The 72,089-nt window shown below is 32.3% G+C and overlaps 1 protein-coding gene across 3 annotated transcripts; it reads right to left on the reverse strand.

Moving 5' to 3' along the window:
• Positions 1–25,436: 25,436 nt before the first annotated feature.
• LOC129290706 (uncharacterized) lies at positions 25,437–40,815 on the reverse strand. Of its 3 annotated transcripts, XM_054927588.1 has the most exons (10): positions 40,471–40,815; positions 40,252–40,374; positions 39,697–39,817; positions 38,261–38,389; positions 37,974–38,083; positions 37,692–37,875; positions 36,905–37,105; positions 32,801–33,040; positions 32,471–32,669; positions 25,437–25,660 (listed from the first exon to the last, which is right to left on the reverse strand). In XM_054927588.1, exons 1-10 carry the CDS (start codon positions 40,488–40,490, stop codon positions 25,560–25,562), a joined length of 1,428 nt encoding a protein of 475 aa, XP_054783563.1. In that variant the 5' UTR covers positions 40,491–40,815; the 3' UTR covers positions 25,437–25,559. The 3 variants fall into 3 exon arrangements, with proteins under 3 accessions (XP_054783563.1, XP_054783564.1, XP_054783565.1); XM_054927589.1 differs by lacking the exon at positions 40,471–40,815 and having other exon boundaries at positions 39,697–39,876; positions 40,252–40,360; XM_054927590.1 differs by lacking the exons at positions 39,697–39,817; positions 40,471–40,815.
• Positions 40,816–72,089: the final 31,274 nt, after the last annotated feature.

The raw sequence follows: 72,089 nt of genomic DNA on the forward strand, positions 1-72,089 counted from the left end.
AAAATAGTGAATCACTTTTTGTGAATCTTGCAAATTTAGAAAATCCCACTCTCTTGCTTATAAGGTTTCTACCTCTTGAGCACTTCATCCTCTTGAGCTTATACACACATATTTATGGGGATCCTCTCTAATTAAATGTTTAAGTGGCTATCGCTACTATGTGTTGTTTCTTGATGATTATAGTAGATGTCGTTAGATTTTTCCACTTAAAACTAAAGATGAGGCTCTCCAAATGTTCATCAAGTTCAAACATATTAAAAATCAATTTGACAGAAAAATCAAGGTTCTCTGAAGTGATTAGTGAGAAAAGTATAAAAGTTTCACTAAAATTTTACAAGATGTAGGTATACATTTTTTGACATTCTAACCCTTATACATCTCCTCAAAATGGTAGGGTTGAAAGGAAACACAAACATGTTGTTGAGGTTAGTTTAACTCTATTAGCTTAGGCTAGTTATCTTGTCTTGGCTCACACAACAGTTGAACTCATAAATAAGCTATCTATTCTTGTCTTAAGTGATTATGTACCTTATCAACAATTATTTGAGAAAAAATACTAATCATGATAGTCTAAGTGTTTAGGTTAGCTCCTTATCTTTGTTTAATAGACTACAGTCAACATAAGTTACAATTTAGAACCACAAGATGTGTTTTCCTAGGTTATATCAATCATCACAAAGGTTATAGATGTAAATAATTTCTACTAGAAGGGTCGATATTTCCAAAAATGTTGAGTTTGACAAAAACTCCTTCTCTTTTAGAGAAAGTTTTATGAATGAAAGGCTAACTAAATAGGAAGTTAACCCTCATGACTTTTTCAAACCAATGCTCACTACATCTCCCACTCATTGTTCAAGTTTGGCATTTGCATTGCATATATCTTCACCTTTGGTGCCAAATCAATTCGTCTCTAGCTCTTTTGTAAACAATGACAGTGGTTCTATTTTAGCCTAATAAGAATTAGGGCTACAAATAAAGGAAATTCAAGAAGAAGCTAATAATATAATAAATTATTCAATGCTTGAGAAAATTTTAATTAATAAACCAATTGTAGAAGAGAGGTATAAAACACAAAACAATTGGACCATATTTGTCCAAAATCAACATCATATGGTGACAAGGAGTAAATTAGGTATTATCAAACCTAAAAATCCTTATTTTGAGCCTAATAATGTTCAAGAAGTATTAAAATCTAGTTTATGGAGGAAAACTGTGGTTAAAGAGCTCAATGCTCTTATTAGATACAAAAATTATGTTTTATACTCTACACTGTAATAGAAAGACCTATGAATTGAAAGTAGATTTTTAAAAGGAAATTTGACATTGATGGCTCTTTTTCAAAGGCTAAAGTTAGATTAATGGCCTAGGGCTTTTAGTAATACCTTGGCATAGACTATGGAGAAATATTTACTCCTATCTTAAAGCCTTCTACCTTAAAGTTTGTGCTCATAGTAGCAATTTGTTTTAACTAGAAAATAAGATAATTGGACATTAATAATGCCTTTCTAAATGGATTTCTCTAAGAAAAGATCTTGATTAGACAAATTGAAGGGTTTGTTGACAAAAGATCCCCTGATCATATATGCTTATTAAACAAGGTCATTTATGGGCTAAAATAGAGCTTGGTTTGACAAGTTGAAGAATAACTTGTTAGATTGAAATTTTATCTATTCCAAGTGTACAGTTGTTTGTTTTTCCTCAAGCTACAATCTAATGTGATTCTTCCTAATCTAAGTTAATAATATAATCATCACAGGAAACAATCATAATATGCTCTATGTGTTTGTAAAATAGTTGAATTCCTTATTTTTCTCTACAAGATCTTGGCAGCTTCAACATTTTCTTAGGATTGAGGCTTACAAAGATTCTACTGGTCTTTATCTCAAAAGGAAATATATATTGTAGAGCTTTTTAAGAGATTTAGGATGGAAAAATGCTTCCATGTGCCTATACCTATAATTGTGAATAGAAGTCTATCTATTTATTACAGTGTTCCTCTCACTAATCCCATGATTTATGGAAGAGTACATTTAGTATATATAGTATCTAATTAATACCATACTAATATCATTTTTGTTGTTAATAAGCTGATCCTATTTCTACAATATAATGACCTACTAATGTATACTAGCAAACATGCATTGCGATATTTGAGTGGAATGAAAGGCTTAACACTTCATATCAAAGCTAGCAATTACCTAAATTTATGAGGTTTTTTTGATGCTAATTGAGCCACTTGTATTGATGATTGCAAATCATTCAGTGGCTATTGTGTCTTCTTTGAAAATTCTCTAATAGCTAAGTTTTGCAAAAAGAAATTGATGGTAGCACAACTGAGCGCTGAATCTAAATATAGATCCCTTACAAATCTAGTAACAGAGATTGCATGGCTATAATCCCTAATATCTAAAATTGGGTTAAAGCTTGATCGAATTCTAGTTTCCTAGTATGACAATACAATTGTTTCCAAAAATGTTGAGTTTGACAAAAACTCCTTCTCTTTTAGAGAAAGTTTTATGAATGAAAGGCTAACTAAATAGGAAGTTAACCCTCATGACTTTTTCAAACCAATGCTCACTACATCTCCCACTCATTGTTCAAGTTTGGCATTTGCATTGCATATATCTTCACCTTTGGTGCCAAATCAATTCGTCTCTAGCTCTTTTGTAAACAATGACAGTGGTTCTATTTTAGCCTAATAAGAATTAGGGCTACAAATAAAGGAAATTCAAGAAGAAGCTAATAATATAATAAATTATTCAATGCTTGAGAAAATTTTAATTAATAAACCAATTGTAGAAGAGAGGTATAAAACACAAAACAATTGGACCATATTTGTCCAAAATCAACATCATATGGTGACAAGGAGTAAATTAGGTATTATCAAACCTAAAAATCCTTATTTTGAGCCTAATAATGTTCAAGAAGTATTAAAATCTAGTTTATGGAGGAAAACTGTGGTTAAAGAGCTCAATGCTCTTATTAGATACAAAAATTATGTTTTATACTCTACACTGTAATAGAAAGACCTATGAATTGAAAGTAGATTTTTAAAAGGAAATTTGACATTGATGGCTCTTTTTCAAAGGCTAAAGTTAGATTAATGGCCTAGGGCTTTTAGTAATACCTTGGCATAGACTATGGAGAAATATTTACTCCTATCTTAAAGCCTTCTACCTTAAAGTTTGTGCTCATAGTAGCAATTTGTTTTAACTAGAAAATAAGATAATTGGACATTAATAATGCCTTTCTAAATGGATTTCTCTAAGAAAAGATCTTGATTAGACAAATTGAAGGGTTTGTTGACAAAAGATCCCCTGATCATATATGCTTATTAAACAAGGTCATTTATGGGCTAAAATAGAGCTTGGTTTGACAAGTTGAAGAATAACTTGTTAGATTGAAATTTTATCTATTCCAAGTGTACAGTTGTTTGTTTTTCCTCAAGCTACAATCTAATGTGATTCTTCCTAATCTAAGTTAATAATATAATCATCACAGGAAACAATCATAATATGCTCTATGTGTTTGTAAAATAGTTGAATTCCTTATTTTTCTCTACAAGATCTTGGCAGCTTCAACATTTTCTTAGGATTGAGGCTTACAAAGATTCTACTGGTCTTTATCTCAAAAGGAAATATATATTGTAGAGCTTTTTAAGAGATTTAGGATGGAAAAATGCTTCCATGTGCCTATACCTATAATTGTGAATAGAAGTCTATCTATTTATTACAGTGTTCCTCTCACTAATCCCATGATTTATGGAAGAGTACATTTAGTATATATAGTATCTAATTAATACCATACTAATATCATTTTTGTTGTTAATAAGCTGATCCTATTTCTACAATATAATGACCTACTAATGTATACTAGCAAACATGCATTGCGATATTTGAGTGGAATGAAAGGCTTAACACTTCATATCAAAGCTAGCAATTACCTAAATTTATGAGGTTTTTTTGATGCTAATTGAGCCACTTGTATTGATGATTGCAAATCATTCAGTGGCTATTGTGTCTTCTTTGAAAATTCTCTAATAGCTAAGTTTTGCAAAAAGAAATTGATGGTAGCACAACTGAGCGCTGAATCTAAATATAGATCCCTTACAAATCTAGTAACAGAGATTGCATGGCTATAATCCCTAATATCTAAAATTGGGTTAAAGCTTGATCGAATTCTAGTTTCCTAGTATGACAATACAATTGTCAATGCACTAGCTTTGAATTTCGTTTACTATGCTCGAACCAAACATATAGAACTCAATGTGCATTACATTAAAGGTAAAGTAATTGATCAAAAGCTTCTAGTTCAGTATCTACCCTTTTCAGACAATATTGCATGTCTCTTCACTAAGGCAATGATCCAATAGCATTTTTTGATATTGAGAGATGAGCTTGAACTACTAAAAAGCCTAGCTTCTTGTTTGCAAGGACATGATGAGATGTTTCCAAATAAGCCCAATAGATTATTACTAAAGCCCATAGTATAAAAAGCCCAACTCATTGTTGCATTGTCTTATTATGTAGATATTTTAATGTTCTTTCTTGTAACTTCAATTTCCTATTCTTATTTGTGCATTACATGTCACATACTATTGCATTAGGTTTTCTATCCTATTGCTATAGAATAAAATAGAATTATTAGGTACCTTTGCCCTTTTATCATATAACTATTTTAATGAAATTTGTTCCTTCTATTCCAAAAATAGAACCATTAAAAATAATAATACATCATGTTTTATTATTATTTTATTGAATTAGTGTAACATGACATGTTTTTATTAGATAGAGCATAGATGATGTGGTGGTTCACCAGTTTTACATAAGAATTTCTCATTTTACTTAGTCAAAATTCAAAAATAAAACAGATATTAAATTAGTTATTCATTAATTTAATACTCTCTGTAGTCCTATTTATAAGTCATTTCTACCAATATTATCAATACCAATACAACCAAAGTATAAAAAATAAAAGTAAGTGAAATTTCAAATATAACTCTCATAAATGATGCATTGCCTATATATTAAGGTTGTTTTTTTAACACAAGGCCATAAGAAAACTATGCAAATAGACTATGAACTAGTATATCTAAAGCCATGAGGCTTTTATAGTCAAGGGTGAGTTGATAGAAATATCAAATTTTCGTGTGATGTCTTATGTGCTAGTACATCAATGTTTATTGGCTTCCCTATAAACATGGTCATTTTTAAAAATGACCACCCAATCTCTTATAGTGAGATCTCTTATTTTCTTGACAATCAAAGAGAGATTATGGCTTTTATAATAATTACAATCAATAAGTGATAAAGCCTTTATAGAATCAAAGAAGATGTTAATTTTGGATAATTTCTCATTACAAAAAAGATTGAGGCCTTCCAGTATTCCCAAGAGCTCAGCTGGTGTGTTGGGATAATAGTCAAGATATTTAAAAAATCCTTTGATGCAATTACTATTGTCATCTCTGATCATTCCTTCATAAGCAATAACACCATCATCTAGGTTCAGAGGGCTCCACTTAACTTTATAGCTGCTATCTCTTTTGCTCAAATGGTTGGTCTTGGATTGAAGCTTTAAGTCATTAATTATCTATTGAGTATAGGAAAAGGCATTGTTGCTTTTTAGAAATCATCTCTAGAGTATATTTTCTTACATGTGGCTTTCCACATATTCCAGCGTGCTTAGGTAAAAAGTCTTTGCCAAGGCATTCTTGTTCTCAAACTACTTGCTTTATCTTTAAAGTTCCAAGTTATCCAATCATACACACTAAGAGAGAAAAAGGTACTAAGTTTTGTAGGATTCAATAAACTTTTCCAAACCTCTTGTGCTTCTTTACAATCATGTAGAATATAAATAGAAGAATTGGTGGAGTTACAACCCAAAAGGCATGTATATTGCTAAGGAGTATTTCCATTAGTATACATGTAGTTAGTTTGGAGTCAACCCCAAGTAGCTTTCTAAAGGAAATACTTAATTTTCTTGTAAGTGGGCCACTTTCATATCTTAGACCAAATATCAAAGTTGTTTTTATCCTTACAATCTAACGCTTTGTTAGTAGATTTAACAAAGAAGTTACCATCATAAGAGAGCATCCAAAAAAGAATATCATCATCAACTTGTTGATTAGGAGGTTGTACAAGCACAATCTATCTAGTCATATTAGATTAAAGGTAGCCTTTTAAAATATTAAAATTCTAACCACCTACATTATTGCAAAAATTCAAGACTCTTATGTGAAGAGTAGAGTCAGCATTGTGGAAAGCATGTGTAACAAGAGGATTAAGAAGGGAGACCATTTATTATACCATAATAATATATGGTCTCCTCTATCCACTTTCTAACCAACATGAGACATAAACTTATCTTAAACTTTGCATATTTTAAAAGCTTCATAATGAAGGCAATATTCAAATTTTTGAGCTTCTTGATGCCAAATTCCCCATCTTCTTATTTCCAAAGTAATGTAATCCTAAGAGAACAGATTAAGTTTTTTATTCCCATCCAATGAATCCCAAAGAAAATTTCTAGAAATTTTTTCCAACTCAACCAAAACGTTGTCAAGTAAGAGTATAATTTACATAGTATAGCTAGGAAGAGTAAAAAGAACAAGTTTAATGAGAATAGATTTTCTTGCAATATTCAAATACAGCTACTCTATTTTGTTAAGCATGGGTTCATCTTATCAAGAAGCTGAACAAAGATAAGCTTGGAAGCCTTATTGTGGATTAGAAGAATTTCTAGTTATTTTCTAAGATTTCTTATGAGAGAAATTCCTAATACATCACTAATCTATGAAGCTCTATTAATATTGACATTCTTTAAACAAAAAGGCTTAGATATATAAATGTTAATTTTCTATCTTGAGGCACTATATGTAACATCCAATAAATTAACTCCTTGATTGATTAAATTAATAATGGATAATTAAGTAATTGAGAACAAATTAGTTTGAGTATGGTTAGAGAGGGCTAATGACCCTATTGGATTGTGATTAAAGCTTTTGGATTGGGTTTAAAGAAAAGTTAGGCCACCTAAGCCTTGGAAGAGAAAGCAAATGAAGTCTACCCTATATGTACAATCCGCTGCAATGTATGCTACATATGCCACGTGTAGCATCTCCTAATATCCACATGACTTTAGAAAAGGTTAACTCATTCACCACTTTACCACTAATTGATTCATAAAAATAATTATCTTAAAAGGTATAGGATCCCAAGATTCTTTTTAAAACCATTTAAATTCATTCACATACAAAAGCAATGCACAACTAAAGCCAAAAAACTGCATGTTTAATCCTCAATGTGTGAATTGAAGACAACTAAACAATTCCAAAAAAGGGGCCATGCATTGCAGCATGTGGTATAGAGCCACAAGCTCCCTCTCTGTACCATGTGCCATAGTGCATATGACAGATTTTGCTATCATATGATAGTTCGCAAATGTAAACTTTCAACGTGTGCTATTTTTACATATGACATCTGATTGGAATAATTCAAGTATCCACATAAAATTTATTTAATAAGTTATTTAATAAAATAAGTTTGGACACGATCTAATAGTCCAATATCATTTTAGACACTCAGGTGTAAAAAGTTACTTTTTAAAAAAATTTAAGCACCTAAAATGCTCAAATCCCATACTTTGACTCATTTGATCACTTTGGACCTAGAACCAAGTTCAAAAGGATCAATTACACTTCGTTGACCAATAATATCACTATAAACCCACATATAAATATATTTGGCCTTTAAATTTTCCTTTTTTATACAAAAGAGGGCATATTTTTCACAAATTCACAGATATACTTTCTTGGCCAATTTTTCCACATAATCACCACTTTCAAACATATTCACATCCACACATTACAATCTTAGCCCACACATTAAATTTCACCACTTTTCACATAATGGGCTAAGATCTATGAAATCATTATATATCATAACCAAATATACATATGCATCTTATGAAAATTTAATCATTTACACATTTAAAATAAAGGCAAATTTATTACACAAGCACTTTAGTCTCACGATAGTAGAACCACTACATCAGGCTAGAGTCTTTTCCTTTTCTCAACTCATAATCTGAACCTCTAAAAAGGTAACCATAGGGTGAGATAATAGCTTCAATAACAGAATAACTTGTTATTACTAATTATCACACATACTTGTAAATAAGTAAAACTTAATTATACATAGATAAAGCTATAAAAACATAAGTTTTCTTTTATATAAAATCATTTTTACATCAATTTATCACCACTTGCATGATCATCTACCATCTGAACTTTCATATCACCCTAACCAAAGCCTTAGGCTCTATTAGGTCAATCATGCATTCATTAACCTAAGCACATCTTTAGTGGTAGAATCACCCAGCTAAAGATGTTCTGTCCCACTTTGAGACTATAATTTTCCCTTATAATATAATGACTAGTGCATCATTACTTCGACACCCTATTGCATTAATGCTAAGGAGCACAAATCTCCAAAATCATATCCCATACATGCATTAAGGAAATAATCTCCAACACCACACCTTACTAGGCACTAAGGAGATAGAATCGTACAACACTACACCCTATTAGACACTAGGGAGAATAAATGTCATATGGACTTCTCCCTACTTCTCCTTATTGGTAAACTCCCACCCCCTATCATGATCATGCTTAAATACAGACCACTTGTTTGTATTCTGATCTATGTATAAACATTTATTCACATATATTTTATATTTCCATTTTTTAAGCCATTTTCATGCATAAAAACCATTTTCACAAACTTGCACAACTTTGAAAACAAATGCAAGCAATAACATATTTACTCACAAACAGTTAAACTAGATAATCAAATATAGCAAGTTACTCAGTTACCTTAGCCTTCTGTCACAAGAAAGGTTACTCATGGATTTTCTACATGCTTAATGTCACCATGCTCTTCTTATTCCTTAAGGTACATGCACGACACAAACAATCTACACATAATTAGAATTATTAGTTAATTAATCAAATTGACCACAAGTATTCATTATCATTAAAATTATATTTAACTACTTATTTCCTTTCACTTGGTTATTTAGGTCTCATGCACCCTAATCACTCCTTTCTATTACTTCTACCAATACTAACACACCTTCTAAATTCCATTCCCATTTCCTTACAATTTAAAGCTAATTTAATCTTACAATCTCAAAGCTTTATTGTTAAACTTTAAACTAATATCAAAACCTTAATTTAATTATTGAGAATCTTTTTATTACAAAAGGGTAGGAAATGAACCCCTTAAAACTTTTCGATTCAATTTTTATATAACTTACATTAAGAGAAATTAAGTTAGAATTAGATCTAAAGGCGATTCAAGCAATTCATCAAAAATTTCTCTCAAGGCTCTAAGATTAATTGCCCTGGTAGAGCCTAATCTCTTCTCCCTCTCTGCTCGTGTTCCTCATCTCTCTTCCTTCTATTTCATGAGCTGATCCATGTAGGTATTAATCAATTTTCTTTTTAGGCCCTTGAGTTTATGCATTGTAACTTGATATATCTAGGTAAGCCAAAATACTGGTACAAGTAAGAAATTGGCTATATCAATTATTGTAGTAGGTTATATTGAAATATGATATGGAATATCCCCTTTTATTTTTGTGATAAAGAAGTTAAGAGTTAATTTTATAATGTGTGTGTGTGTGTGTGTGTTTATGTATGTCATATGATTGTTGTAGTGTGTTGTATAGGTTGTCTTGAGCTTATTAAGTGTGATCTAGGTATCAGTTTTAGCTTTTAGCACATTGGTAGGGTTTTAGGCACCCTTGTTACTGTTAAGTGTGAAAAAGTAAATGAAATGCGTTTGGGTGTTCTGTGATATAATTTGAGAGTAAAACTCATACTATTAGCTATTTTGTAAAAAGAGCTCTTTGTGAACACATAGATCACCTCGATAGAATATTAGATGGAGAAATGGGACATGCTAAAATTTTGATCTTATGCTGTAAAATGATAACAAAGTTGCTATTAAATATATGCAATATGCCATAGGATAAGTTGCGATGTAATGACTGTAAGCCATAGCACATTCCTCTATTGTGCTTTTATTGGCATTTTCAACCCATTTTTAATTATTCAAGTGTTACTTGGTATCCCATGCTTCCAAAAATGTGTATACTCTAATTTTCATTAGTTTTATTTGTTTTACCATTATTTTAATTGTTGAAAAAAAAATTGGGATCCTATCTTTAACTTGTTTATGATTTGTTTATTTTAATTGTAATTAATTTATTATCAAATGAGTTAGTAATATGTTTTAGGTTAGTTCCATGATTGTCGTGATGGACCTAGCTAAGTGATGTGGCAATAAAGACGTTATTACATTAAATAATCATTGCTTGAGGTAGAGATAGTTCTATAAAAAGTAACAAGTCATTAGTAAAAAAAATAAGTGAAAAATAGGAGACCTGTTAGTTGTTAGTCTAATTAGCTTCTATTCATTTTTATCAATGCTACTGAGAATGTAATGTTGTAATCATTCAAAACAAAAAACAAAAAGATAAGGAGGAATAAGATCTCCCTATTGAATGCCTTGAGAAAGTGTGAATTCCTTTGATGGTTCTCTATTCTAGAGTACTCTCATTTGTGTAGTTGAGATGGTGACACGGATTAATTTTTTGAGATGACTATTTATCCTTATAAAGTTGAGAGTATCGTTAGTGAAGTTCCAAAATAGTCCGTCAAAAGCCTTCTCAAGATCCATCTTCAAAGCCAAAAATCCTTTTTCCCATTTTATTCCCCATAGAGTGAATGATCTCTTAAGCAATTAGGATATTATCACTACTCTGCCAACCTTGAATGAAGCTATATTGATTACCACTAATAAGATGATTCATGCAAGCACATGGATGATTAGAGATAATTTTACAGCTCACATTGCAAAGGAATATAGGATGAAAGTCTTTCATGCAAGTAAGGTGGTCATTTTTAAGGATCAAAGTGATGTTGGTGTCATTAATCTCCCTAACAGAGTTGGGTTCCTTGAAAACCCTTTTGATAAGTTAGGCAATGATATGTTTTAGATCATCTTAGTAAGAATGAATGAAGCCTACATTGATGCCATCAGGACCTAGAGTTTTAAAGGCCCTAATGTCAAAGCAGTGTTCTTGATTTTGTTATCAGTATTATCATTCACTTTAAGGGATAAAATTTGGTTCTTTGTCTTTTTTTCCTAATAATAAATGTTTCATGAAAGACCTTAGTATTCTAATCTCCTCATGTTAACTACTTGCATCTAGATTTTTAGAACTAAATAAACTCTTTTTATATGAGAACTTTGTTATAATCTTCTTAAAGAGACTTTCTAGGTTCCTTATAAAGTAATTATCTCTATGGTTCCTTTTTGTATATCAATTCCCTCCCATCTCTGTAAAATTCTTTTCTTTTTGGAAGATATACTACTAATATTTTTCTTATTTCAAATGAAAGTAGAAGTTAGTCACTCCCTCATTCCAATCATTAGTAGTCAATGATTATTTAACTAGAGGGTGGAAAGAATCCCTAAGCATCCAAGCAGTATGACAAAATGGTTTAGGATGGCACTCTTGGTACTCCTTATCAAGTTAAATTCTAATTGGATAATGGTTAGAACTATACTTAAGAACATGGAAGGACTTAGTTTTATGGAATATAAGTCTCCACTCTGTGTTATAGAAAGCCTAATCAAAATATTCTTTAACATTGTCTTTCTCTCAAGTATATCTATGATTATGGAAATTTAACTCAAAAAGGTTGGAAGAATTTATATAATGACCAACTTGTTTCTTATATCTCCAATTGATGTTATCACCCCAAAATTTATCTTTGTAGGAAAGGTATGAGTTAAAATCACCCATGATAAGCCAAAGGTTAATGGTATTTTGAGCAATAGAAATGACAGAATCATAGAAAAGGTCACGGTTGTAAGGATTAGGGTCATCATAAATGCAAGAGCTTGTAAAAGTTATTGGAAGCTAAAATGTTAACCCTGTAGTGTAACAATTGGACATTAGAATAAATATAGTCAATATTAATAATATCAATATTCCATAATAACCAATCTCTTGTATAACCAGTAATCTCAACACAAATTCAGTAAAAAAAAACCCCAGATTTCTAACATTTTTATCAGCTTTAGAATCACTAAATCTAGTGTCATGTAAGATAAATTTTGCTTTTGTTGGTGGTGTTGTTATATAATTAGTTTACAATGATTGATCTAGTTGCCTCATAGCATGATTAATAAATTGCACAAGAATGCATGTATATATATACATATAGACATATATAGACACACATGCACATTTATACAGGTTTGGCTAAAAATGCAAAGGTAAAAATAGCCAAGATTAGCATGAATAACTTTGTTGAAACTTGTTGGCCATTATTTGAATTAAAAATAAGAGAGACATGTTAGCCACACTATTAACGTGGAGGTGACTTTGAAACCAATGGACATCAATATATATACCAAGTTAACATGATATAAAAGCTTTAAAATAAGGAATTTAATTACCACTAATTTTTTTATGACAAAATGTCATAGAATAACATAAATTAATGCCATAGTTTGAAATGTCATCAAAATTAACAGATTTATTAAATTCCTTGACTAGAACTTTATGATTTTTTCAATGTTATATTTTAGAGTGAAAATAGGCCAGGTCCCTATTAAGAGCTTATGGCTTAGCATATTTCAAAACCAACCTAACCTATTTATTAAATAAGCCCAAACAACATTTGATTAAGGCTATTTAGTTAAATAGGTCTGACCTATTTTTATAAGGCCTAATTTACAAGCTTAACAAACCAACCTATTTACAAATATATTAGGGTCAATGAGCAAATAGAATCTTAAACTATTACTTAAAAATCATTCTCAATCCTAAACTCTTAAAATATGCAAAATAACCTTAAACTTTTAAATTTATAACAAAATAACCTTGGCCATTAACTTTTTAATACCGTCACTATCCATGTAGGTACTATTTAGGGTTTATTTTCTTATGAATTTAATATTGACTGTTACAGTACTTGCGTGGAAGTAACAGTGTTAAAAAAGTTAACAGTCAAGGTTTATTTTGCTATGAATTTAAAATTTTAGAATTTATTTTACATATTTTAAGAGTTCAGGGTCCAAGGTATTTTTGAGCAAGAATTTAGGGTCCTATTTGCTCATTAACCTTATATATTATTATGTAATATATTATATATACATTAGTTTTATCATTTAATTTTTAATCAATCTATTATTTTATATTTCTAGTTACGTTTTCAATCAATTGAACATATAAATTGATTTTAATATTGTTACTTTATCGTAGTATTGTACTCCCTTCAAACCACAATATACGATATCTTTCAGAAACTTTACTTAGTCCAAAATATATAGCATTGAGAAACTTTTTTTAATTATTTTTCTAACAATATCCCTACTTTATTTATTACTCTTTTTGACAAAATGATGCATTGAAAGTTTAATTACCATTATCAAAGCACTTATATAGGGTATTTAATAAGGGTAGAATTGAAAAGACGTAAATGCTTTAAGAAAATAATGTTTCAATAAAAATTATTTAAAAAATGTGAATTAGTTACCAATGCCCTATATTTTTGTCTGGAGGGAGTAGTTGATAAGTCATTTTAAATATTATATGTTAGAATTGACAAATCATATTATATAAATATAGACTTTAATAATTCTAAAGCAAATTTGAAACATTTAAAATTAATATGTAAGTCTATTTAAAAGGCTTACTTTTAAGTAGTTTTTAAAATAAGCTTTCAGACTAGGCTAGGTTTTAGGTAGGCTTAGACCTATGACTGTTAGGAGTGTTTTTGGTTGAGGCCTAAGGCTATAAGATTTGCATGACTAATTATTTTGAAATAAAAATCTTATTATGAAATTTTTGTGTCGAGACTTATATTGTAAAATAAATATCTGAGTATTTATTATAGAATGTGACAGATGCATATGCAAGCTTTAATAAACCTAGACTTTGTAAATTGAATATTTTTTTTTTCAAGTTCTTCTCTACACACCATGGTAGGGGTGGTGTTAATTATTTTAAAGTTCTATGTCCAAACTATTATAATCTTATTAGCATTTTCACTAGTTTAATCTTTAAGTTAAAGTACAAATCTACCCTAAAGTTTTTCTAGAGGCACAATTAGTATTTTAAAGTATTTAAAAGCATAATTTTGCCCTGATGTTTTTTAGAACGGTATAATTTTTTCTTGAGCTGACAATTTGACCATTTAACCATTTATTTTGACCGTTTAACTGTTAAATGCTTTGTTGGCAAGCCACTTGGAGTCCATATCAAAGTGAGTTTTTTTAAAATGAATAAACAAAATCTTTACGTCCTTCCTTTGACTATTATCATTATTGTCCAATAAAATCCAACCAAAATGCAAAATACAAACCAAAAATGAACCAAAAAAAACAATCTTAAATGAACAAAATGAAAAACAAAAATGGATAAACAAAATCTACCTATCAAGCAAACAAATCAAAAATGAAAACAAGAAATGAATGAACAAAATCAAATGAAAAATCAAAATCTTCATATCATCATCATTGTGGTAAAGCTTAAAGGGACCATAGGTCTATAAATCAAACTTGAAGTTGACTTAATTTGAAGTTTGAGAGATGAAGCATATAGATCCTGAAATTAATCCATAGAAGTAGGAAAAATAATCACAATACCAAGAATCAAAGATAGGGTTCAAATATAGACGGCGACATAGGAAAAAAACCATAGTACCAAGAATCCATAGATCTCACTCTAGCATCCAAATCTCCCACCCATTTCTTCCTTTATTTCTCTCTTTAATTTCTACCTCACTTAACTTTATCAACTTATATGAACTCAAATACCATCTTCTTGTGATAGTTTGATCAATGATGGGTTCTAGACAAACTAGATTCTTATGAAGTTTTCATATTTGAAACCTATAAATCTTAAAGATTCCACATTAATCAACACTTTCTTGAACCAAATTCTTGAACAATCCATAAAATCTATTTTTATTCTCTTCATATATGAACAAATTTGAACAATTTCAATACAAATCAAAATCTTTAAAAATTTCAAAAGAAGGTTGAACCTGAAAGCTTGAGTGAGAATTGCACAAACCTTGTGAAATTTCAAAATGCCCAAACCTGGAGCCCATAAAGACCTCATTTAATTCCTGGAGATTGTGATATAGCTATTTGGATCTCCACTCTTTCATTTACCTCATTTATAGTAACGCTAATGGCAAGCTTGAGGATGCCTTTAGGTTGTGCGAGTTTAGGTCCCTTTTTCACTTCCTTGCCTAGCCTTGTCTCTTATTTTTCCTTGTAGTTAGTGGAATCACATGAATGATGAACCTAGAGCATGATAGCCTTAGAATGACTAAGAAAAAGAGATGAGGAAGAAGAACAAGCATGTGTGGAGAAGAAAGAATAAATGACATGGCAACTGATATGGCTTGTCAAATTTAAATTTCATGGTTAAAAAGCTAATGTCAACGATCAACCTAATAATTCTATCACAGTAGGGTAAATTTATAATGTTACCCTCCCCTCATGTCAACATGGTATAAGGAGAGAATTAACATGATCACCACACTATTTAAATACCATATTTGAAAAGCTTGGGCTCAAGACTCATTTTGAAAATAATCATAATATAAGACTAAAAAGAGCATAGTATAGTAAAAAATAACATAAACATCCATTAAAGTTCATGCATGCTTTTAAAACAAAGAAATAAAGTCACAAACTAAGCCATGTCTAACATTCTAAGTTTCTCAATTTGTAATTACAGTGTTTTCCAAGGGTAATTTGGTCAATTTAGATAAATTATTGATTAACGAGGTTTACAGAAAACTAATATAGTTTTTTAATCCTTGGATAGTCTTAAAAGAGGGCTAGGTTGATGTTTGAGAGGGTCATGGCATGAAAAGAAGTTTAAATTTTGGTAGAACTTTCTATGCCATGTGCCGCGGCAAGCGTGTCAATGCCCCACAATACACATGCAAAATCTGCACTTATCATGTCACAAATCAGACTTGAAAATAGAAGAAAGAAAGAAGGAACTCGAGAGCAGCAATAAAAAGAGACTTATGGCTGCTAGAGCTTGCTTCCAATGTGATTTTAGAGGCCTTTTAAGCTTCATAAATATTGAGTAAGCCTTTCTTTCTTCTCCCTCTCCTTAATTATGCTAAAATCTAGATATTTAGAGTAATGGGGACTTTGATTTTGATTCCCTTAGGTTTAGACTGAACTCATTGGTTTATTTAAGGTCTTACAAAGTTAAATCAAGCATCTAACCTTAGGTTTATGAGTTTTATAGTTATTTGAGATTTTTAGTTAGGGTTTAGATGAACACTAAGTATAATTTAAAGATTTTGAGAAAATGTAGGGAATTAGATGTTGATTTTGGTGTGTTAGGATGTTTAAGAAGCTGGTTAGAGTGTTCTGAAATGGTTGGTGTGGTTAGGTAAGGAATTTAGGTGTTATAGACACTTAGAACCTTAAAAATTCAAGATTTATCTAGAGTGATAATTGATAATTTTTACTTGATTGTGTATATTGAGTGTTGCTTGAGTTATATCGTGCGTATAGAACGTGTGGAGCTAATATTGAGTCACAGTAACCCTTTTGTATGACAAGGGATTGAGGTAACGATATAGTTTATTATATTTATTAACTATTATAATTGTATAAAAGTAAATACAAATCGATGAACTTGTTGTTTAAGAATTTTATGCATGATTTGATATTGAAAAATGATTTTTAGCATGAACATTAATTTGTAAAATGGATTTCAAAAAGTCATTGATTCTAATGGGTGGGTGTGTGTGTGTGTGTGTGTGATATGAAAGTAAATGTGGTGAAAATGTGGATAAGCAATGATAAGTGTGAAAAAGCATGATCATAGGGGGTAGGAGTTTACTCGAGATATGTGGAGATATGTGTGTGTGAAGATATATGAGTGAAAAATCCATATGGTCGGGCTGGCACCATGAGACATCCGATGCAGCATTACATGAGACTATTACCATGGAACATTTGGGCAGTCTGACAACTCTCTAGTACCCATTAGGGTATGGTTAGGAGTCAATGATGCCTCGATGACAAGTGTATGAAGAGAGAAAAATCATAGTTTGTAAGTGAGTTAGATTACCTTTGGCCAGGTGTTTCTACCACCAAAGGTGTGCTCGAGTTAACAAGTGGTTGATCCATGAGAGCTTATGGTTTCATGTCGGGGAGCATAGAAGGTTCGGTGGTTAGATGATTATGCTAGTGTGTAATTGTGTGGAATTGTTATAAAAAGATGAATTTATCTCATAATTTGATATACATGATATTACCTTAGTTTTAATACTTTAACTTGGTTATTTGTGGTAATAAGCATTTGATGAACTATATTGGTTATTGAGATGTTTATCTCACCCCATGGTTATATTTTACAAGTAAGGGCTCCGATAGGGGCAAGGGGAAGGAAGGGACATTTGAAGAGTGAAGAGCATAGTTGTATAGTCCTTTCCTTTCCTCTTTTTGGGTATTGTAACGAATAATGTCAATATATATAACGCCAACTTAGGAGCATGATATTATTTTAGGATATCACTTGTATGAATTTGTGATAAGTGTGCATATCTTAGTCCCAGGTTGATATGGTGGATTAAGTGTGTGTGTGTGTGTGTGTGTGTGTGTGTGTGTGTGTTAGGACAAGTTACAATTACAAGTGATGAATTTGAAGTGAATTATGTGCCAAAATGACCAAATTAATATGTGTTAGATTTTATCCACTTCTTTATGTTATAGTCAAATAGGGGTTTGATGGTCATTTTAAGTATGATTACTTACTTGTATGATATGAATGAATTGTCATATTGTGTGTGGTCTATTTGAGGTCGTTAAAGTGTCTCTGGGGCTAATGGCATTTGGTATTGTGAGTTGGACACCTTTGTGTGTGTTTTGAGGTGAAAACAAATCATTTTGGATTTAGGTATCCATCTTTTAAATGGATGATTATTTGAGTATGAGACTAGTGCCATTAGCTAGAGGGCTCAAAGAGCTACATGTGGACACTTGAACTGCTCAAATCAAATGTCGGATGGTGAAATAGCGCACTTTGGAAGTTTGGAGGCTGTTATGATAGCAATCTACTATCATGACAGTAGGTACGTGCCACAACGCATGGTAGCTACACCACGACACAAGTAGCTGTCAAGAGACTTGTCCTTCTGTGCCATCTACTATGACAGACGAGCCAGATAATTGTAAAATGGCCTATTTCAACTTGTTTTGAAGTGATTTGCTTTCCATGCTTCTGTACTTGTTTTAAATTAATTTTTAATCATGGTTTAAGCTCAAATAATATTTTAAAAAAGGGTTTTTCTTAGGATCCCATTATTTTAACTAATTATCTTTTAAACCCTTGGGTTATAATAACTCCTTCTTGGAATTTAACTATTCCTAATTATCACAATAGCATGTAAGAGTATTGTCCTGGTAATGTCATAGCGAACATTACAGCATGCACTACATGCACCGCAGCATGTGGTATCGAGTCATGAGTAATTATTCTTTGTGTCATACACTATAGTGTAAGCATGCCATGCACTATAATGCACATGATAGTTTCTGCAATAGTCTTATGACAATTTGCAGGGCAAACTTCTGACGTGCACTATTTTTACATATGACATCCGATCAGAGTGGTTCAAGCGTTGACACAAACCTTATTTCATAGGCTAACTAATAAGATAAGTTCAAACACAATCCAACATTCTAATCAAAATTTAGACACCCAAATGCTAAAAGTTCCTTTTACTAAAAATGTAACACGCCCAAGTGCTCAAATCGCTCTCAATCTTATTATACCATTCTAAGCTTTGAACCATGTCTAAAAGGACCTTACTAACCTAATTGACCACATATATACATACAAATTAAAATTTGGCCATTCAATAGCACATTTCTCATTTCACAACATTACACCAAACATATTAGTTTGGTCCTATTTCTATAATTTCACTACAATCCTCATGTCTTCATTCACAACATGTATACCACAAGTTCACAACTAAATCTTAGACTTTGTTCCTCATTGCACCACATATAAACATATATAAGCTAAGATTTACCAAAAATTCACAATAATTCTCAACAATCATAACTTTAAACATGCATACATATCCTATGATAACTTATATACACATCATTCCAAAAGATTAAGTTCATTTCATAAAACTCTGAGTTCACACAGCTTTGATAACTTTAAGTTGATCTTGACTCTTTTTTCTTACCCGGCTAACTACTTTGACCTATAAAAATATAACCACAGGATGAGACAATAATCTTAATAACAGAATAACTCTCTACTACTAACTATCATATGCAACCCTAAGCAAGTACTACATAATATACATTTAAACATAGCATTCAACATAAATTTCATTTCCAATCACTATATCATCGTAATGTTACACCACTAATCATTACTTTCATAAACTACTTTTACTATAATTCATCACTGATAGCACAAAGCATGATCACTACCATCCAAACCTTTAAACTATCCTAACTCAAAACCATAGGCTCACCTTAGACCAATATACGCATTCATTAGTCTTAAGATCACCTTCAATGGTAAAATCACCCAACTAAAGGTATTCTATCTCACTTTTGGATTATGATTTTTCTCATTATGCATAATGGAGTACCATTGACTCTAACACTGCATCACATCAATACTAAGGAGTTCAAATCTTTAACACCACATCTCAATAGATATTAAGGAGATAATATCCAATATCATATCTCGAAAGGCACTAAGGAGATATAATTTTTTAACACCACACCTCATCGAGTACTAAGGAGAATAATGAGATATTTTCTTTCTCTACTTCTCTCTACAGGTGAACTCTCACTTCTATGATCATGCTTTCATATAAATCATCTCTTCACACACATATATGTAACCCTATATATATAACCACAAAACATGCAATTCCATAGACTTGATTCTTTAGAAATTATTTGCATGCATTAAACATTCTCTTAGCAAACATGCTCATTCTGAAATATTTTCATGTAATAATACTCATACTTTCAAATAGTTAAATAGATAACCAAACAGAGAAATTTTTTCGGTTACCTCAACTCTTCTATCAAAAGAAAGATTACCCATGGACTATCACAATCGCTAGCACGTCTCTACAAGCTTCTTTTCTCACATTACATACAGAACATGTCAATCAACACGCAATTAGCAATATTAGTCTATTAATCCAATTAATCAAAAATACTTAATTGTCAAATAAGGTTATATTAAGCCATCCATTCCTTTTCACTTAACTAATCTAGATTCATTACTCCTCACCAATCTAGATTCATTACTCGTCGATCACCACTTTCTATCATCTTTAATAATCCCATTTTACTCTTACTCTATTTCCACCCTATTTTTCTTTGATTTAGAGCCAAGTTTAAGCTTACAACTTCAAAGCTCTATTATTCAACTCCAAACTAGTCATAAAGCTTTAATTTAACTCCCGAGAATATTTTTATTACTATAAGGTAAGAAACTAACCCTTAAATTTTTTCAATTCAATTTTTTTATAACTCATACTAAGAGAAATTAGAGTAGAATTAAAGACAAGGACTATACAAAGCTTACTCGATAAGCCATCGATTGGAAATTCCTTCCAAGCTCTCAAGTATTCTTGCCCTAACAGCCACTCCTTTCTTCTCCACTCTCTCTCTCTCTCTCTCACATTTATTTGCTTCTTTCTTCTATTTTCAATGACTGTGATACAAACTTATTAGCCAAGTTTTTGGTCCATGTGCCGCGCTTGGCACAACAAGAAAAATCCTTACATAATGCACATGCTTTGTTCTAAGACACGATCATTCCACCCATATCTGTTCATTTAACATCTCAATAAGTCAAATCATCAAGCAATCATCCAAATCTCTAATCATCCACTAATACTAATTCACACCTGATTAGTAACTAATTAAAAGATTAAAAAATTAAGATGTTACATGTAACATTTTGAAAAATGTTAGGGTAAAATTGTGGCTTTAAATACTTTAAGATGCCTATTACTCCTCTGAAAAAACTTTAGGAATAGATTTGTGCTTGAACCCTTAATCTTTTTACCAAAGTTAGTTTTCAAACATATGTTTTTTTAAGTAAAACTTTTTATAATCATGGTATTCCTATGAAATTTAGTCGAACTTTTTTCTAACAAGGGTGTCCTTTAAATAAATTTGAGAAAATTAGTTTTATATTGTTATACCATAGTAATTATTTGTGGGGGTTTAATTCTTTGTTATTATAGTATTTGTTTAAGCTTCTAGGTTGTAAGGGTTAGGTGTTAGATTATTGCAAGTTAAACTAGATCTTAGAGTAGATATCAAGCAAGACACTCTAAGGTCACGTTTGGTTACTAGAAAGGAATGGATTAAAAAAATTGACACAAAAATTAACTAAATCATCCTTCCTCCTCATGGTAAACATTATAAGACTCATTAATATATACTACAAATGTAAAAATTATCATACCCTTCAAAAATTTAATGAATCATGATTCATGATTTTTAACTTTATAAACTAAATTACCCCATCCTTTATAAATGTGGTTTACTATTTCTTTTAATCACCTCATTTTTATCTCTATTTTTTTAATCCATTCCATTCCATTTCTTTCTAGTTACCAAACGTAACCTAAGAGTGCATTTAGGAGTTTAAGATTCAATGATAAGGAATAGTCATTAATAGAATGGAACAAATGGAGTAGAGCGAAGGGGAATAAAACAAAATTTTCCATTGTTTGGGTATTTTATGATGGGAATGAACGGTTTTACATAACCATTGTTTAGAAGTTATCATAAAATGGATGGAACAGAATGGATTAAAACTTTTTTCTTTCAATATTACCCATATGACTAAATTTAAAGAAAATAATAATGCCCATTAAATAATTACAATATTTGTCCAACAAAAAATAATAATAATAATAATTAAAATTAACAGTCAAACAAGATACTCAAAAATTAAGAATAAAAAGAAAGAGCAAGTAGCAGAGTTACTCAAGCAAACATACTTTTGTAGAAGAGGAAAACACTACAAAATTATAATGTGGAAAGGGGAGGGGGAAGAGAGATGGTAGGAGCGAGAGAGATATTGCGGAAGATAGGACTGTGCACTATGCTTGAATGCCCATCAATCAGCCCTACTCAAAGCATTTGTGCATATCAGGCTAGGCATCGGCAAGGGTCAAACCATGCCCTGTTCAAACATATGCAAGTTTTTTTTATTTTAATTTTTGGTGAATAATATTTATCTTATAGAATTTTTTTTTTGGTTGAAAGTTATCACTAATTATATTCTTTTTATGATCATATAGATATTTTTTATCATTATAATTTTTTAAATCTCTTTTAAAATTTAAAATTTATTTTTAATTTATTATTATATAAAACTAATTGGCAAATGTTGTTCATTTAAAATTTTTAAAAATTACTTTTGATTCTAATATTAGTTTGATGAAAAATATTCTTTAAATAATAATAATAATAATAATAATAATAATAATAATAATAATAATTTCAAGAATAAACTTTTTCATATATTTTTTAAAAAATACTTGCAAATATTTTCAAATCAATTAAGCTAGCTTGATGCTTGACTACACATCAGGCTAGGCACCAAGCTGTGTTGATGCCCAACCCAACCTTACCCATGTGCATCCTTAGCGGGAGGCAAAAGAGATGACTAGAAAATGAAAATAACATATAAGATTTTTTTATTAGGATATAAGGCTAGGGGTAATTTTGTAAATGAAATAATTATATTATGCCACTCCATCCTTGACCCCCCCAGTTTGGACGGATAAAAAAAATGAAGCTATGGATGGCAAAGGAGAGCTTTAGAGGTCCTTCCTTGCCATTCCAACCCCTTTTAAAAAAAAATCACAAACAATAGCTTAGGTTTTTTAGCCATCTTACTCCACTCCCCTCCATTCCCCTATAAAAAAAAAAAAATCTTCCAAATATAGTGTAATCTTTCACTCCCTCCTATAGTCATGTTCGTGTAGCCCCCCAAATAGAAAGAAGAGAAAGATGCTCTAGAGTTCTAGTGAGAGAGAGTGAAGTTCCAAGTGAGTTTCAGGTCTTCAACAGCCAAAAACTCCCTCAAATCGTCTCCAAATCCAAAAGTGTTATTCATAAGAGTTCTTCCTCTCATCCAAAGATTTCCAAATCCAATATTTTACAGAAAATCATGCTTGATTAATTAAGATATTAGCCAAAAGGATATGAATTTTAATCAAGCTCTAGACCATGTGAAAATATGAAAGAACCAAACTAAAGTAAAGATTACAAGTTAAATATAAATCACCTAAAGGATGTTAACTATTTTAAGTTCAAGTATGATGTTTTCGCAAGCCTCGAATCAAGTTGAAACCATAAGAAACCAAGTGGAACAAGTTGTAAAATTTTAAACTCCCTTAAAAGTCTCAGTCAAGTGCAAGAAGTGAGGGTAGGAGTTGGATTCTTGAAATTCTAAGGTCATGTTTGCATGCCTCATACAAAAATTATTTTTATACGTCAAATACAGATGTCAAAGTTTTCACCCTAAAAAAAAAAAAATCAAAGTTAAGACAAAGCAATGGTTCCAAGGAGTTTTGTTTAATTTTAATGGTTCTTGTAGCTTGAATTAACCTTGATATTGTATCGTTATATACTTGGCAATTGATATTTTCTTGGGAATCCATTATCTCAAGGTAAGTAAGAAGCAATGGCAAAGCTTGAATTTGGCTAAAGGTAATTTCTATATTCCATTGCAAACTTGAGTTGTTATTGCATGTATTTTAAGCCTTGATTAACAAGTTTGAGTTCTTGTTTTGAATATTTGATAACTTCTATGTTTATGCCCTGGCCATGAGCGTGATATTATGTGATCCATTTGTTTGTTTTATATAAGTACGCATGCTTGAGCTTATGTGATGGATCCAAAACTATTGGGATTTCTCAAAATCTCACCCCAATTTTCCTACTAATTATAGGGGCAAACACTTCCAAGGCAAAGGAAAAAAGTTCAGAAATGGTGGAACCTTGTATTGTTACTTTTAACAATTATTTTTGAAAAGGTGAATATTAGTTTTTACGGCAAACTATTTTGGCAAATTATTGGGTATGACACTACTATGTGAGATGCTATGCTTCTATGTTTGAATATGGGCGATATAACTTGAATAAATATGTAACTGTTTTGCCAATTATTTTCAGTTGTTCACAGGCATCCTCATATAACTTGGAACATTTAACATTCATGTTTGCATTCAATATTCAAGACACTATCGAGCATTAGATGTAAAATCTCCCAACAAAAATTCAAATATTGATTCATCATATTATGAAGCACTAGACATAACCCTTTATAGTAAATGTTTTGGCAATTAAATGCAAATAAGAATGTCGAATGTTCCAGTATGTATGTATGTGCAAAAATGAATGTTTTGGATCCAATGCCCAAGTGACCATCTATATTTAGTTTAAGAAAGATCCAATGTGTCCAAGAGATGTTGTCCAATGCATTATAATGCTTAGAAAATGAGTAAGCAAGCCATTACCTCAGAATCTAAAATGGGCATGGGTAAAATGGACAAACAAAATATATCACAAACGAATTCTGCACAACATGTGCATCAAGTCAATTTAGAATTTAACAGTCCTACTTAGAATTATATTTCCCATGAACTTTAAGAGACTTGAAGAACCCTCATATGATTTCCCTAAAATTTGTTGCAATTTTTTTAAAGATGTTATCCAAATGATTATTAATTTAAGGGAAATTTCAATTAAGGAATCTTTTGGTAAACTAATTCTCTAATGCTCTAGTATGATTTTCTTAATGCCCTTTAGAGTTTATAACATAGTACACAGACTAAGATGTGATGACTACCAACTTAGTCTCAGCAATTAAACGCCCACCAACAAGCCAACCACAGCCAATAGAAAGCTTGCCCGATCACAAAAAGTTGAGCTTCTTGTTGAAAACCAGATTCTCGAAATTATGTACATTACACATTTAAGTCTTGTACAATCTGACTTGAGTATTTATTATCAACTCCAGTAAATTATTGACATGTTTTTATTCAAGAACTTTATAAAAAATTACTTTCGGTGGCCGTGGCTTATACAAAAAGTCCATATACATGCTCACAGCACAATAGCATCAGCTGCCCAGGCAGTCACAATTTGCCGCGACGTATTGCCCAAGGACATTGCCAGATATTAAAAATATAGCAATGCTATGAGGATAAGTACTTCCTTGATGCTTTGTAAGTTAAAAATGCAAATCGCCCTAAATTTTTTTAATACATCAGATACACAAAATGATGAACCAAATTCAAGGCAATGCACACCAAGAAAGCATCAGCATTTCATTGATCAAATCTTGAAGAGTAAGCCATGATTTTACAAAATCATTGGAGGACCAAAAGTGATTTCAGGCTAACCATAATACTTTCATCAACCTTCCTCCCAGTCAACATCGTCATCCTCTTCGTCATCCGCTGCCACCTCAGCTTCAACATTCAAGTCATTGACCTTGTAATTCTCATTTGCATTGCCTTTAAAATCCAACCCCAAGCACATGCTATTAGAGACTCAAAAAAGATAGCCAGTAAAAAATACATAGGAAAGAGAGCGACACGGGAGAGGGGACACAGGTTTACAAGAAAATTTCAGAAAGGGACCATCAATATATTGTTTCATGTAAATTCCAAATTTCTAATGACACACAATTCAAGGGGCAAAAGATCTACCCGAACTGACAGGTGATGAACAAGGCAAGTTGCTCGGTCTTAGCGACAGCATCTCAATTTGATTTACTCATCTGGTTCCAGTGCCCAATCTCTCATATGCGCATTTTTACCTAAACTATTTTATAATTTAATTTGAAAAATCCATATCTTGTTACTCTCCAAATCCTATTTATAATTTACTTCCAACATTTTTCACCAAAACTAAGAAAAATCTTAAAACTCATTAACTTTGTCTAAAAATTTAAGAAATCTCAACTTTGCCCTCATTAAATATACATATTTTAACAAGTTATTTTCTCTTTTCAACATTCAATAGAAGATAAAGAGGAAAATTTGTGATGAAAATTTAAAAATGTAACTTATAAATAGAACAAACAAAAAATCTTCCTTCTCAGTTCTATAAATATGACCGGAGGAAATATTTTTTTTATTAAATTAATATAATAATGAAAACTGTAGAGCACCGCGCCACTTACAGACTCTGAATAATGTTAGTCTTCTCAGGCAAGTATATTTTTTAATTTAAAAAAGAAAAATGCAAAATCACAACAATGTTATAAATAATAGTTAATAAATTTGATGGCTTACAATTTAACTATGAAAAGATTCGTCTAATCCAAATCTAAACAATGCAAACAAAATGCATAAAAAACGCACATCCATAATATGATATATCCACCTAGATGATGAATCTTCCCACAGGTATCAGACAACAATAATAGGTGGAGTCAGCTATATGAATTATACAACGTTATTATGCCCCTATCATTTACCAAGCTTTTAGAAATACTGTATCGTTAACTAAAAGATCTCAATCAACAAATTGCATAAGTCTTTTCTTTGGCCTTCCTCTACCTCTTTTAATAAAGCTTAAAATTATCCGTTCTACTCTCCTCACCGATGCCTCCAGCAACCTTCTTCATACATGTCCAAACCATCTCAAACCATTTTCTAATAGTGATTTATAATTTAGCCCATAGTTCCAAACATGATTCCGATAATCATTTTCTGATATGGAAATAAATTTCTATAATGCATGAGAAGTCTCTCCCACCCATTCCACTTAAGCTATTTAAATCCTCAACAAAAGATTTCTGTTTCAGTGTACACCAATTCCATTTCTATCACTGATACCATTGTCATCTCCATCCTCCACTACCATCAACACAGTTTACCTTAGTTGTCATTACAATTGTTCTGCTAGCTAAGTTAAATATCAACCATGAATGCATGCAGTTCATCAACTCATAACAAGCAACAACTACTATTGTGCCACATGACCCAAAAGGTGCAGCTGCCATTGTCACTACCCTAATCATGCTCTAACAAATTTCCATGCCAAACATAATAGCACTTCCAGTGTATACTGTGTAGAGTTATTTCTACCATTAAGATTAATCAAAGGTAATTGAAAGGACAAGCAAAGTTCCACCACCCAATGCCATATAACTATTTATAATTGTTGAATAAGGGCCTAAGGCGCCATAGGCCCATATCAAGATTAGACCTAATTTTCCTTATTTAAATAAGATCTGCTATCTGTTATTAATATCTGATTTTATCTCTTATTAGCATCTGATTTGATTTGCCAAGATTATAGGAGAGATATTAGTGATTTGTGTAGATTCTCTTCCTCTCATCTCTTCTATATATGTAAACACTTCTTATGAATAAAATAGCAGTGCTGTTCTACCCTAATTATAACATGGTATCAAAGCCTTGGTCTGTGATCAATGGCATATAGGGCAGCTTTAACAAACCAGCTGTGAGTCTTCACCACAAGTGATGGCACAATATCATTGGCCAACGAAGACTCACAAGGTACTGGTTTGAATGCGCACAGCATGAACTCTCCTTTCGAGACATTGAGTTCAGGGAACGATTTGTTCTCGCAAGCTGTGATTGTTCATCGTCTTAATGGCAACAACTACCTCCAATGGTCGCGACATATTCTGATGTTTGTTAGAGGAAAGAATCGCGAGAAATACCTCAGAGAATCCTCCAGCAATTACAGATGCATAGTTCAAGTCTTGGTGGGCAGAAAACAATATGGTCATCGCCTGGCTCGTGAATTCTATGACTGTCGAGATTGGCGAAAATTACCTATTGGCAACTACAGCCAAAGAAATATGGGAATCTGTGAAGCACACCTACTCAGTCAAGGAGAACACAGCTGCCATTTTTCAAGTGAAGCGATTGCTTCAAAATCTCTTGCAAGGAGAGCAATCTGTCACTCAATATTACAATATTCTCATGAGGCTATCGCAACAAATTGATATTTACAAGGTCCATGAATGGACTTGCCAGCAAGATGGAGAGTACTACAGAAAGATCGTTGATTGAGAAAGGTGCTGGATTCAATGACTCCTTTGAGGATGTTCGAGGACGTATAATGGGCATAAGGCTTCTTCCATCACTAGAAGATGCCTTTAACATGCTCAAATGCGAAGAAAGTCGAAAGGTTTTCACCCAAGGACATTCTACGCCTTCTACTTCATTCGAAGGTTCTGCACTTGTTGTCAAAGGAAATCAAGGAGATATGAAGGATAAGAAGTCTGGAAGATGTGATCACTGCAATAAAAACAGACATACTCGAGAAACCTGTTGGAAGTTACATGGCAAGCCTCAGAATTTCAAACAGAAAGGCAAGGGACTGTCAGTAACCACAACAGAAGCTGAAATTGGGGGATTAAGCACTGAAGAGCTGCTGGTCTTAAGGAAAGTTTCGAAGAAACATTCTGCATCTGCAAAAATATGTGAGAATAATACTCCTTCTGTGACTGGCACAAGCAGGTACAGCTTTAACTCAAACTTTTGATAGTATGAAAAAATCCAACAATATTTGGATCATCAATTCTGGGGCATCTGATCATGTAACATGTTTTAGGAATCTGTTTTCTAAATTTAGTGAATTTTCTAAGCATGAGACTGTTGAAGTTGCAAACGGACAGTACGCTAAAGTATTCGGATCTGGCACTGTGATAATCTCTAAAAATATTGTGTTGAAGGATGTGTTATATGTACCTGAGATTAAGTGCAGCTTATTGTCTGTAAAATGTGTGGCATCTCAATTAAACTGTCGTGCTATTTTTGACAAAAGTGGCTGTGATTTTCAGGACTTGGCCTTGGGGGGGGATGATTGGCAATGCTAAGGAGAGAAATGGACTCTACTATATCCATGGATCTTCATCAAATAAAAGTTATGGTGTTTTTTCTGTTATGTCTCATGAAGACTTGATGTTATAGCACTCTAGGTTAGGCCACCCTAGTCCACATTATTTGCAATTTTTATTTCCAAATATCAATAAAGAGTCAGTTTCTGAGTTTCATAGTGAGACTTGCCACTTTGCTAAACAAGTTCAAAATTCTTATCCATCCCACAAATATACACCAAGTCACCCTTTTGCTCTCATCCACAGTGATGTTTTGGGTCCATCCAAATTTGAAACAAATTCTAAAACAACATGGTTTGTAACATTTATTAATGATCATTCTCGCTTGACTTGGGTATTTCTGATGAAAGAAAAATCAGAAGTTTTCAATATCTTTAAAAACTTCTATGCCTTTGTTCAAAATCAGTTTCAGACTTCCATAAAAATTCTTCGAAGTGACAATGGGAGGGAATATGTGAATCTGAATTTTCAAAATTTTTTGAAAGAAAAAGGCATACATCATCAAACATCCTGTGTTTACTCACCCCAACAAAATGGTGTGTCTGAAAGAAAAAACAGACAGTTACTTGAAGTAGCTAGAGCTATTATGTTTGAAATTCATGTTCCAAACAAATTTTGGGGAGATGCTATTCTTACATCCACTTATCTTATAAATCACTTACCCTCCAAAACTTTAAATTTTGCCACACCCTTTCAAAAGTTTTCTAAAAGTTTTCCTAACTCTCCTCTTACTACCAACATCCCTCAAAAGATTTTTGGGTGCACAGCTTTTGTTTATAATGAGGGAGCAGGAAAATTGGATACTAAAGCCATAAAATGCATTTTCTTGGGTTATTCTTCCAGTCAAAAAGGGTATAAATGTTTTTCTCCTGTCACCAATAAAGTATATGTGACCATGAATGTTCACTTCCTTGAAAAACAACCCTATTACTCCAAATCACCCATTCAGGGGGAGACTACTGAGAATAAATCTGAGAATAAATGGCTGATTTGTAATGATCATTATAAATGTTCCAAATCTGGACAGAAACAGGATGTTCCCCATATATCACTAGATGACACCGTTGAACATACTAACTCCTTTGATTCTACAACCTTATCTCAATATACTGATGTTTCACCAAGAATCAGTTCAGATTCTACAAATTCTGGAAATTCCAAAAACAGATCAGATTTTCAGGATGTTAACCATTTTGAACCTCTTAGCCTGTTCCTTGATGACCTCAAAACTAGGGTGGAGGAACCTAATCATGCTAGTGAACAGGACCATAACAGAGAAAGAGCTGAACCCATTTCTGTTCCGATGCAAAGCCATGACTCCACACCTGAGGTGAGTCTTGAAGACCTACAATGGCCTATTGCTCTTAGAAAAGGGAAGAGGAGTTACCCAACATCCCATTGCAAGGTATGTTTCCTATAAGAAACTTTCGCCTCATATGAAGACATTTGTGGCGAATGTTGAACATGTGAAAATTCCTAATAGTTTTGAAGCTACAACTGATCATAAATGGAAGCAGGCTATAGATGAAGAACTAAGGGCACTTTACAAGAATCAAACTTGGAAGATCACCAACTTGCCAAAGGGAAAATCTGTTGTTAGCAGGAAGTGGTTTTCACTGTGAAATATAACCCTGATGGAAGTATAAACAAATATAAAGCTAGATTAGTTGCAAGGGGTTTCACTCAGACCTATGGTATAGACTACCAAGAGACCTTCTCCCCTATGGCCAAACTCAACTCAGTTAAGGTATTATTATCACTTGCTGCTAATCTAGGTTGGCCACTTCACCAATTGGATGTTTAAAATGTATTTTTAAATGGTGATCTGGATGAGGAAGTATACATGGAGATTCCTCTTGGTTTGAGAAATTCTGAAAACTCTCATAAAGTTTGCAGTTTGTATAAATCGCTATATGGATTAAAGCAGTCTCCAAGAGCTTGGTTTGACCGATTCTCTCGAGCTATCAAGTCTTGGGGATACAAACAATGCCAAGCAGATGACACGTTGTTTGTCTAGCATTGTGGAGAAAAATTAACAGTCCTTATTGTTTATGTGGATGACATCGTGTTGACAGGGAACGATGTGGAAGAAATCACTAAACTAAAGGGGAACTTGGCAGCAGAATTTGAGATTAAAGATCTTGGTCCCTTAAGATACTTCCTGGGAATGGAAGTGGCAAGAACACAAAAGGAGATTAGTGTATCACAACGGAAATACACTCTAGATTTATTAAAGGAAATGGGGATGTTGGGGGCAAGGCCTACACACACTCCAATGGAACTAAATCAGAAGTTGACAATTAAACCAGATGGCATACCAGTAAACAAAGAAAGATACCAAAGGTTAGGGGGAAAACTAATTTATTTATCCCACACACGACCTGACATATGCTTTCCAGTTAGTGTTGAGTCAATTCTCTAGTGCTCCTCAAAAGGAACACATGATAACAGTTTACAGGATTCTTAGATACCTGAAGAAGAATCCGGACAAGGACTATTTTTTTCAAAGAATACCATCAGAAATGTTGAATTATTCAATGATGCAGATTGGGAAGGCTCAAAGAGTGATAGAAGATCAACTACTGGGTATTGTTCTTATGTGTGGGGAAATTTAGTGAGCTAGAGGAGTAAGAAGCAACCAGCAGTGTCAAGAAGTTCAGCAGAATCAGAGTACCGAGCCTTATCACTAGGAATATGTGAAGGAATGTGGATCATTCGTCTCTTAGAAGGAATTGAAGATTGATCTGAATGGTCCGATTAAAGTATGGTGTGATAATATGTCAACCATAAAGATCGCTAACAACCCTGTTCAACATGACCGCATGAAGCATGTGGAAATTGATAAACACTTCATCAAAGAAAAAATTGAAGCTAAGGTGATAGATCTATCTTGCATCCCTTCAGGGAACCAGATTGCAGATATTATGATCAAATCCTCAACCCAAAACAAATTTGAAGGACTCAGAAGCAAGCTAGGAATGATTAACATCTATTCGCCAGCTTGAGGAGAGTGTTGGATAAGGGCCTAAGGCACATAGGCCCATATCAAGATTAGACCTAATTTTCCTTATTTAAATAAGCTCTGCTATCTGTTATTAATATCTGATTTTATCTCTTATCAGCATCTGATTTGATTTGCCAAGATTATAGGAGACATATTAGTGATTTGTGAAGATTCTCTTCCTCTCATCTCTTCTATATACGTAAACACTTCTTATGAATAAAATATCAGTACTGTTTTACCCTAATTATAACAATAATCAAAACTCCTCAACATATTACAAGTGACCTCTAAATTAATGTTTGTCGGGTTGTTTCTTCAGAGGGATAACATTTTCTTGGAGGCAAAAATCAGCAGTTGATGTGTGTGTACAGGTTATGCAAGATTTGAAGTTAGGATTCAAATTTTTGTCCTAATCAAATCAGAAAGACTAATAGTTACCTGAAATTGGAGCCTCCTCCCATTCAGTACCATCATCGTCCTCACGTTTTGATTTCATGCCAACCTGACGATGCGAAGAACCACTAAAAGGATCCTCAAGCGCAGATGCATTTGATGACTGTTCTTGTGCTTTTGCAGCCTCTTCCAATTCTTGTTGTTTTTTGAGTAATGCTGCATAATAAGCCTTAATGTATTCATCCTATAACAGGACAAAAAAGAGATCACTGTAAGAATAATCATTCTTAACAGATTTTGGGGGCAGAGGTAGAAACATCAAGTGACAAACAACTATAACATCAACAAAAATAACATTAATTTGATTGAACGAGCCTGTAAGCTTTTTTTATCATCCTGTTCAACTGTTGACTTTTTGTCATCTGAATACTGTGTCGCAGTGGAAGTTGAAGCCCCATCCATCTTCATCTCCTGCTTCACTTCTCCACGCTGTTCTTTTGTAAGACTCATCCCTTGCTTTATCATCCACGGTGGCAAAACCTTTAGAGATGTACTTTCAGTTACAGACTTAATATCCTCTCCTTTGCCTTCCGCTCCATTAAAGTCAACTACAACCTACATCCAGCAATAGATCACTTAGCAATGAAATTATCAGAATCACCATTTCAAATAACTCGAGAAAAACCTAGGCGTTGTGCTTCAGATTTATTCACTATTGATAATGTTTACCAAATGTTGAAACCAAACTACACAAAAATAGCACCATGTTGAGCAAATTAAATGCACATCAGATCTCAATGATTGCAAAATGTAGGTCGAAATTAAACTGCTCAAGTCCAAAACCAACGGAAGAAAGCCCAACCATGACAGTATGATACAGTAGTCAGAAAAAGATGAGTTTTATGCCACAACACAAAAATATTGTAAAACCAGTCATACCATACTGAATTGCCAAAATATTCCATACAGGAACTATTACTACAAATAAAAAAAGCCACTAGTCTTGAATATACTTTTCATAGGACAACATAAAAATACAAGTTATGCATAACAAGTCTGTATGTCCACCCCTTGTCGATCTATTGAACATACTTTGACAACCCATGCGAAAAAAAAAAAATTAGGACTTAGGTAGCATTTGAATTGAAGGATTTGGAATTGGAATTGAGATTTAAAATCTCACATTGAAAATCCATGTCTCTAAAATTCCTTTTTTTATCAATTTCTTTTTTTTTATGGTATAAAAATTTCTACCAAGGGAAAAGAGTAATTGAAATGAGTCATACAATGAAATTGTGGGAAAGAATGATTGAGCATAGGTTGAGATTGAAAATTGATATATTTGATAATCAATTTGACTTCATGCAAGATAAGGCGACTACAAAAGCGATTAATCTACTAGGGAGATTAATGAAAAAGTGCCAATATAAAGATAAAGATTTACATATGGTTTTCATTAATTTGGAAAAAACTTATGATCATATACTGAGAGAAATACTTTGGAAAGCATTGGAAAAAAAGGTGGTCAGGTTACCTATATTCAAGCCATACAAGATATGAATAAAGGGACAACAACTAGTATAAGAACATCTACAACGAAACAAAAGACTTTCCTATAGAGATTAAACTGCACCAAGAATCATTTGAGTTCTTATTTGTTTGACCCAGTCTTAGATATTTTGACTAAGCATATTCAAAAGGAAATCCCCAAATACATGCTTTTATAGACAATACAGTTCTTATTGCGGAGACAACAGAAGATTAATTATAAATTTGAGTTATGGAAGAGGACATTAGAGTTAAAAAGTTTCTGTCTGAGTACGAGTAAAACGGAATATTTACACTATAATTTTGATAAGAAGTTAGTGAGTAGTAATTTGGAAGTGAAGTTAGGTCATCAAAGTATACCTCAAGTAGAAAAATTTGAATATTGGGAGCTATTATTCAACATAATAGGGAAATTAACGGAGATATTGCACATAAGATACAAACTGGATAGTTTAATAGGAGAAAGGCTAAAGAAGTTATTTGCCATCGTAAGGCGCTTAATGAGCTTAAAGCAAAATTTTATCAAACTATTATAAGACCAACAATATTATATGATAGTGAATGTTGGGCTTTAATGGCACAGCAAGAGCATAAAGTTAGAGTAATAAATATGAGAATGTTGAAATGGATGTGCAAACATATACGTATAGACAAAATCCAAAATGAGCACATACGGGAAGAAGCAAGTGTCGCACCTATTCAAGAAAAAATGGTAGAAAATCATTTGAAATAGTTTGAATATGTATAAAGAAGACCACGAGAAGCACCTGTGAAATAACTTTTTAGACCTCTTAATTAACATTTCTAAAAGTTTGATAAATGATAGAGCACAATGGTGTCACATAATTCATATAGCTGACTCCACCTAGCAAGATAAGGCTTGTTGTTTTTGTATATTATAAAAAAATTCAAATGAAAAAGAAAGATGAGCTAAAATTCAAAACAAAAATGAAATATTGGAAGCGACAAGTTTAGACACTTTAATTTGAGAAATGAAAATGAGAGATGAGAGAAGAGACGAGTGACAAAGGCACCATTAGTGAAAACATGAAAAGAACAAGAGGATTGAAGTATAGGGAGAAATTTGAAATTACAAAAAAGTTATAATAAAACATGAATCTAAATTTAGATCAAATCCAAATTCAGAGACTTTTATGTGACTAAATGGAAAATTAAGTTCAAATCCAAATCCAAATCTAAATTCCCGTTAATCCAAAGACAACATAAACAAACACTTTCCTGTGATTGTCGTTTGACAATTTTATTTTAAAAAAAATTAGCAGTGAACTAAAGCCTTCAGCCTTCAAGCTATGTGGGCATTGGGTGCCTAGTGAGCAACCCAAGCAGTGAAGAAAACCCAGGGAACTGCTCAGGAAAAGTATATACAAGACATTGGACCTCAAATGACTAGACAACATGGTCAAGAAGAGAAATTGGGAGCATGTTAAGGCCGACTCATGAGAAGCAAGTCATAGAATATGGAACTCGCTATTTTTCTACCAAGGACATTGTCAGTGAAAGTACTAGTTGCTACTGAGTTCCTTGAATCACGAAGTGCAAGACCAAGAGTACAACCTTGTGAGTCAATGCTGCACGTAGGCATCTTTCATTTGAAAGTGGTTGCAATATTTAGGTTTACCACCCTTGGTATGTTTTCCTTTTGTGGGTTTTATTTGTAACAGCTAAAATCCTCATGGATAATGTTCTTCTCCATCTAGGGTGATTAAACTCTATCTTAAAATTATTATAAATAGAAGAGGAGAGAGGATATCATAATGTGTATGTTCTAGGCAAATGTAAGCAACTACATTCACCATTCTTCGACCATTATCTTAAATTTTCACATTCTCATTTGAGATAGTAAAAGGCAAGCTGTAGCCTAACTACCAAATGATCATCCATGCTCCCAATAAATTTCAAAAATACCCATATTAACACTCTACCTAGTCGCATATTTAAAAACTGAGAGATTCCTGTATCAAAATCAAAATCATATATATGCTAGAATTTAAACTAGGGCAACCATAACAACTATCTTAAAGTTTATTAAAGCTTTGCATGCCCATTTGGAATAATAAAAAGCAAGCAATAGCCTAACTACCAAATGATTGATCATCCATGCTTCCAATAAATTTAAAGACTGCTCATATTAACTGATAAGGATCCAAATCAGCTTAGGAGACCACTAATAACTTATCATCGTAGAAAGAAGAGGAAGACAGTTGAAACTGATGCTGTCATGCATGTTTTAGGGGATTTATCTGATTTAAATTAATTGTTGCTGTTATTTTATTTGTTATTTGAATTGTTATTCTGTTAGTTGCTAAACAATAGGACCTCAAGGCTGTTAGGGAGGTTCCTGCGAGTCGTCCCTGATTTTTAAGCTAGTATCTTGCATTATTTGAATTATTCAGTTGTATTCTCTTATTTTAAATATCCTAGCTCCCATACACAGCAGGATATGAATGAAGAAATAATTCCATTATTCCTTTGGAGATTCTCCTACTTGGCTGTTAAGTTATTTAGAGTGAGATCCTTGCTCTAGCTAACTTAATAGATTACTTTTTCTAATCCCTACTCTTCTGAGTCCCTATCATTAACACTACTTAAGAACTGAGACTCTCATGTAAAAGAGAGATTCATTTATCAAAATGAACGTGATCTCTTAATTAATAATATTTCTAAAAGCTTAATAAATGATAGAGCACAATGGCGTCTTGCAATCCATGTAGCCGACCCCACCTAGTGGGATAAAGGCTTGTTGTTGTTGTTGTTGTTGTATACACAAGCTAGAATTTAAACCAGGGCAACCATAACAGCAATGCACCTTATCATTTTAAAACAGAGAAAAGATTAAAAACTACAATACCTATGAGATCACCAAGTGAAATGAAAAGATATTTTGCTCAAACTCAAACATGAAAATGTTACCTTAGTATCTCCACTGTAAGGCATTGGCGTCCCACCATATCCAAGACCGTGAGAAATTTTAGAATCGCCAATACTGCTGTCTCCATTGGCTGCAAGACCAGAAGATCTAGCTCGAGCCTCCCATGCTAGAAGACTGCCAAATTCTGGAACAGGCAAGTCTTTTACACGGCTAAGTTGGTCCATCAAAGGCTTGAGCTGTACCTGCACTCCGTTTCATATATGTTATATCAGCCAACATTGACATGCAGTTTCATGATGAATGGGTGTCTAGGGAGAAGCCAGGTAACACAGTGCACCAGGAGTGGCATAGTCAAAAACCATTACAAGTAAATCAAGGTGAGGAACACCAATAAATCTAGGCAAGTACTGTGTAATATATAGATTCTACGAAATATAAAATTCACATGTCATAAAACGTACCTAATACTTATGTGAATTCACAAAAAATAAAAGCTTCTGATTTGACATGACTTATAATTTTAGCAAGGCATTCAAACAAACCCTTATGCTTAGTTTTGTAACTGCATGTTTGGCCAAAAAAAAAAATGGTAACCACATGTTAGATCTAGGGTTAGAATATCACATATCTTTCCATTAAATGTGTCTAACCATTTAGTCAGTTGTAGTTGTTCGCCTTGATTATTGAAATACTGAATTGATCCCTCAAATGTAAGATTTACTGATTTTCCTCTATTTCTTCTTCCCATTCTGCACCACTAAGCTCTATCAGCTACATCATACGATGAAAAGTATACAAATAAGCACCACAATAAAACTATAACAGAACCTCCATATTTTGAAGCATGTCCTTCAACTTCTCACGGCGGCGTCTTCTTGCATTGTCATCTGCATCTCCCCCTTCTTGAGCAGCTAACTTGTCACTTTCTACCTCAAGCTTTCCATTACAACTTTCACAATGGAAGTCTTCATCTTCAAAAGATATCAAGCGTAGAGCATCCAAGGCATTATATCTAAAATAATTCAAATCTTTATATCATGACAAAAATACTTTATATTAACGAAATATGATCAGAATTATGATAATGTGATTTCAATGAACATCCAAAACCTTTTGCCACAGTTGGGGCATAGATATTCCTGAATTGTGTTCTTGTTCTCCAATTCATCTTTCAACTTCTTCTTCATGCGATGCAATCTGTACCTAACCACATCATATATCTGCAACAGATTTCAGCATAACAATGCCAACAAATATAGAAGGGAGGATTCGACAGGCAAGTAATTTTAAAATATTGTCAAAGAAAAAGGAAAAATAATTTTGATTTCCCCTTCCATCAGCAGTAAAATCCCCGAAATATAACTTATAAAGATACATTCAAAGAAAGAGTGACATACCTGTGCATAATCCAGACAACAGTAAGAGTGCGTATGCAGCTTGACCTTTTCTTCTCCCTCTTTGGGTGCCAGTGAACCATCAGTTGTAGCAGCTACAGCAGCACTATACATTTTTGCACCTTTTGCAGTCTGAAAGAATACCAAACAAGATATGACATACATAAGTAAATGAGTGCATGACTCCATAAAATCACTGATGATACTTTCACAAAACTGAAGATGACAAATAATAGGAATCTTCCTGCACCATTAGAAGTGACTCAGGAAGTTAAAAATTATACACTGCTTATTTAACATATTTTGCAAAGCTGGAATTTAAAAAAAAAAAAAGAATTCCCGCAGATAACAAAGAGAAACTACTATAATAGAAGCCTCTGACATAAAACTTAAAAGCTTATCAAACCTAGTTATTCTTCAAGATCAAAATGTCCAATAAGCAGACCAATGACTAAGATGGCCAACTATATGCAGCAGAAGAGCAAATCAAATAAGAAAATAACTTTATAGTGAACAAAATGAATTCCAAAGGAATAGATGCATCAGTGTGGTGCGACTGGGAGAATCATGTCGGGACAGAAACAAGGAGATCAAATGAACAGATAAGCAACAACACATAATAGACATAATGTCATGGAAAGAGACTTGGTAGAAATTTCAGCCACCTGAAAATTGATTAAAACAAAAATAGAATGCTATAGAATGATGATAAGAATCTAAGATATCAATATCTATTTCCACATCCGATGAAGTAGAAGTCTAAATTATGAAACATTTTGGCATGCGAAAAATTCCAGATAATTACATTCTCCAACAATGTAACTTTTTGCAGACCCCAACCCCAACACACAATAAATAGAGGAAAGTAAAACCTCATTTTACCCCTAGTTTATAACATCATAAAGCTTTCAAGGTCAAGATAGAGACTTGTTATCGAAATTAGTCCTGCCTAGTCTATCCCTTCAGATTTTGATGTAGGGAATGCTCAAGATGAATATGAAATTAATTCTAAAAAGAGAATAGCAAACTATTGGTCTAAAGCTTTTCCCCTTATTTATCACCTTCTGTAGTATTCTTATAGCCTTTCTAAAGATTGATTAATAATAAAATCACAAATTAGACTCATCACTCATTAGTCTTCAGCTGAAAAGTTAAGCATTGAAACAATATGCGTACTTTAAAAAAAGCTAATGACACTGACTCCACAATACAGGAACATGATCAGTGCAGATTACTAATTACAAGAGAAAAATATAATCATTTTAAGACACTCAGATGAATAAACAACATGGTTAAATGCAAAAAAAGAAGAAGAAGAAGAAGCAACTACGACACTTAATCATGTATTGGAATTTAAAATTGATAACGGTGTTGGAAAATAAAATTGCAACAGTATGCAAAGACTCAGAATCTTATGAATCCACCAAGCAAGATGGTACCTCTCTCCTATGATCCCGGGTAATGAACTTCTCTTCTTCAAAAAACCGCAGAGTACGACGAAGTTGTTTTGTGTGCAATTTAAGGTCTTTTGCCAAGTCTTCTTCTCTAACCCATTGTCGTCTAGAGAAAAAGATCAACACACTTAACCAAGGACCAAAAACATACCTTCTCTTCTTCAACTACATAAATCAAAGTTCAACCAATATTGTCTTCTGTAATTCACTGCCAATCCACAGTGCACCAAAGATTCCACACCCAACAAAGACTAGGACCTTTAGTTGAGATTTAGCAAACTAAAAAGACTGTCCAGTATACAATGATCCTAGAAAATAAACCAGCATTGCCCTCACGCAAACACTGCCACTTCTCCGATCTGTTCTTATCATTTCATTTAAGTTGATTTAGGTTCAATTTTCACATCCAGTTATTCTCTTTTGTTTGCTTTTTATCGTTAAAAAATCATATGTTGCTTTCTATAGTACTATTTTCACAAAGGAAACAGAACGCACAACTTTTAAAGCAGATAAACACAGAAACAATAACAAAGGCCGAACCTTGTGAGTGCATCGAGCACCACCACAGCAATGCCTCTGTTATCACTCCTACCCGTTTTAGGCTGATTATCTCCTTTGCTCGTCAGATCATCGTAGAAGGCCCTTGCTGCTAGTTTAACCAGCCTAGGAAGATTCATTGAAAACCATAAACAGATTTAAAGCAAAAAAAAAAAATCGGAAAACAAGTTTTAAATCATTGATCAGGAGAGAAAACCGTACTTATTGTAATGTTCGACCATTATGTAGATACGAAACCCAGCAAAACTATTGCACCAACGAGCGAGGTCACATAAGGAGCGAGGCTGGCAGAAGGCGTTGGAGAGGATCTGAACTCATAAATTAAAGCGTTGAACCTAAATTAGCTGGACATGCATTATCGGTTAGGAGGAGGAAATTAACCACTTCACTAGCGGATCAAATTAATCACTTCACTAGCAGCAATGGAGGACGAGAGGATGACGGCGAGGATGGGAAGGTTAGGGTTCAGAAATTTTAGAAATTTTAGAAGCGAGGCCGAGGACGATGGCGTGCCATGATCTGGACTCTGGAGTCAATGTTATTCCCCCCGTGCTCTATGTCCTTATAGGTTTTTATTTTTCTTTTTTTTTTTAACTATTTCTACTTTTATATATTTTCAAAGAGACAGCATGGGGCACTGAAGATCTCAAGTTTTTTGGCAAGCACTCAACTTAATGAGAGTGTATTTAAATTGAAAAATTTATAATTAAAATTAAAATTTAATTAAGATTAATAAATTAAGGTTAAAAAAAATTTAATATAACGTGATTTATATTTAAATATTTTTTTAAAAGTAAGTTAAATAAATTGAATTTATTTAAATGATTTGATCGAAAATTCAATTGAGATTTTTAATGACAAAAATAAATATAAATTTTTATATATATTTTTATGACTAATTTAATATTTTAAAAAAATATTTAAAATTATTTTTTAAAGAATTAAATTACAAATATAAAATTTATTGATAAATCAAAAGTCTGAATTTTCAAATTGCCAACATAATATATATATATATATATATATATGTTAGTTTTAGGCAACATAAAGTGATTTGTTAATTAATCTAAAATATAAATTAATTTTTCAATAAAATTATAACTAATTATATTCAATGTCTTTTTTATTATAAATTGCCAAAATATATATAACCACACTAATATCCTAACAAGATATTATATAATTATAATTATTATAATAAATAATTCTAAAAATGATTTATTAAGTTATTGCCATGTCATGTCCACTTGTGCATGCTGTAGAAGCATGAATAATCAATAGAAAAGCAAAAAATATATATATATGATCAAAGAAACTCTTGCTCACTCCTTTCAGTTTCAACCTCTCTCTCTCTCACTAGCTTTTATTCTACACACACATGCACACTCTGTTTTCACGCGGATTCTCTCTATTTGTTTTCTCTCCCCTTCCCTTTCTCCTAACTTGAAGCCAATATAGGTGATCTCTGCAACTTAGCAATGGCCCAGGTTGCTTCTTTGCAGAAGGTGGACGTATTGAGATTAGAACCTCAAGTTCAAGAACACATTAAGGCAAGGAAGCATAGATCTTGTAGGAGAAGAATGGAAGAAGAAGGACAACAGCAAGCAAGAATCAACTGAGCAACACACATGGTCAAGATCGAACGACAATGGTGATAATCTTTAGTCAAATTTGGCAGGGCAAAGGAGAAGGAGGTAGAGATATTAGAACAAAGGACTATTAGGAGGTGAAGTAGAGTAAGGAGACGATTAGGTAGTGAAAAAAATGGAGAGAAGTCCAACGTGCACCGTACACTCAACGTAATGTTGTAAAAGTTGAGGCAATTGGCTTTGTAAAAAACACCCATTCAAACCCCAATGCTAGTTGTAATTTTTTTATCCAAGCAAAACTTTTTAGATTTTTAATATTCTAACCTAAGTTTGGGACATCCCAACCTAAGTTGGGATGTTATCCAAACACACACTAAATCTTATATTGAATATTTTGTCCAAAAAAAAAATCTTATATTGAATTAGAGTTGAGAATTTGGGCGGGTCAGTTTATCCAAATCAAGCTTAAAGTATCAAATCCATTCTAAAAAACCTATGTAGCTAAATCTGTTCCTAACACCTTTAGGCTTCGGACTTATTCAGGCCAGCCCAAATACACGAAACTTTTAAAAAAATTTTATTTTCAAACAAATTTTAATTTTTAAATAATTTTGTTAAGCATAAAATATTATTTTGACTTTAAAAGAATAAAATAAAAAATAATAAATTATCAATTTTGTACTTAAATAGCTCTATTGCTATTTTATTATATTATGTGTAATTTATTCATGAATGTTTCCTTTATTTATAAATTAATGTCTTATTTGTTTAAATATTAATCTTATCATAGTCATATATAAATATTTTATATATTTTAATTAAATTATATTTTTTAATTATAATTAATTTGATCTCAATTTAATTACATTTAGACTATTAACTTAAAATTATTATTCTAATTAGTTCAAAATTTTTAATAACTTTTAGGTAAAATATACTTTTTGTTTTTAAAACTATAAAAAAATAGACATCACTATATTATATAAAAAAAATCATGACTGAAATACTATTTTTATTGAAATTTTTTTCTTTAAGTTTTTATATTATTTAACCCCCACATACAAAGGGTTTTTACTCTATTTTATTTTAATTTTTAACCAAATCTGGCATAAATAATAACTAAATAATTATTTAAGAATATTTTATTTATTATGTTTCTTTTGTAATAGAACCAGGAATTTGTACATACCCAAATTTTATTTTTAATTTTATTCTTACTTTAAAAGTAATCATATTATTTTACAGAAAATATAAAATATATATTTTTTGGATACATAAATGATGTATAGAACTCAAAACTCTTCTTTAAAAAAAAGGGTTTTAAAAGTATAAAATTAAATATTAAAATATATTTTAAATATTATTTTGAGATATTTTATTGATTAAAATAATAAAAATATGAGAATATAAATATTTTAATTTTTTAAAAAACAACTATAGTAATGCAATTAAATATATAGTATTTTAGTATAAAATGAAATAAAATTTAAAGAATTAATTTATATTTATTGTATTTTACATAATTTTTTAAAAATTATTTTTTCTTCAAGTATTCGGGCCAAGCCCAAATCCGATCGAGCTTGGCCCAAATTTTCTCAAGCCTATTTGGGAAGCCTAAATAGGCCCAAACATTAAAAAATAATTATTTTTGAGCTTGACCCTAAATTTTTTGGGGCAGCTTCAGGTTGACCCATCGAGTTTGATCTAAATTACTGACTCTATATTGAATGTTAAAATAAAGGTAAAAATACTTGATCCGTAGTAACTAAAAATCACTTTTGAAACCACTAAATACTAATATTAGCAGAGTCTTTATCAAAAAGCATTGTGGCTTTAAACATGATAGCATCTCCATTACTACTATTAGTTACACAAAAAATTTTAACACACATAATGACATCAAGGTGTTTAGGAGATGGGATGGGATAGAGACATTCTTGTCCCATGTCCTATCTAAAAAAAAAAGGTTGAGACTAAATTTTTATTTCGTGTCTGTCCCGTCTCAAAAGTTATCTCGTCCCATTAGAATCGAGAGGGGACAATGATGTTCTACCATCCCAATAAATCGAATAATGTGAAAGAAATGTTTGGATAATAATATTCATTAAAATTTTAAATCACATAATTTATTAAGTTTAAAATTAAAAAAATATAAGTACATAAATAATAATAATTTAAAGTTAATTATGCATTACATCAATCACAACTACAAGTGTATAACATATTATGATAGCAATTACAAGTGATTTCTAAGCTGTAAAAGCAACAATAACAAATAAGTCAAGTACAATATCAAGTCATTGCTTTTCTTTTTTAGTTGAGATATATGAAGCTAATTACTCTTTCGAAACTAAAGTAAGAAGATATAAATAAAAGTTATTAAATAGATAGATATAAAAATAAATTATATTAATATAATTAATATATTATAAAGAAAGATATTATCTTGTAATGTTTATTTGTGTTATTAAAATTATTAATATAAAAAACTTTTAGTTTTAAATAAAAATTGTATGTATTGAAATTATAATTGATATAATTAAAATAAGTATAAATTATATTAATATAATTAATATAGTTAATGTATATTTTAAAATAAAAAATTATATATAATATAAAAATTATATAAAATTATATATATGTATAATATTCCGGACGGGATGGGACATCCCAAGGGCAATCTCATATCATGTCCCATCTTGAATCTTTTTCTCGTCCCTTCCATAGAGTCTCGTCTCAATTATTTTTGGAGCCTAAGACTAAACTCGTCTCCATATGACCAGGATGGAATAGGCCAATCAAGAATGATACAAGTTGAACACCCTTACATAGTGTCAAATTGCTGTCTTTCTAGAAATATTTAAAAATAGAAGGATTATTTTGCATACAAAAAAAAAATTAGATGGACTTGAAACATAGAAACTATAGAGACCAATAATAAAATACAATAAAACTATAGAAAACAATAATTATGTTTTTTTTCCTATGTATTTCAAAAAAATAGCATTCACGTCCCTAGTAGCATTAAAGAAGTTTGATTACCTGCAAAATATTGCTTGGCTGCTTAAATAATAAGTTCATCACAATTAATAGCAGCTACCATTAACAATATGGAGAATGATAAAGAGGTCTTCAAATAACTAATTAATTTAAGTTGGATCCCAAGTGCCAAATTCCAGAAATTTACAATTCACTCTCTCAATTTTGCAACTACATCGTGATGAATTTGCAATTTATTTTTTGTAGTTGCAAAATTGAGAAATTGAGTTATAAATTCTTAAACTTTAACAATTGGGATCTAAATTAAATTAATTAATTATTTTGGAACCTTTTTGTCATTCTTCCTTAACAATATCAATCATCAATAACAAAAATGTATTAATGTCTTCATCCATACGTAATTACCCATTACAATAACTACAAGTCAAAGGAATATAAGTGCCATGCAGTCCCATCTTTTACCACTAATGTGAAAGATCTCTCTGTAAACTACATTCATATTTGTTGACTTTGGGTTGTTACTTTCATCCAGGACAAGTATCTTCAATCAATCCTTCTTACTTTAGATAATACAACATATAATTGGTCGTGTGTAAATATTAGTCTAAATAAATATATTTTAACATGATGCAATGACTGAATTTGACTTTTGTTAATAGTAATAACAAAAAAGAAAGTAATAGAAAGTTGTCTTCTTTGCATATGAAATGATCATATATTTTCTGAAGGATTCATGTCCATTATATAAATTAACACCATAGATTAACACTTTTTGCTTTGGCATTTGATCCATTTAGAGTTGTAGCTAGCTTCAATAGCAATTTTCCCAACTTTTATCATTCGAAGCCAAGTTTCATTGTAGAGTCCTGCTACTTGGTTAACGTTTCTTAAAAGCATGATTGATGTACTAACTCAGCTTATGAGGAGGTATTAATTGTATTCAAAAATTCTATCATGTATAGATTGTCAAAGGACTTATTGTCTTGGGTGGTTGTGCAAATAGAGTCACTACTAAGGAATTCAATGCTATCTCCAAGTAGTAAGAAATACATGTAATTGTTGATCTAGTTGATACTTTCTATTACTGGTACAAGAATTGTTATATTGTTGGAGCAATCACCACAGTTCAAATTAAGGGTCAAAAGGCAATGCATTGAATCAAGCCTATCGATTAGTGGAAAAACAGGTAGGCCAACCCTTGTAAATTCTAAATAGGGTGGATGAGCTATATGTTACCCCTCAATTTAACTTGTCCTGATCTATATTTAAAATTAATTTTTTAATAAAAAGATCAATTATATTAACAATGAAAAAAAAGGAAAAGGAAGTCACAAAGGAAAATTAAAATTAATTTTTTTTAATTTGTATCAACTTTTGGTTTGTTTAGGTATCACATTTTCCGCACACCAGTTATTTAAATCATATATTTTGTCTCATATGCACTGGAACTATACTAAAGTTAATGCAATAAAGTATTAAGTCTACTGTGTGTGTGTGTGTGTGTGTGTGTGTGTGTGTGTGAATTTTAATAAGAATATTGTTTTCTAAGGGACAAAATTCTTAGCTTCATGCTAATAAATAACCGAGAGAACGGCAAAACATAAGAGTTGAAGGACACATCAATTAAATTATATATGAATATGAAAGTGTTGAATGATACATCAATTAAATTAAATTAAATTAAGTATGAATATCAAAGTGTTATTAAATATTGATTCACTAGCAAAATTAATTTATCAAACGTTTCTTCTTTTTTCGTGGAAAATATGGGTTCCTTACCGTTAATAATTTACTGGTCATTTAAGTATTTGATATCATTTTATATATCAAATAAAATTTTCTAATAAGGAATCAATTAAACCAATTTTAAAATTTACTAAAAGAAATTAATGAGCTATTAGTTTGACAAATTCTCTCTCCAAATCACAATACAAATCATTATTAACTAATTTATATTTCTTTAAAAATGTTGGTTAAAACCTTATTTTTAAAAAAAATTCACATTTTTTCAATCATGCGCTTGGGTGTAATAAATATAACATTTGAATTATTTAAAATATATTATTAATTACTTAATAAAGTAAGGGTGTAATTGAAAAACAAAAATATATAACATCTATCAAATTTCTTATATTTTGGACCAAGCAAAAGTTTTAAAAAATGACTTATATTATGAGTTGGAAGGAGTGTGTGATTTAATATATAAATCAATCATTACCAATACTATTTAATATTCATAAATAAATTATAATTAATTAGGAATGTTTATGAGCAATCTTTCATCATTGCAAAGTTAAAGAGATTGTTGTTGCTAATAATTTGATTAACATTCTTAATTTGTATTATTTCACTTTTTTTGTGGGTAAAAGGATATTACTATTAATTCCTAAAAACAACAAAGTTCAGGAAACAAGGATTTAAAATCAAATAAAAGCTATAGCAAAAGATGAAAAGCAAAAGCTAGAAAAGTACAATAAAGAAACATCTAGTACCGTCATGGTAGAAAGAGGCACAACTGGTTCTACCATGACATTAAAACAAGCGTACTCCTCTAGCACAAGCTCTATTGTGGAAGAAAAATTTTCAAGCAATAGAGAGCTGCCATAATAAAAAAGACTAAAACATACTTGTTCTTTCCATAGAATTTTCCACATCTACTACAGTTTTGAGACCCCAATTCTTGAAAAGTTACACTTGGCCATTTCTTTGGAAAAATTTAACTATGACTAATCCTTTCTACCATGATAAACATTTGTAAAGATTACTTTTGTTTTAATTACCATGGAAGGGGTTTTAATTATTGATTAAGTATGTGGTATTAGTAAGGGAGTATAACTTTTATGATCACTGAAGATTTTAAAAGTAGATTCATAAAGATAGTGACGCTATATCTTGAGTGTAAACACTATTACTTCCAACTCAAGATCATGGGTTGAGTAGTTTTCTTTATGTGGCCTCAATTGCCTAGATGCAAATGCCATAATGTTGTCATCTTGCATCAAAATGCAATCCAAACCCTTAAGGGATGCATCTTTTCACACCACATATGGTAGGCACATATTAAGTATGGTTATTACATATGCAGTGGTTAGCTTTTTCTTAAGCTCCTAAAAAGTGACCTCTTATTTCTTACTTTAAATAAAAGGTTGATCTTTCTCTATCAATTTGGGCAATGCAAATGCAATCTATGAGAATCCTTGAATGAACCTCTAGCAATAACTAGTCAATCCCAATAAATTTTTAATCTTAGTCATGGATTAGGCCATTCCCATTTCAACATGACATTAGCTTTGTGAGGGTAAGCTGCTACACCTTCCTTTAACATTACATGACCTAGAAACTACACCTCCTAATCTAGAATTCACACATGATAAACTTGACTTATAACTTATGCTCCTTTAAAATCTAGAGCACTATCTCAAATGCTCTTGGTGTTCTTCTCACTCTTGGAATAAATCAAGATGTCATCTATAAAGACAAAAACAAATTGGTCCAGGTATAGTTGATAGATTTTGTTCATGTAGTTCATCATCAACTCTTAGGGCATCACCAAAAACTCATAGTAACCACAATAGATTCAGAATGCAATCTTAGATACATCATATTCCTTTACCCCAACTAATGGTACACGGATCTTAAGTCAATCTCAAAGAACACTAATGCTCCTATAAACTTATTTAGCTAGTTGCTAATCCTTGACAACAGGTACTTGTTCTTGATCATAACCTTGTTCAGTTGTCGATAATTGATGCATAATCTTATGCTCTCATCATTCTTCTTAACAAATAGAACTGGAGAACCCCATAGTAACACACTTGGTTGAATGAATCCGTTTACAAGTAACTCTTTAATTTGCTTCTTAATCTCTTCTAGCTCAAATGAAGACATTTGGTAAGAAGCCTTGGAAATAGGCTTAGTTCTTGACATAAACTCAATAGAGAGCTCCATACCTCTCTTTAATAGAAACTCAAATACCACCTCTAAAAATAAATTTAAAATTTGTTCATTATTATGAGCTTCTCTATTCCCCTATCTCCCTTTGCTTTCATTGAGAAAAATACTATGTAAGCTTGACAACCTTATCTAACACACTTCTTTACTTATACAACTAATAAGAAATTTGACTGACTGGGGTAACTGCTATAATTGTGAACTCTAGCAAAGAAACCATCTTCCTAGTATAATCCAAGGTGACATTATGAACCGACAACTAGTCCATCTTAACAATCACATATATGCATTACCTTAGTAATTAGATCAAGTCAATGATGATGACTCTATTTCTAAACTTCAATTCCACATTTACACATGCACAAGCGGTCTTAATTGACAATTTAAACTTTCCTTCGTGCCATGGCTTACTTGAACTTCGACCTAACCTTCTTTTAAGGCCATCCAAGGATCCAAAACTATATTAGTTTCTTATAAGGCCTACTTGAACCAAGTGCACATTTATAATGATCCAAGCTCACATTTAATAGTAAGATCACCCAACCAAAGGTGTCTTATCCTACTTTCGAATTATGGTCTCCCCTTATTGTGCATGAATCGAGGTGTTGTTACTTAAACATCGCACTACTAATGCTAAGGAGCATCACTCTCTAACACTGTATCCCGCATGGATACTAAGAAGACTTTTTCCAACACCGTACCTCACTAAGTACTAAGGAGATATATGTCATATGGACTTCCTTTACTCCTTCCTATGGATGAACTCCTACCCTATAACATAATCATGCATCATACTTTCCATACATTTCACAAACTTGTGAGCAAATCACTATCTTTTTCATATAAGGACTCAAAAATCTTTATTATTTTGAAAGTAGTTTCTAATGCACAAGGGAAATCATCTTTCATAACATGCCAAGCTTTTAAAATACATGTAAACAAATATTCTTATCTACTCATAAACAGTTAAGTAATATAATCAATTAGTGTAGATTATTCCGTTACCTTAACCTTTGTCACACAAAAGGATTACCTTAGCTCAACGTTAGCTCTATACATTTTATATGTATGATAAGTCTCGAGCAACACTCAATCTACACAATTAAGCAATAATTATCAATTATCACTCCAGATAAACCTCGAATTCACTAGGTTCTAAGTACCTATAACACCCAATTCCTTATCTAACCACACTAACCATTTGCAAACACTCTAACCATCTAATTAAACATTCTAACATACCAAATCACTAGCCAATTATTCACATTATCTAAAACCTTCTATTTCTAACATAGGATTTGTTTAAACCTTGACTAAAAATTTTAAATCACTGTAACACTTATAAACCTAGGGTTAGAGGCTTGATTTAACACCCTAATACCTCAAATAAGTCAATAGGTTTGGTCTAAATCTAAAGAAACTGAGATCAAAGCCCTCATTACCCTAAAAGTCAGAATTTTTGCATAATGAGGGAGAAGGAGAAGAAAGGAAAGCTTACCCAATATATATCAAGCTTGTAAGGCCTCTAAAGTCACATTAGAAGTAAGCCCTAGCAGCCACAAGCTCCTCTCCGTCACTCCTCTCACGTTCACCCTTTCTTCTTTTCTCATTTTCAGTCTAGTTTGTGATTTGATAAGTGCAGATTTTGTATATGCACTGCGACACATTGACACATGTACCATGGCACATGGCTTAGATAGCCCCATTGTAATTTAAACTTTCCTTCGTGCCATGGCCTACTTGAACTTCGACCTAACCTTCTTTTAAGGCCATCCAAGGATCCAAAACTATATTAGTTTCTTATAAATATCATTAATCAATAATCTATTTTATTTGACCAAAATACCCTTTAAAACACTGATAATTTCTAGTTTGGAAAACTAGGATGTTGCATTTGTTTTTGTCTTTGTAGATGAAATTTTAATCTATTCAAAGAGTGATGAGGAGTATAAGGAGAATTTGAGGATTATCTTACAGACCTTAAGAGAGAAAAAGTTGTATGCCAAGTTTTTAAAGTGTGAATTTTAGCTAGTGGAGGTGCAGTTTTTGAAACACGTGGTGTCTGAAGTAGGGATATTAATGGTACCCCTATAACTTCATCCCTGCTATTACTAAACACATAGAACACCAAACATAGAGCACTATTATGATATCTTAGATTTAATTAAAATCCCAAGAGAAGAGTTATCATAACATAAGGGTTATAAAAGACTTAAAAATAAAGATCCTAAGAAAAACCCTTTGACAAGTCATTTGAGCTAAAACTATAGTTTAAAACCAATTAAACAAGAAAATGAAAGCATGGAAATTGTTAACATCACTTAAAAACATTATTAAACTAAATTTAAAAAATTTCTAGAAATATGGCCTCATCCGCCATGGTAAATGGCATAAAGAGCCAAGGCTTTTACTGGTCATTATGCCGTAGCTTGCACCTACTGTCATAACAGCAAACTACTGTCATTACAGTACTTGGGGCTAACTTCCAAAGCACCAAATCGCCATCCAATGTCTAATTTGAATAATTCAAGTGTCCACACATTGCTCTTAAAGCCACTTAGCTATTAGCACTGGTCACACATCCAAACATTGAGCTAAATGAGATTTGGACACCTAAACTCAACATAGAGCATTTTCATACCAAAGCCACCACCAAGGTGTCCAAACTCACATACCAAGTGCCAATAATCATAGAACTACTTAAACCAACTTAAATAGACAATGAACAACTTATTCATGCATTCAAACCATAATAACAAACTTCCAAACAAGTTTTGGCCACCAAAACCCCCTAGTTTAGTATAAATTCCATAAGGGATACCAAACATACCTAATTGTTTTGATGGCCAAACAAACATATGAATCAATATAAAATACCACTTGCATTAGTATCTCAATTCCTCACAGCCATTACAACATAAATACAACATTCCAAGCCAAGATACCTCACTTATAATAGAATTCATGCAAGTGCTCTCAAAATGACATATGTTTCTTAAATTGGCATATGCATACGCAATTTGTTACAAAACCAAAATAAATAAGACTTTACAATTATTGGCTAGTCTACTCAATGCTTGGTCACACCTTCTTTCCCCTTGCCCCTATTGGAGCCTTTACCTGTAAAATATAACCACAGGGTGAGTCGAGGACTTAGTAATCAAATAGTCTAATCTAATTATTGATGTCAGAGAACAGATAGTGTGTATGTAAAGTGGTATTAAAACATATAACAAGATACACCAATATTTAAATTGTTATAATATGATATGCATGATCCACGCACCACCTTACATCCTCCTTATATCTTCCGTTTGAATCTGTGGGGCTGACAACTCAATAAGACTGAATCTGTGTGACTGAATTAGCCTAAGCTCATCATTAGCAGGAAGCAGTCCTGACCCGAAGTGCCTTCATCCACTATGGATAACAGATTCCCCCTATCCACGAATACTAGGGGTGTTGATGCTTAATCTACCTCATGTAGTATTAGAACTTCCACATAATATAATATTGAGCACAGGGGACTTTATGATGCTAATGTACTATATAAATTTTCAAACAATGTCCCCAAAAACATACTAGGATGAACTCCCACCCTCTTATAATGATCCTGCCAAACAAATGCTTAGTGATTCTGTATAGCCATACCGTATAATTTTGCCATTTAATCATTCCCACACTTATCCATAACAATAAGTTTTCATTAAAACCATAGAATTTCGCAAATAGCTATATTTGAACATAAGGTTTAGTCTTCCAAATCCATAATATTCAAAACACAATTTCATTTCACTTCATATAGGGTTTCTAAACCATAATCATTTCATATTAATATTATACTAGTACAAAACAAGAGCATTAGCTTTAAAAGTAATCATACAACCATCTAAACATGCAAATATAAAGTTTAGATAATCTGGTACCTTAACCTTTTTGTCACAAAAAGAGATACTGAGGTCAAACAATGGCTCTACATGTGTTCACTATCACTACAATGCTTGATCAATTGCTAATCTATAAGATTAAACTCTTAATCATCAATCCACATACTATTTATCCCATTTATAACATAATTTTGGGTACCTACAATACCCAAACCTTAGTTTAACCCAATTAGTTCTCCCAATACACTTCATTAATTCTATTCAACACCTAAATACACTTAAAACACCAAATCTCTACCCACATTGTTCTCAATCTCCCTACTTTTACTTAGGGTTCGTCCAAACCCTACCCAAAAATTTTAAATCACTATACAATCCATAAATATAAATTTAGAAGCTTGATTTAACTCCCTATGGCCTTATCTAAGGCAATAAGTTTGGTTATAATCTAAGAACAACTAAATTAAAGCTTTAACCATAACCAAAAGTATCAAGAATTTGCATAAAGGAGAGGGAGAGGTGCTGAAAGCTTACCCAAAGACAAATGTTGTCCCAAATGCTTCCAAATTGCTCCAAAACTTGAGCCCTAATAGCCCCATGTCACTATCCATCACTTTTTCACATTTACTCTTCTCCTACTTCTAATTTTCAGTCTTGTAGATTTTGCACATTCATCACGGGTGCATGGTAAAGAAAGTCCTACATATATTTTAAACCACGACATGCTCAAACTCTAATTTAAACCTCTTCTAAGGCTGTTCAATGATTCATTAATTACACTAGTCTCCTAAAACCATCATAAATAAAAAAATCACTTACTTTTACCAATATATCCTTTTAAACACTTAAAATTCCCGGAGTTGATATCTAAGATGTTACAACCCCTTTAAGATTGATGTAATTTTGAAATGGGAACAATCAAAGTTAATCTTTGAGGTTAGAAGTTTTTAAGGGTTGGCTATCTACTACTGAAGGTTTATGCAAGGCTTTTCATAGATTGCATCTGCTTTAATTAAGTTGATTGAGAAGAATTAACCATTTATTTAGTATGTGAAGTGTGAGGCCTCATTTTAGGATTTGAGGAGGCATTTAACTAGTATGCTTGTACTTGTGTTTCCTAACCCTAATGAGCCATATATTGTACATATTGCTTCTTCATTAAAGGGACTCAATAACATGCTCATGCAGTGTGATAGGGTGGTGGTGTATGCTTTAAGACAGTTATAGCCATATGAAGAGAACTACCCAACCTATGATTTTGAGTAGGCAGTAATGGTGTTGACACTTAAGATATGGCATCGCTACCTTAATGGAGCCACTTTTGATGTGTACAGTGACTATAAGAGCTTGAAGTACCTAATGGACCAGAATGAGCTAAATATGAGATAGAAGTGATAGATGGAGTTATTAAAGGATTATCACTTTAAATTGAGCTACTATCTTAGAAAGGCAAACATAATCAATGATGCCTTGAGTCATAAAACTATCCATATGGCTAGTTTGATGGTTCATAAGCATTCACTACTTAAGGATATGATAAGCAAGACTCAGAGTGATCCTCATATCTTTACAGTGCTAGTTTAGATGATAGAAGTTACCAATCAGTTTTGGAAGGATTTGAGGAAGGCTCAAATAAAGGATGACTTTTTATTGAAGGTAAGAGAAAAGCTTGAAGGAAGGAAGACTTTTGAGTTTAAGTTTAATAATGATGGCTTTGTTAGGTCCTATCGAGATCAAATTTGTAAGTTAAATGACATTGAGATAAGGAAGTTGACTCTTGAGAAGGCTCATTTGAGTAAATATATTGTACATCTTAGTTTCATTAAAATGTATTATGACATGAAGAGAAGGTGGTGGTGGCAAGGCATGAAAAAAGAAGTCATAGAATTTGTTACCAAGTTCTTCTCTTATTAGAAGGTGAAGATTAAACATTAAAAGCTAGCAAGGTTGCTACAAAATCTGTAAATCTCAAAGTGAAAATGCAATAACAGCTTCATGGATTCATTATGAGATTGTTTATGGCATCCTCTAGGAATGACTTTATATGGTTAATAGTAGATTGACTCATAAAGTTAGTCCATTTTCTAGCTATTAAGATCTTTTATCCCTTGGAGAAGTTGTTAAACATCTACATTTAGGAAATAGTAAGACTTCAAGAGCTTCTCAAGAATATCACTTCAAACAAAGATTCGAGATTGGATTTGAACTTTTGTAAGTTCTTACACCAAGCCATAGGTGCTCGATTAAAGTTTAGCAATTTTTATCACCCACAAACAAATGTTAAATAGAGAGGACTATATAAACCTTAGAGGATATATTGAGGGCTTGTGTAATAAAGTTGGAAAGAAATTGGGATAGTCATTTACCATTGGTTGAGTTTGCCTGCAATAACAGTCATTACTTAAGCACACAGATGGCTCTACATGAGGCTCTATGTGGAAGGAATGTAGATCTCTACTTTGTTAGATAAAATTACATGAAAGGAGCTTATTGGGGCTAGACTTAGTAGATCAAACCTTTGAGAAGAATGAGATGATTAAGTAAAAGTTATTGACCGTCCAAAGGTAACAAAAGAACTATACAGATAAGGGGTGAAGACCATTAGAATTCATGATTAGGGACCATATTTCCTGAGAGTTACATGTAAGGTCTCCTTACTAATCCACATTTAACTTTAAAAATTAATGTAATCATAGGGATAACCTAAATAAATTATCAAGTTTATCAAATTTACAAGAGTGGGATCCTAAGCTTTTGAAATCTAAAATACTCCCAATAATAATTTATAATAAAAAATCAGAGTTACATAAGTTTACGAAAGCTTGGGAATCCAATTTAAACTAAAGTACTTGCATTTGATGAGAAAAATCACATTTCAGCATAAATGATAGAGGTATGCCATAGCTTGTGATACGTGCATTGTGGCATAGCTGCCATGCGCTACTGCGTATTGCATGAATTTGACAACAATAGAGCTCCTGGGGTGAACTTTTGACACATCCTATTTCTTCATACGATGTCCAATTGAGGTGATCTAGGTGTTTACAAAGAGCTTTATCCTAGCTTTAACTAATGACACTGATTTTACAATCAAATCATTTTTTAATCAAAAGTTAGACACCTATTTCAAAACTCACATCCTTTTAACAATGTCATACAACTCAGGTGTCTAATCCTTAATTCATGTGTCAAAAGCTCATATTAAACCTAAACCACATTGAGTAGACTATAATGGACTCATGCAACATACCATGACAATTAAACAACACATATATCATTTTTTCAATACTTAACCCTTTGATCACAAAACATGAGGAGGAGCCAAATTCTCATAAATCAACCCATAAATCATTACATTAATTCATTTACACAACTTCCTACTTACCCTAGTATTTTGACCTTATTTAAACTTTACAATTGCATAACAAATAACAGGGCATAAAATATGCATTCAAATTATTTCACAATTAGTGCAAGTAATCAAAATAAATTACATGATATCTTAGTTGGAAAATTATCAATAATACACATAAATAAACTATGAGGCCTACTAGTAGGATTCCAACGAAATTCTATGCCTCTAGTCATTTTCCTGATCCTATTCTGATGAGCTAGTCCTTGTAATAGTGAAAAATGAGAGATGAGTACAACCACTTAGTAACCAAGGTATACCTAACTTATATTAATGCATGTCAATTAATTTAGATATAAGTGGCAATTCATCGTCGTATTCATGGCATTTTAACATTTTTCAAAACATATATTTGTATTTCACATAATCAATAACAAATATTCATGAAATACAACATAATAGTTCTTTTTTCATATTATATAAAACTAATCACATGATTTCATTATAAGGGTCACAAAACAGACAACTATGTACCTTTTTTATCATAATATACATGATCACACCTCTCTTATATCCTTCTTATGCCTCTAACATGAAATAATAGGCTATAGTACACAATGGGTTTGTCTATGTGATGAGACTACTCTAGCCATTCATGCATGAGAAACTACCTAGACAAGGTTTCTTAACTTACTTGTGGGTCACAGTTTTCCCTAAATCTTACATTATAGGGTGTCATTTTCATTAAACTAGTTTCCTCATCAAACAAGTGAAAACTACAGTAGGTTTAAGTCCCTTATTACATAATGGAACAGTCCCTTATCAAATAAGTGGGACAAAAATGAGAGAAAATTTGGATGAACAAAGCTAAAAATTTCAAAAAAAGAGAGAGAATAAGTATGAATTGTAATGTGAAAATGAGTGAACGAGTGTGTGATTTCATCTAACCCCTCATTTTAGCATATGGTAGTGTACAATGAGTGAAATGAGATGGTTTCTAGGTGGTTAAAGTGATAAATATCAGAAACTATTTAATAAACTCGGTTAAGAGGTTCAAGAATGAATGTGGCGATCATTCAAGTTATGTTAACTTAGATACACATGTAGCTTTTGTAGGATACTCCTAACTTAATTAAAAATAACTAAAAACTTATATAAATATGATCAAAGTATGATTAAGGGTTGCTTTAGTCTAATCCCTTATGCTTAAAGTCATAAGAAGCTTTTTGAATCAACTCATGCACATGTGTCACTTTAGGGTCTTCTTGCTTTTTAGTTTGTCTTGTAATCCAATATTTTTGCTATTTAATCTTCACTTAATCTCTTTTTACACCTGAAATTATTCATACAAGGAGGATTAAAGCATGGGTGTAAAATTTTAAATGATAATTCAAAGCCAATTACAAGATAAAATGCCATTTCTAAGGTCTTAGGTTACAAAACATGACAATCTAGTATTAATGTCTTTTTCGAAGAACATTTTATGATTTATATCTTTTTATGTCTTTTTCTAACCTATAATGAATTTGAAGCTCAAACTTGTTCCATTATACTCAAGAAGACAAAAGACACAAATTAGGTTAATGACCTAAAAATTGCCAAAATAACCAAAATACCCTTAAACTAAGAATGAGCCCTAATTAATTCTAAAGGCCTATAGATGCCTAAATATGCAAGAATGGAGTTTTAAAAGGTGAAATAATATAAGAAAATCATTCTAAAATGTATGTAAATAATGTAATATATCACATATATTCAATACTCAGCATCGTGCTTATCGTGCATGTGCACTATTTCGTTAAAGGGAAAAAAATTTGCACTATCTGCCATGTGTTAATCTTAGCCATTAACTATTTTTTATTTCATTAAAATTTTAATAGAAGGACATTCAGGTTGCCTAACTCCATTTGATGCCTTAGACCCTATTTTATAAAATTGATAATAGAGAGGGAGGAGTGTATGTTTTGGCACCTTTTTGTTTCACCTTTCATTGAGCTCAAGGTTTTTGTGTAGCATTCTATAACTCAAGTAAAGGGAGGGACCTTATGTCTTCATTCTAGCCATTTTTTGGTAAGCTTTATCATGGAGGTGATTTTTTCTTAAGAATGCTCAAGCTCTCTATGATTGTTCTTTTTTTTTTAATCATTGAAATTCAAGATAGCTTAGGAAGTTGACAAAACTAAATAAAAACGATAAACATCAAGCATGATATTGCGTGAAATATATATATATATATATATATAATAGAACAAGAAGAAAGAAAGGAAATGACTGAGGAACGAATTCTGTTTGTGTGTGTTCTGTTATATATAAAATAAAAATGATCTATGTGTGTTTTGTTATCTCCTTTTTTTTTATAAAAATAGAATATTACCTTATGCAATGTATTAATATATCTTAATCTATGCACTATAGAAGCTACTTATTTATATAATATTTTAAGTTTTGCTTGTATTTGCTATCATCTATTGCATTTATGTTATGTGGATGAGAAGTAGCAAGCAAGCATCAATTACAATTATGCTATACTACTAGTTCATTGGACCTTTGATAAAGTAGAGTGCTACCAATAGACATTTAATTGTGAGCTAATCTTATGTTATCACCTATTGCAAGTGTTTTGTCCCATCATACTTCTTGTTCTTAATTTTAAGATAGATGTTTTTGAAATAATTTAAAAGTTTTCAACTACACGTTTTCTACTGCTACCTGTATATTTTCTAAATATTAATTATGTGGCTCTTGAGCAACTTGTTTATAAATTTGTGCTAAGATAATGTCAAAGGCAATGGTAGGATAATGTAAATATATAATGGGAAATAATTACTAATAAAAAAGTCCTTAGAATTCTATAATCAAAGAAAGAGACTGTAACGCCAATGCTAAAAAATTAAAGTTGTGAGATTTGTATTAACCGAAGTTGAAAGATGTAACTACATGGGTGAAACCATACATTTTTTTTAAAATAGAGGGAAAAGAGTTGTCTTTTATATTCGCATGACTACAGTGTTGGAGTGCATGAATTCTTCCAGTAATTAAAAATATCAATTTTAGTGTCTTCTAATGCGTGTAAATTGTTCTTTTAGAAATACTAGTGTTGTGAACTATTTCTACTCATCAATATTGATTTTCCTCAAATCATGATCAGAACATGAAAAAAAAATTAAAAATTTGTCCATGTCTATTTGAAAGAAGCCTATCTTTATCCTAATCCTTTTAAGAGATACCAGATTCTAGATAAATAAGCTTGGCATGAATTCTATGGGATTCAAACTTCTAAAAAATCTATAGTTACTCAATTTCTAATTGATTTAATTTTAGTAATTTAATTCAATTTATTATATTAATTTTTTAATTTCTTATTAGTTAATAGGAGAAATGAGCAAAAGGGCAAGAAATTACTTAGAGAAGTGAATGCCCACATGCAATATCTCATAGGGGTTATAATTGGGTTGACGATAAATTAATAGATGAGAAGATGAAGAAGAGAGAAGAAGAAGTTCAATCTAATCCTTCTATTCTCCTTACCCTATTGCTTATCTCTCGTGAGAATAAATGGAGATATGGTTGCTAGTACAAGAAAGGAGGGTATGTAAGCGAGAAGGCATATGAGGTTGCCAAAATGATTGTAAGTAACATTTAATCCTTTAAATTTTTATTCAATTATTCATTATTATTATTATTTTTGTTTTGTTTATTATAATAGGCTCTTTAGGAACAATAAGCTCAAGGATCCTTTGCTCTAGAGGGTAGTAATGATATCTTAGTGGTTGCTATAAGCAGACCAAAGCATCTAGGGAGTGTTAGAGGTGTTGGATTTGGTATGAGAATTAAATATTTTTTTAGAGTGCTTACATACCCTAACAACTTAGGTGTTGTTCCTAGATATGAGCTAAAAATAATAATAACTAATATAAGGCAAGAAGCAATGAAGGATACGAAAGTTTAATTTGAAGCCAACTTGGAAGCCTGGCTTACAAAAATGAAAGAGGTGATGATGAACTTAATGATCTCATGACGAGAGACAACAGTTAATGTGGCTCATACACAAGCTCTTGGATTTCACAACACGAAAGGGAGTAATATTCTTTGATATGTATCAGAGGGTCCTTTAGTGAGAAGTATTAGTGAACTGTGTGAGCTATATTTAAAAGACTTTGATAGACACTTGGTTTCTCTTGGTAACATTCACACTTTAAGACAAGTCTACCATAAGTAAATCCAAGAAGATCAAGTGAGAATTATGGTAGAAGATGTAAAAGTACTAGAGGTGCTTGTCCCATTCCCTATTGATGAGGTCAAGACTGTGTCTAAAGTTGTTAGTACTTTTATCATCTGGCCCAAGAGACTTGTGAGCTTCATACAAGATGTGTTATGTAATTTCTTTCATTTTATTAAATATTTTTGTTAACTATCATGATTTTTTATTAACTATCTCTTGCATTTTTAGCTTCCCTTCTAAATCTTCCCTCGCTGAAACTTCTACAGCCCTTATTGCAATTATAGTTACCACAGTTGACTCCTCTCCAATAAATAATTTTATTGGCCAATGGTAAATCATTCCAATAAAAAATTTTTGTAAAGGAAAAGGATGTTGTGGGTATGGAGAATTTAGTGATGATTGAATGGGAAGATTTGAATTGGCTTCTCTCGAAAAGTTAGCTTACCACAACATCAATTGAAATATTTATGCTGTTAGTATGTTGACATATTGCAATGTTTTCATACATTTTAGGATGATTTTCTTGCATTATTACATCCTTGGGAACTCAATTGTTTCATATTTAGGCATTTCAAGGCATTTAAAATCAATTAGGTTCTATTCTTAGCCTAGGGGTATTTTAGTCATTTTGGCAATTTTGGGGACATTAATCTAGTTTTTGTCTTTTGTCTTCCTAAGTACAAGGAAACAAATTTGGGTTCCAAACTCATTCTAAGTTTGAAAAAGACACCAAAAGACATAAGGCATAGGATGTCCCAAGACAAAAACATTAATACTAGGTTGTCATGTTTTATAACCTAGGAGCTTGAAAATGACATTGTATCTTACAATTGGCCTTTAATTTTGATTTAAAATTTTGCACATATACTTTGATCATTCTTGTGTGTATAATTATAAATGTAAAAAAGGAATTAGAAGAGGATTAGATGAACAAAAGATTGGATTACAGGACAAACTATAAAGCAAGAAGACCTTAGAATGACACGTGCAAAAGTTAATTCAAAGAGCTTCTAATGACTCTAAGCATTGAAGATTTCAACCAAGAAGCCCTTAATCACCAATTTATAATCTTTTCAAAATTTTTTAGTGAGTCCTAATTAAGTGTGAAGCATCCTACAAGAGCTACATATGCATCCAAGTTAACCTAGCTTGAATGGCCACATTCACTCTTGAACCTTTGTTAAGTATTTTTAAATTTTTTGTGACTTTGATCACCTAAAAATCATCCTATTCTACTCATTTTACACTATTATAAGCTAGATATAGGGGTTTTGGGTCGTGCACACACTTCATTCACTCGCCTTTTACATTACAATTCACACATATTCTCTCCTACTTTTTTGAAATTTCTAGCACCACTTCATCTGAATTTTCACTTATTTTCCTTAAATTTCCCATACTTTTCTCAAGAAATTATTAAAGCCATGGAAGTTATCTCAAGGAGGATTCAAGCTTGGATCTAAGGATAATTTACTTTACGAGGCTAGATTCTTAAAGCTTTTCATGGAAGATGAAGCCATAGCTTGAGTTCTACTAAACCTTTTCTCTGCTTTCAATTGCTTTGAATTCTCCTCTTCTCCTTCTTTAATTCTATAATTCATGCTCTTGATGATTGACTTTAGGTCTTATATTAATTATTATGGCTGAAATTCATGTTCTAAAGAGGAGAGGACGTGCATTTGATTCTTGAACTAGTTGTGCACTCTAAGTGTTTGTGTTTATACCTTAAGATTTTGATTAATGAATACACATTTCCATTTCAATATCTTACTATTTGGACATTTATTAGTTATTGTTCAGGTCTTAAACTCTAGAGAATATAATAATCTTGATTGGTTTAAGGTATTGAACATGATCAAGGCAAGAACTAAAACTAGTTTCAAGGATTAAAGCACAAATTGGTGTATTTTTTTGGGTGGTTTGTGCATTGAATTTTAAGTGGGTACTAGTTTCTAGTCACTATCACCTAGTCTTATTCGTCATTAAGACACTTTCACACACCAATTGAAGAAGGCAATTAAATCTAAAACAAAGTATGAAAGAACAAGGATAGATGTGGTAGATTCTAACCTTGGGAATCTACTTTGATCCTTGGTTAATCCCTACTCATTTTCTTTACATTAAAATCAAACATAAAATTTAATTTCTTTTTTAAACTCTCAACTTCAATTTTGGAGTTTTAACTTGTCATGATCATTGGCTTGATTTGGTTGCAAAATACTTGCTCCTTGAGAATAGAATGACCTAAGGTGTTCATACTACTATAACTTAATTTCTCTAAGAAGCTTGACATGATTAAGGGCTTTTCATATGTTTTTCTTGAATATAATTAATTCATCAAGTTTAGTCAACTAACATGATTGCATTACGTAGGTACCTCCTTCATTTATTTATTACATCAAGCAAAGGTGATAAGTTCGTATTCCTTTATCCATGTTGCATGATAGAGAAAGGGAATGCTCTAGAAATAAGGTCCTAATACCTTTAACAAAGAATATGTGAAATCAAGAAGGACATATTTATGGCTCAATATATGCACTTGTAAGGACTAATTTGTGATTAATAGTTTTTTTTGGTGCTGAATGTGAATTTATTCTAACTCATCATATTTTGCAGGGACCACTAACAATTAATTATTTTTTCATTAAAGAGTATCATAGTCCTTTCTTATGCTCCATCTATTACAAACCTTTCAAGGACATAAAGAAGATGATAGACTCATAAGTTTACTTGTACAAAAATTATTTAATTTAATTTTTTATGGATATATAAGTTACTAATCTTGTGATCTTGATCATAGGACAATAAAAGTATACAAAACAATTATCTTGAAAAAGAACGCACATGATCTCAAGGATCTTATGTGGATCGAGCCAAGGATAAGTGAATCTAATATTTATTAACTTATTCAATTATTAAAATTTATTACCAATTATGTATATATATATATTCTTATATAGAGTCATAGGCAACCATATAAGACTAGTTTGTGTAGTATATATGTGATGAAGCACATGCTCAACAGCATCACGTTGGGAATGACTAAATTACTAATGAAGTAAATATATTTTTAAAAAGCTAAGTTTATTATTATTTGAATTAGTTAGTTAATATTTTAATTGTAATTTTATACTTTAATTTAGATGTTTGGCATTACAGATCCATTCTCTGAGGAAGAGGTTGATGACATCCTTGCACGCTGGGCATAATATTTTGCCTATAGTATGTGAGGTCTGGATAATATTTTAGAAAATTGTACAAATCATTTGAGTTTTATGTAATTTCTATTGAATTTTAACTTATTTACAAAAATGCCACCTTTACACTTTTTACACCTTTTCATTTTTTTAATTGGTGTAGAATCCTAGTATAAAAAGTATTTTTCTAGTGCAATATGCTATCATAGTAGATTAGGATTACACCTACTCAATCATATTATCAAACAGAAGCATTCAAGCATACAATAAAGTAAACAAGCAAAACATTATTAGATCCTAGTACAGATATAATCCAAACTCAACCCTTCTTAACATCATAGCGAGCTCTATTCTTGTATACAACAAATATAAAACATGCACATTATTCACACACATGAAATCTCATATATGTTTTCTATCATGATTATCCCTATATATGTTTAATTTTTTAGTACCATGATAATTGACTAAGTGCTTGGTAATTTAAGAGAGTATTACATATTGCCATACTTTCAATTAGTTATTTTTGTGTAGGTTTTTCCCAAATAGAAAAATGGTTTTATTTTGTAACAAGATGAAGCTTTGGAACAACATTTAGCTTGATTGAAAGTTGTTAGGAATGGGGAGCGACTGCCGGGGACGGGGGAAGAGGAGAGATAGGTAATAGCAATAGAAGGATGCCATATCCTAACTTAAACCTCAAGGCTCAAGTTTATGGATCTTTTCTCTTTATTATATATTAGTTGTTAAGCCCAACTTTATTTGATGTGAGACTTCCCACAACATCTTTAGTCGACTCACATTAGGATGACCTAACAATCTCCCCTTCAAGAGTGAATCCACAATATCCCCATATTAATGACACCCCAAATGAGTCCCTAGTTTTTAGGGCCAGTCTACTTTTTCAGGCTTCAACTAGTTCCATTTTGGGATTCAAATGTGTGAGCACTAACGAGCTTATGGGTCTTAGGCAAAACTAGGCTATGATACTAGTTGTTAAGAATGGAGAGTGAGTGCTCGAGAATGGGGGAGAGGAGAGACAGGCAAGAGCATTGCAAGGATACCACACCTTAACTCAAAATCTCAAGCCTTAAGTTTATCGATCATTTCTCTTTATTATATATTAGTTATTAAGCCTAACTTTATTTGATATGAGACTTCCTACATCATCTTTAGTCCACTCATATTGGGAAAATCTAACAATCTCCCCTTTAAGTATGAGTCAAGTAGCTCCTCATATTAAAGTTGCCTCGAACACCACGTCTTTGTTTTTTAAGGCTAGCCTAGTTTTTTAAGCTTCAACTAGTCCTATTTTGGACTTCAAACGTGTGAGCACTAGCATGCTTACAAGTCTCGATCTCAGGTAAAATTAGGCTTAGATACCACTTGTTAGGAACAGGGAGTGACTGACCAAGAATGGGGGGAGAGGGGAGACGGGCAAAAGTAGCGACACCACATCTTAACTCAACTTTAAGGCTAAAGTTTATAGGTCTTTTCTCTTTATTATATATTAGTTATTAAGTCTAACTTTATCTGATATGGGACTTCTCACATCATCTTTAGTCCATTCATACTTGGACAACCTAACAAAAGTTTTATTTGTAGAAAATTATTTGAGATGGTTTGAACATGTATAAAAAAGATTAAGGAAGGCACCTATAAGGAGAGTGCAATAGGTAACATTGAGCCCTATCAAGAGAGGTAGAGGAAAGCTAAAGAAAACACTTTTGAAAGTTGTTGATCGAAACCTCTTAGTTAACAATATTTCTAAAAGGTTGATAAATGATAGAATACAATAGCTTTCGACCCCACCTAGTTAGATAAGGCTTGTTGTTGTTGTTGAAAGTTTTATGACTATATGATAGCTAGGTTAAACTTAAAAGAAGTGTATTGATTCTAGATAGCTGGAGCTTTACTAAATTTACTATCCTCATGCATGACTTGGTTTGGTTAGTAATCCCTATTAACATTCTTCTTTTATAGTCTCTTGTTAAAGATTTTCCTTCCAAGATCCAATAATGCATGTTGTCTCTCCTCCCTTACTTTTCCTTTGCTCCATTTATCTATAAATCCAACATTAAACCTATTAATTCTTCCTTAATTATGAATTTCATAATGAAATTAAAAACCTGATAGTTTTAACATTAAATTTTATTCTTATAATTTGTTTAGACTTAAAAAATAGACAACTAAGATAGGTGACTGTATAATATATCAAAATAAATTGTTGATACTGGTAAGTTTAATATGGATTTCCCAATTGTATTTCTGGTGGCAACATGTTGTAGGGTGATGGTCCCATTTAGAGGGTCAAATCAATATGTTTTAAAAAGAAATATTTGTATCTCATTATCTCATGAGCATCATACCAAATCCCATCAATTGAATGGCATTTTCAAAAAATATGAAACATCTAAACCATATACAAGTAAAGTGATATATTCTTTAAATAAGAAAAAGACAAAACATGAATGGTTTCTTGATAAGTATATGCAAAACTTTTTAGGTTTCATATACCATTCTAGGTTTTGAAAACCTTTCTCTAACTGTATAATCACTTAATCTAATTTGAGAATTACTATCAGTTCAAAATAAGAGGGTACTCTTAAGGTAACATTTTTTTTCATTTGCAAGATTTTTTTTGAAAGAAAAACAATTCATTAATCATAAAATATTATTTTTGAATGTAGTCACTTGTGAGCCCTTTTTTATTACCTATAACACCTTTCAACAAGGTAGAAGATGATAAAAAAAATATTAAAAAAAACTTCCTAAATCCTATCATGGGCATAGCATTATTTGGGTTAAAATATTAAACGTCGTTTGCCAAAGCATTAAGTAGGTCATAAAGCTATTTGGGCCGAGTGATTGAAGAGTTAGGCTCAATCTGAACAAAAGGGCCGACCATGAACTTAATAGAAAGCCATGACAAGATGAATATGCCAAAATCTCACCAGTTGCAAATATTGGACCATTGGCACATAATGATACGATCCCAAGTGAACCTATAATCCATGGGAGTAGCATCATCATGCCCAAGTATCTCGGTGAGATGAGCTGGTTGCCAAAATTAGAAGATATTGAGTAAAGACCGTGCCATGAGTTTCATGGGATCTCTGATTCTTTAACAGAACATTTTAGGTCTTAAAGGAGAGGCTACCATCACTCTGACACTATAAATAGAATATGAAAGCACAGAAGAAAAGCTAGTCAACACTCAATAAAGATTCACATTCTATACTCATAGCTTTTAGGTTTATCATTTAGCTTTTATCTTTAATTTAGACTTGTAATCTTTTCATATTTCAATAATAATCAAAAACACTTGTTCTATAAAGTCTTGCATATCTTTTACATTCGAATAAACTAAGGTGAGGGAGCTTAGGACCTTTTTTATTATCACTTGAGGCTTAGCATCTCTAGCATGTCTGGTGATTTGTTATTCCTAGATGAACAATTTTTAGCACGCTTGGTGGGACCTGTGTAACAAAAATGGCAAGGATGAGAAAGGACAAAAGGATTGATGAAATAGGTGTTGGTTCTCACGAACTAAAAGGGAACTCTGCACTCATAGGGTCAAAACAATTGATGCTTGAAGTTGAGGCGGTTGAACATTGTGAGCACATAGTACTATTATCAACAGGTAGCAGTAGCACAAGCCCTGGAACAAAGCCAAGAAGTGGACAAGAAAACCCACTGATCATATCCAATGGTCTTATAACAAAAGTGTTATGTAGAATTTAAGACTTAATAGATAAACAGTTGGAAGAAAACCAAATTCTTTGTTGTATCCCTGAAAACGTCAGAACGCAAGGAAAAAGAATGATAGCAAATCATGATGCAGCATTTGCATGATGGCATAAAAAACTTAGCCACATCTTTAAGATGAGCTCTTTTAGAAGTAGGTTTAAACTTGGGACCGTATGGAGGATAACAAATAAGAATTAATGTAGGTACTGGCCATCAAGGTTGCCCAGTTTTAAGGGACTGCCCTATTCCTTAGATTTTTTGCTAACACTAATCCTTTAAATAATCCTTTGTATTATTTACAAGAGCTTGACACGAGCTGCCTGGGGGATATAGGAATAGTCTCAAAGCATTAGAATGAGCCTTTGAATTGATTGGTGTACATGGAGGCCCTGAAGGATACCATTCAAGACATATATAGACTGGGGCTAAGGCCAATTGGTGATTCCACTTTCTCAAAGTCATATCTGGAGTACATAGATAGAGACAACCTATACCCTTAAGGTTATAAGATCCTTGACTTCACACTATTCTTAGGAGATGGAATGTATTCCACCCTGGAGCATATTGGAAGATTCATAATCCAATGTAGGGAGATTACCAATTATGAGAACTTCACTAACTTAAAGCTGAGATTGTTCCCAAACACTCTTATTAGTCTAACATTCACATGGTACACTTCATTAAGGCAGAACCAGAGGTAGAGCAGAAGTTTTATGTACATTTCTATAAGGCAGAACTAGAGGTTAGTATAGTAGAACTCTACAAGCTTACTCAACGGACTGGAGAGATAGCAGACTGGTGTTTGGTGAGGTTCAAACAGCTGAAGAGCTTCCAGAAATTAAATTCATCAAGCTAGCCTAAGTAGGCCTTGATGTAAAGCTTCAGAAGATGTTTTAGAGGATAGAGTTTTAAGATTTCTACGAGCTCGTAGCTAAGGTTTGTGATATGAAGAATTGCTAAAAGAGGAAGACTATTGCAGATGAACTATGGCAGGAACCTACTTGGTGACCTTGATGTAGCAGTGGCAGAGTTGAAAAATGCAAGCAACTACACATGCTCGGCCCTAATAAAGAAGGCCGGGGAGACTCGCAAAAGGCCTAACACAATGCAATATACCTTCGACACTACTAAGATAAAGAAGATCTTCAATTTTGTACTCAAGGAGAACTTCATCTTACTGCCTGCTGACTATAAAATTCCTTCGAAAGAGGAGTAGAGAGGGAAGGAGTACTGGAAATACCATCATTTACGGAGTCACAACACTAAGTTTTGTTAGGACTTTAAGAATATCATCTAAGACTAGATCAATAAAGTTGTCTTTAATTTCTCAAAAGAAGAATCCATAGTTGTGGATGAGAATTCATTTCCACCATTTGCCACAATAAACATAGTCGAGATAAACTCTAACAGACAGTAAACCTGGAGAAGTGATAATAGGCAAAAAGATGGGACACCTTAGAATGTCTAGACTAAGAGAGATGCAACCCAAGAGAGCTCGAGAATGGTGTAGGATTGCCTGGAGGAACTTATAGGTCTGTCAAGCAGGATTAGGTCCTTAAGATGGGATATTAGCTTGGAAGAGCAAAGTGTAAAAATCTTAGACAGATCTAAGGTGGTTTGGGACTACCTAGGAGAAACTATAGGCAGCCAAAGATTGACAACTAGTAGACAAAAAAAGCAGAATAGCAAACAACCCTTAAATGGGACATTAATCGAGGGAATTGCTTATGACGGAACTGAATGGGTCTAAAGTGGTCTGGGACATCTAGGAGAGCTATCTGGCAAGTTCAATTGCTTTATCAAGTACTTAGCAATACCATAAGTAGGTGAACCCTTCAAGGGATACCGTCAAGTTGGGATACAAGCCCCAACGGCCTGCTATTAACACCATTAGAAAGCACCACAAAGCTTCCTTCAAAACCAAAGGTTGCTAAGAGTTTGGGCAGGTTCATTACACTACCTAGTAATATGCCGCCTCTAAAGTGAGGGTTATGAGGCACAAAAAATTTCCAACTACCTTAACTAGAACTCAAAAATATGTTCAGTAAAAGCAGGCTACTCAAAGATGCCTTGAGCAGCAAAAGGCTGAGGTGCAAGAAGGATCTAATATACAAGAAACTAACAAGTTCAGGAGGAAGTCCACTAAGGATTAGGATGAAGGGAGCAAGAGTGAAAACCAATATAATAGGACCATTCATATCGGAGAGATACCTCTTAATATTTACTGTATGGTTTTATTAAGCTTCCATCCTAATTCTGGTCTACTACTAGTAAGACCCATGATCGGTCTGAGTAAAACAATCTAGGGTAATGTACATGAGTCCATATCGATATTGCTTGATGAAACTTAGGGAGGATGAAGAGCCTGAATTAGTGAAGATGCAAACACAAAAGGGGAAGGTTGCAAAGCCCGTTTGCCAGGTCACTTTACAAGCTATAGAAAGAAACCCAAAACGGGTTATCGTGGAGAAGCCAAGTGTTAAGATGGCCTAGTACTTGAAGCCCTTATACATTAAGGTATGCTTCGATAGGAAGCCAAGGACTAGGGTACTAGTGGATAATGGCTTGACGATAAATATACTGCTAGCTCATGTGATACTCAAGATGGGTGAGAGGAACAAAACCTGATACTAACAGAAGTGTCGGTAGTGGGGTTTACTGGAACTGCTTCCAAGGTCCTTGGTGTATTGCCGTTACAAGTCAATGTCAGGACCAAATCATCTCTGATGGCCTTTTTCATGATCAGTATAATAGCATGGTACCAGGCATTATTAGGTCAGGATTGGATTCATGCTAATAAGTACATCCCTTCCTCACTATACCAAATGTTTCTCATATGAAAATGGGAAAAGATAGAAGTGATCTAGGCTAAGGATAGACCCTTCACGATGGTTACAGACTTCATGGATATGAGGTATTACGATGCTGATGTGGGCTCGTTCACATTTCAAAAGGCACAAGAGGATCCAAGCAGAACTCTTATGTGTAAAACAACAGAAAGGCTATAGCGGCCACAGCTATCTAAAAATTATGGTTGCACAACATACAGGAAAGATTGTAAAATTACGGATTTGAGACTTTTGGGACCGAGGTCATATATGAAGATGAAACTTAAAAAGTAATGCAACTACACAAGCTAGACCCTGTACCTTTAAAGTTTGAAGACATAGCCCAAGAGGTACAGGATCCACTAGAAGAAGTAAACCTCAGGTTTTCATAAGAACCAAAGATCACCTTCATTAGCTCACTATTAGATGAATAATAAAAGAATACCTTTAAGCAAGTGCTGTAAGAATTGAAAGATTGCTTTATGTGGGATGATGATGAAATGTCAAGGTTGTTAAGACAGTTGGTTGAACACAGGCTTCCTATAAAGTTGTTCCTATAGACTACATCAACAACTCACTAAGACAATGTCAATTAAAGTGGAGCTACAAGTAAAGGAGGAGATTATATGCCTCATACGGGCTAAATTTATACGGTCTTGTAGGTATGTTCAGTGGCTCTCAAATATAGTCACAATAATTAAGAAAATGGAAAAGCTATGGCTTTATGAAGATTTCTGAAATGTAAACTCGGCTATACCTAAAGATGTGTATGCAATACATATTGCAAATAGGTTAATAGATGCTGAGGCCTGGAATGCATTATTATCATTTATGAATTATTTAATATTTGATATGATCAAATATTTATTGCGAAGGAGGACATTCACAAGACTAGTTTTAGGTGCTCGGGCTTTATTAGGACATTTAAATGGGTAGTCATGCCATTCAGTCTGAAAAATGCTGGGACTACTTATTAGCGAGCTATGAGTGCCATCTTTCATGATATGATAGGAAAATATCTGGAGATATACATAGATGATATAATAATCAAATCAAAAAAGCACATGATCATATCGAGCATTTGAGGAGGAGCTTCCTCCAAATGAGGGAAGTAGGCCTTAAATTAAATCTACTTAAGTGTGCATTTGGTGCAATTATAGGTAATTTCCTGGAATTCCTAGTCCATAGAAGGGGGATTGAAGTAGACTCGAGCAAAGCACGGGCTGTTCTACAAGTAAAGGCACCAAGCAATAAGAAAAAGCTTCCAAGGTTTCTAGGCCAATTCAATTATCTTAGGCATTTCACTTTAAATCTGGAAGGGAAGATGAAGGAGTTTTCTAAGCTTTTGAAGCTTAAGGACACTAAGGAATTCACCTGGATCGAACACCAATAAGTATCCTTTGACAGAATTAAAGAACACTTGATGAGGCCCTCGGTCTTAGTAGCCTCAAGGGAAAACACCCTATTTTTATTGTATTTAGCTTCCACCATCATGTCCATAGGTTTTATGTTAGCCTAAACTATTAATGGGAGACATGAGTAGGTAGTTTATTATTTAGGTAGGTGTTTAACTCCTACGAAGACTAGATACTCAATTGTGGAGATAATGTGTTTCGCACTGTATTATGCTTATACTAAATTAAGGCATTACATAATAAACACAGTTTTATATGTGGTTTCGCACTCTGATTTAATTAAGTATATGCTTAATGGGCCAATCATGATGGGCCATATAGGGAAATGGAGCTTAACCCTAGCAAAATTTTCACTAATATTTTTACCCCAAAAATCAGTAAAAGGATAAGCTTTAGCATATTTCCTAGTTGATCACCCTTCAGCCGAGCTCTCTAAAGACAAAAAAGAGTTACCTGTGTTCTCAGTAGATCCAGGGCCCTAGGTGCTCAAGTTTGATAGATCTAGTACCGAACAAGCATCTAGGGTTAGAATAGTAATAACTTCTCCTACTAGGGTAAAAACCATCTCATCTTTACAATTAGACTTCGAATGTACTAATAATTAGGTTGAATATGAAGCACTACTCACA

Source organism: Prosopis cineraria, unplaced genomic scaffold (genome assembly GCF_029017545.1).
Source record: "Prosopis cineraria cultivar Desert tree isolate PC_DT_omini unplaced genomic scaffold, ASM2901754v1 PC13, whole genome shotgun sequence".
Classification (NCBI taxonomy): domain Eukaryota; kingdom Viridiplantae; phylum Streptophyta; class Magnoliopsida; order Fabales; family Fabaceae; genus Prosopis; species Prosopis cineraria.

Excerpts from the sequence above, each read along its gene's own strand:
- LOC129290706 (XM_054927588.1), bottom strand. The coding sequence starts at position 40,490 with ATGGTCGAACATTACAATAA. Across the intron at positions 38,084-38,260 it reads GTTGTCTGGATTATGCACAG|ATATATGATGTGGTTAGGTA; the intron begins GTATGTCACTCT and ends AATCTGTTGCAG. Across the intron at positions 25,661-32,470 it reads GGAGGAGGCTCCAATTTCAG|GCAATGCAAATGAGAATTAC; the intron begins GTAACTATTAGT and ends TGGATTTTAAAG.